Below are 72,089 nucleotides of genomic sequence, written 5' to 3'. Positions count from 1 at the left end.
AGGGCATGTAGTGCAGTGTTACCTCCTGTATGCTGCCATATGTAAGGACATGTAGGGCAGTGTTACCTCCTGTATGCTGCCATATGTAAGGGCATGTAGTGCAGTGTTACCTCCTGTATGCTGCCATATGTAAGGACATGTAGGGCAGTGTTACCTCCTGTATGCTGCCATATGTAAGGGCATGTAGTGCAGTGTTACCTCCTGTATGCTGCCATATGTAAGGGCATGTAGTGCAGTGTTACCTCCTGTATGCTGCCATATGTAAGGGCATGTAGTGCAGTGTTACCTCCTGTATACTGCCATATGTAAGGACATGTAGGGCAGTGTTACCCCCTGTATACTGCCATATGTAAGGACATGTAGGGCAGTGTTACCTCCTGTATGCTGCCATATGTAAGGGCATGTAGTGCAGTGTTACCCCCTGTATACTGCCATATGTAAGGACATGTAGGGCAGTGTTACCCCCCTGTATGCTGCCATATGTAAGGACATGTAGGGCAGTGTTACCCCCCTGTATGCCTGCCATATGTAAGGGCATGTAGGGCAGTGTTACCCCCTGTATGCTGCCATATGTAAGGACATGTAGGGCAGTGTTACCCCCCTGTATGCCTGCCATATGTAAGGGCATGTAGTGCAGTGTTACCTCCTGTATGCTGCCATATGTAAGGACATGTAGGGCAGTGTTACCCCCCTGTATGCCTGCCATATGTAAGGGCATGTAGGGCAGTGTTACCCCCTGTATGCTGCCATATGTAAGGGCATGTAGGGCAGTGTTACCTCCTGTATGCTGCCATATGTAAGGGCATGTAGGGCAGTGTTACCCCCTGTATGCTGCCATATGTAAGGACATGTAGTGCAGTGTTACCCCCTGTATGCTGCCATATGTAAGGGCATGTAGGGCAGTGTTACCTCCTGTATGCTGCCATATGTAAGGACATGTAGTGCAGTGTTACCTCCTGTATGCTGCCATATGTAAGGACATGTAGTGCAGTGTTACCTCCTGTATGCTGCCATATGTAAGGACATGTAGTGCAGTGTTACCTCCTGTATGCCGCCATATGTAAGGGCATGTAGGGCAGTGTTACCTCCTGTATACTGCCATATGTAAGGACATGTAGTGCAGTGTTACCTCCTGTATGCCTGCCATATGTAAGGGCATGTAGTGCAGTGTTACCTCCTGTATGCTGCCATATGTAAGGACATGTAGGGCAGTGTTACCTCCTGTATGCCTGCCATATGTAAGGGCATGTAGGGCAGTGTTACCTCCTGTATGCTGCCATATGTAAGGGCATGTAGGGCAGTGTTACCTCCTGTATGCTGCCATATGTAAGGGCATGTAGTGCAGTGTTACCCCCTGTATGCCTGCCATATGTAAGGGCATGTAGTGCAGTGTTACCTCCTGTATGCCGCCATATGTAAGGGCATGTAGGGCAGTGTTACACCCTGTATGCCTGCCATATGTAAGGGCATGTAGGGCAGTGTTACCTCCTGTATGCTGCCATATGTAAGGGCATGTAGGGCAGTGTTACCTCCTGTATGCTGCCATATGTAAGGGCATGTAGGGCAGTGTTACCCCCTGTATGCTGCCATATGTAAGGACATGTAGTGCAGTGTTACCTCCTGTATGCTGCCATATGTAAGGACATGTAGGGCAGTGTTACCTCCTGTATGCTGCCATATGTAAGGACATGTAGTGCAGTGTTACCTCCTGTATGCTGCCATATGTAAGGGCATGTAGTGCAGTGTTACCTCCTGTATGCTGCCATATGTAAGGGCATGTAGGGCAGTGTTACCTCCTGTATACTGCCATATGTAAGGACATGTAGGGCAGTGTTACCTCCCTGTATGCTGCCATATGTAAGGGCATGTAGTGCAGTGTTACCCCTGTATGCTGCCATATGTAAGGGCATGTAGGGCAGTGTTACCTCCTGTATGCTGCCATATGTAAGGGCATGTAGGGCAGTGTTACCTCCTGTATGCTGCCATATGTAAGGACATGTAGGGCAGTGTTACCCCCTGTATGCTGCCATATGTAAGGACATGTAGGGCAGTGTTACCTCCTGTATGCTGCCATATGTAAGGGCATGTAGGGCAGTGTTACCCCCTGTATGCTGCCATATGTAAGGACATGTAGGGCAGTGTTACCTCCTGTATGCTGCCATATGTAAGGGCATGTAGGGCAGTGTTACCCCCTGTATGCCGCCATATGTAAGGACATGTAGGGCAGTGTTACCTCCTGTATGCCGCCATATGTAAGGACATGTAGGGCAGTGTTACCCCCTGTATGCTGCCATATGTAAGGGCATGTAGGGCAGTGTTACTCCCTGTATGCTGCCATATGTAAGGGCATGTAGTGCAGTGTTACCTCCTGTATGCTGCCATATGTAAGGGCATGTAGGGCAGTGTTACCTCCTGTATGCTGCCATATGTAAGGACATGTAGTGCAGTGTTACCTCCTGTATGCCTGCCATATGTAAGGGCATGTAGTGCAGTGTTACCTCCTGTATGCTGCCATATGTAAGGGCATGTAGTGCAGTGTTACCTCCTGTATGCCGCCATATGTAAGGACATGTAGGGCAGTGTTACCTCCCTGTATGCTGCCATATGTAAGGACATGTAGGGCAGTGTTACCTCCTGTATGCTGCCATATGTAAGGGCATGTAGGGCAGTGTTACCCCCTGTATGCCGCCATATGTAAGGACATGTAGGGCAGTGTTACCTCCTGTATGCCGCCATATGTAAGGACATGTAGGGCAGTGTTACCCCCTGTATGCTGCCATATGTAAGGGCATGTAGGGCAGTGTTACTCCCTGTATGCTGCCATATGTAAGGGCATGTAGTGCAGTGTTACCTCCTGTATGCTGCCATATGTAAGGGCATGTAGGGCAGTGTTACCTCCTGTATGCTGCCATATGTAAGGACATGTAGTGCAGTGTTACCTCCTGTATGCCTGCCATATGTAAGGGCATGTAGTGCAGTGTTACCTCCTGTATGCTGCCATATGTAAGGGCATGTAGTGCAGTGTTACCTCCTGTATGCCTGCCATATGTAAGGGCATGTAGTGCAGTGTTACCTCCTGTATGCTGCCATATGTAAGGACATGTAGTGCAGTGTTACCTCCTGTATGCTGCCATATGTAAGGGCATGTAGTGCAGTGTTACCTCCTGTATGCTGCCATGTGTAAGGGCATGTAGTGCAGTGTTACCTCCTGTATGCTGCCATATGTAAGGGCATGTAGGGCAGTGTTACCCCCCTGTATGCTGCCATATGTAAGGGCATGTAGTGCAGTGTTACCTCCTGTATGCTGCCATATGTAAGGGCATGTAGTGCAGTGTTACCTCCTGTATGCTGCCATATGTAAGGGCATGTAGGGCAGTGTTACCCCTGTATGCTGCCATATGTAAGGACATGTAGGGCAGTGTTACCTCCTGTATGCTGCCATATGTAAGGGCATGTAGGGCAGTGTTACCTCCTGTATGCTGCCATATGTAAGGGCATGTAGTGCAGTGTTACCTCCTGTATGCCGCCATATGTAAGGGCATGTAGGGCAGTGTTACCTCCTGTATGCTGCCATATGTAAGGACATGTAGTGCAGTGTTACCCCCTGTATGCTGCCATATGTAAGGGCATGTAGGGCAGTGTTACTCCCTGTATGCTGCCATATGTAAGGACATGTAGGGCAGTGTTACCTCCTGTATGCTGCCATATGTAAGGGCATGTAGTGCAGTGTTACCCCCTGTATGCTGCCATATGTAAGGGCATGTAGGGCAGTGTTACCTCCTGTATGCTGCCATATGTAAGGACATGTAGGGCAGTGTTACCCCCTGTATGCTGCCATATGTAAGGGCATGTAGGGCAGTGTTACCTCCTGTATGCTGCCATATGTAAGGACATGTAGTGCAGTGTTACCCCCTGTATGCTGCCATATGTAAGGGCATGTAGGGCAGTGTTACCTCCTGTATGCTGCCATATGTAAGGACATGTAGTGCAGTGTTACCTCCTGTATGCTGCCATATGTAAGGACATGTAGTGCAGTGTTACCTCCTGTATGCTGCCATATGTAAGGACATGTAGTGCAGTGTTACCCCCTGTATGCTGCCATATGTAAGGGCATGTAGTGCAGTGTTACCTCCTGTATGCCTGCCATATGTAAGGACATGTAGTGCAGTGTTACCTCCCTGTATGCTGCCATATGTAAGGACATGTAGTGCAGTGTTACCTCCTGTATGCTGCCATATGTAAGGACATGTAGTGCAGTGTTACCCCCTGTATGCTGCCATATGTAAGGGCATGTAGTGCAGTGTTACCTCCTGTATGCCTGCCATATGTAAGGACATGTAGTGCAGTGTTACCTCCTGTATGCTGCCATATGTAAGGACATGTAGTGCAGTGTTACCTCCTGTATGCTGCCATATGTAAGGACATGTAGTGCAGTGTTACCTCCTGTATGCTGCCATATGTAAGGGCATGTAGTGCAGTGTTACCTCCTGTATGCTGCCATATGTAAGGGCATGTAGTGCAGTGTTACCCCCTGTATGCCGCCATATGTAAGGGCATGTAGTGCAGTGTTACCTCCTGTATGCTGCCATATGTAAGGGCATGTAGGGCAGTGTTACCTCCTGTATGCTGCCATATGTAAGGGCATGTAGGGCAGTGTTACCCCCTGTATGCTGCCATATGTAAGGGCATGTAGGGCAGTGTTACCCCCTGTATGCTGCCATATGTAAGGGCATGTAGGGCAGTGTTACCTCCTGTATGCTGCCATATGTAAGGACATGTAGTGCAGTGTTACCTCCTGTATGCTGCCATATGTAAGGGCATGTAGGGCAGTGTTACCTCCTGTATGCTGCCATATGTAAGGGCATGTAGGGCAGTGTTACCCCCTGTATGCTGCCATATGTAAGAGCATGTAGTGCAGTGTTACCCCCTGTATGCTGCCATATGTAAGGGCATGTAGTGCAGTGTTACCCCCTGTATGCCGCCATATGTAAGGACATGTAGTGCAGTGTTACCCCCTGTATGCTGCCATATGTAAGGACATGTAGGGCAGTGTTACCCCCTGTATGCTGCCATATGTAAGGACATGTAGTGCAGTGTTACCCCCTGTATGCTGCCATATGTAAGGGCATGTAGTGCAGTGTTACCTCCTGTATGCTGCCATATGTAAGGGCATGTAGGGCAGTGTTACCCCCTGTATGCTGCCATATGTAAGGGCATGTAGTGCAGTGTTACCTCCTGTATGCTGCCATATGTAAGGGCATGTAGTGCAGTGTTACCTCCTGTATGCTGCCATATGTAAGGGCATGTAGGGCAGTGTTACCCCCTGTATGCTGCCATATGTAAGGGCATGTAGTGCAGTGTTACCTCCTGTATGCCTGCCATATGTAAGGACATGTAGTGCAGTGTTACCTCCTGTATGCTGCCATATGTAAGGACATGTAGTGCAGTGTTACCTCCTGTATGCTGCCATATGTAAGGACATGTAGTGCAGTGTTACCTCCTGTTTGCTGCCATATGTAAGGGCATGTAGGGCAGTGTTACCCCCTGTATGCTGCCATATGTAAGAGCATGTAGTGCAGTGTTACCCCCTGTATGCTGCCATATGTAAGGGCATGTAGTGCAGTGTTACCCCCTGTATGCCGCCATATGTAAGGACATGTAGTGCAGTGTTACCCCCTGTATGCTGCCATATGTAAGGACATGTAGTGCAGTGTTACCTCCTGTATGCTGCCATATGTAAGGACATGTAGGGCAGTGTTACCTCCTGTATGCTGCCATATGTAAGGACATGTAGTGCAGTGTTACCTCCTGTATGCTGCCATATGTAAGGGCATGTAGTGCAGTGTTACCTCCTGTATGCTGCCATATGTAAGGGCATGTAGTGCAGTGTTACCTCCTGTATGCTGCCATATGTAAGGACATGTAGTGCAGTGTTACCTCCTGTATGCTGCCATATGTAAGGACATGTAGGGCAGTGTTACCTCCTGTATGCTGCCATATGTAAGGACATGTAGTGCAGTGTTACCCCCTGTATGCTGCCATATGTAAGGACATGTAGGGCAGTGTTACCTCCTGTATGCTGCCATATGTAAGGGCATGTAGTGCAGTGTTACCCCCTGTATGCTGCCATATGTAAGGACATGTAGGGCAGTGTTACCTCCTGTATGCTGCCATATGTAAGGGCATGTAGGGCAGTGTTACCTCCTGTATACTGCCATATGTAAGGACATGTAGTGCAGTGTTACCTCCTGTATGCTGCCATATGTAAGGGCATGTAGGGCAGTGTTACCTCCTGTATGCTGCCATATGTAAGGACATGTAGTGCAGTGTTACCCCCTGTATGCTGCCATATGTAAGGACATGTAGGGCAGTGTTACCTCCTGTATGCTGCCATATGTAAGGACATGTAGTGCAGTGTTACCCCCTGTATGCCGCCATATGTAAGGACATGTAGTGCAGTGTTACCCCCTGTATGCTGCCATATGTAAGGACATGTAGTGCAGTGTTACCCCCTGTATGCTGCCATATGTAAGGACATGTAGTGCAGTGTTACCTCCTGTATGCTGCCATATGTAAGGGCATGTAGTGCAGTGTTACCTCCTGTATGCTGCCATATGTAAGGGCATGTAGTGCAGTGTTACCCCCTGTATGCCGCCATATGTAAGGACATGTAGTGCAGTGTTACCCCCTGTATGCTGCCATATGTAAGGACATGTAGTGCAGTGTTACCCCCTGTATGCTGCCATATGTAAGGACATGTAGTGCAGTGTTACCTCCTGTATGCTGCCATATGTAAGGGCATGTAGTGCAGTGTTACCTCCTGTATGCTGCCATATGTAAGGACATGTAGGGCAGTGTTACCTCCTGTATGCCTGCCATATGTAAGGACATGTAGTGCAGTGTTACCTCCTGTATGCTGCCATATGTAAGGACATGTAGGGCAGTGTTACACCCTGTATGCCGCCATATGTAAGGACATGTAGGGCAGTGTTACCCCCTGTATGCTGCCATATGTAAGGACATGTAGTGCAGTGTTACCTCCTGTATGCTGCCATATGTAAGGGCATGTAGGGCAGTGTTACCTCCTGTATGCTGCCATATGTAAGGACATGTAGGGCAGTGTTACCTCCTGTATGCTGCCATATGTAAGGACATGTAGGGCAGTGTTACCTCCTGTATGCTGCCATATGTAAGGGCATGTAGGGCAGTGTTACCTCCTGTATGCTGCCATATGTAAGGGCATGTAGGGCAGTGTTACCCCCTGTATGCTGCCATATGTAAGGGCATGTAGGGCAGTGTTACCCCCTGTATACTGCCATATGTAAGGGCATGTAGTGCAGTGTTACCTCCTGTATGCTGCCATATGTAAGGGCATGTAGGGCAGTGTTACCTCCTGTATGCTGCCATATGTAAGGACATGTAGGGCAGTGTTACCTCCTGTATGCTGCCATATGTAAGGGCATGTAGGGCAGTGTTACCTCCTGTATGCTGCCATATGTAAGGGCATGTAGTGCAGTGTTACCTCCTGTATACTGCCATATGTAAGGACATGTAGTGCAGTGTTACCCCCTGTATGCTGCCATATGTAAGGACATGTAGGGCAGTGTTACCCCCTGTATGCTGCCATATGTAAGGGCATGTAGGGCAGTGTTACCCCCCTGTATGCCGCCATATGTAAGGGCATGTAGGGCAGTGTTACCTCCTGTATGCCTGCCATATGTAAGGGCATGTAGGGCAGTGTTACCTCCTGTATGCCTGCCATATGTAAGGGCATGTAGTGCAGTGTTACCTCCTGTATGCTGCCATATGTAAGGGCATGTAGGGCAGTGTTACCTCCTGTATGCTGCCATATGTAAGGACATGTAGGGCAGTGTTACCCCCTGTATGCTGCCATATGTAAGGACATGTAGTGCAGTGTTACCTCCTGTATGCTGCCATATGTAAGGGCATGTAGTGCAGTGTTACCTCCTGTATGCTGCCATATGTAAGGACATGTAGGGCAGTGTTACCTCCTGTATGCTGCCATATGTAAGGACATGTAGTGCAGTGTTACCCCCTGTATGCTGCCATATGTAAGGACATGTAGGGCAGTGTTACCTCCTGTATGCTGCCATATGTAAGGGCATGTAGGGCAGTGTTACCTCCTGTATGCTGCCATATGTAAGGGCATGTAGTGCAGTGTTACCTCCTGTATGCTGCCATATGTAAGGGCATGTAGTGCAGTGTTACCTCCTGTATGCTGCCATATGTAAGGGCATGTAGTGCAGTGTTACCTCCTGTATGCTGCCATATGTAAGGACATGTAGGGCAGTGTTACCTCCTGTATGCCTGCCATATGTAAGGACATGTAGGGCAGTGTTACCTCCTGTATGCCTGCCATATGTAAGGGCATGTAGGGCAGTGTTACCCCCTGTATGCTGCCATATGTAAGGGCATGTAGAGCAGTGTTACCTCCTGTATGCTGCCATATGTAAGGACATGTAGGGCAGTGTTACCTCCTGTATGCTGCCATATGTAAGGACATGTAGTGCAGTGTTACCTCCTGTATGCCTGCCATATGTAAGGGCATGTAGTGCAGTGTTACCCCCCTGTATGCTGCCATATGTAAGGACATGTAGTGCAGTGTTACCTCCTGTATGCTGCCATATGTAAGGGCATGTAGTGCAGTGTTACCTCCTGTATGCTGCCATATGTAAGGGCATGTAGTGCAGTGTTACCCCCTGTATGCTGCCATATGTAAGGACATGTAGTGCAGTGTTACCTCCTGTATGCCGCCATATGTAAGGGCATGTAGTGCAGTGTTACCTCCTGTATGCTGCCATATGTAAGGACATGTAGTGCAGTGTTACCCCCTGTATGCTGCCATATGTAAGGGCATGTAGGGCAGTGTTACCTCCTGTATGCTGCCATATGTAAGGGCATGTAGGGCAGTGTTACCCCCTGTATGCTGCCATATGTAAGGGCATGTAGGGCAGTGTTACCCCCTGTATGCTGCCATATGTAAGGACATGTAGTGCAGTGTTACCCCCTGTATGCCGCCATATGTAAGGACATGTAGGGCAGTGTTACCCCCTGTATGCTGCCATATGTAAGGACATGTAGGGCAGTGTTACCTCCTGTATGCTGCCATATGTAAGGGCATGTAGGGCAGTGTTACCCCCTGTATGCCTGCCATATGTAAGGGCATGTAGGGCAGTGTTACCCCCTGTATGCCTGCCATATGTAAGGACATGTAGGGCAGTGTTACCTCCTGTATACTGCCATATGTAAGGACATGTAGGGCAGTGTTACCTCCTGTATGCCTGCCATATGTAAGGGCATGTAGGGCAGTGTTACCTCCTGTATGCTGCCATATGTAAGGGCATGTAGGGCAGTGTTACCTCCTGTATGCTGCCATATGTAAGGGCATGTAGGGCAGTGTTACCCCCTGTATGCTGCCATATGTAAGGGCATGTAGGGCAGTGTTACCCCCTGTATGCTGCCATATGTAAGGGCATGTAGGGCAGTGTTACCCCCCTGTATGCTGCCATATGTAAGGACATGTAGTGCAGTGTTACCTCCTGTATGCTGCCATATGTAAGGACATGTAGGGCAGTGTTACCCCCTGTATGCTGCCATATGTAAGGGCATGTAGGGCAGTGTTACCCCCCTGTATGCTGCCATATGTAAGGACATGTAGTGCAGTGTTACCTCCTGTATGCTGCCATATGTAAGGGCATGTAGGGCAGTGTTACCTCCTGTATGCTGCCATATGTAAGGACATGTAGTGCAGTGTTACCCCCTGTATGCCTGCCATATGTAAGGGCATGTAGGGCAGTGTTACCTCCTGTATGCTGCCATATGTAAGGACATGTAGTGCAGTGTTACCTCCTGTATGCTGCCATATGTAAGGACATGTAGTGCAGTGTTACCTCCTGTATGCTGCCATATGTAAGGGCATGTAGGGCAGTGTTACCTCCTGTATGCTGCCATATGTAAGGACATGTAGTGCAGTGTTACCTCCTGTATGCTGCCATATGTAAGGGCATGTAGGGCAGTGTTACCTCCTGTATGCTGCCATATGTAAGGACATGTAGTGCAGTGTTACCCCCTGTATGCTGCCATATGTAAGGGCATGTAGTGCAGTGTTACCTCCTGTATGCTGCCATATGTAAGGACATGTAGGGCAGTGTTACCTCCTGTATGCTGCCATATGTAAGGGCATGTAGGGCAGTGTTACCTCCTGTATGCTGCCATATGTAAGGGCATGTAGGGCAGTGTTACCCCCTGTATGCCTGCCATATGTAAGGACATGTAGGGCAGTGTTACCTCCTGTATGCTGCCATATGTAAGGGCATGTAGTGCAGTGTTACCTCCTGTATGCTGCCATATGTAAGGGCATGTAGTGCAGTGTTACCTCCTGTATGCTGCCATATGTAAGGGCATGTAGTGCAGTGTTACCTCCTGTATGCTGCCATATGTAAGGGCATGTAGTGCAGTGTTACCTCCTGTATGCTGCCATATGTAAGGGCATGTAGGGCAGTGTTACCCCCTGTATGCTGCCATATGTAAGGACATGTAGTGCAGTGTTACCTCCTGTATGCCTGCCATATGTAAGGACATGTAGTGCAGTGTTACCTCCTGTATGCCTGCCATATGTAAGGGCATGTAGTGCAGTGTTACCTCCTGTATGCTGCCATATGTAAGGGCATGTAGGGCAGTGTTACCTCCTGTATACTGCCATATGTAAGGGCATGTAGTGCAGTGTTACCTCCTGTATGCTGCCATATGTAAGGGCATGTAGGGCAGTGTTACCTCCTGTATGCTGCCATATGTAAGGGCATGTAGGGCAGTGTTACCTCCTGTATACTGCCATATGTAAGGACATGTAGGGCAGTGTTACCTCCTGTATGCTGCCATATGTAAGGGCATGTAGGGCAGTGTTACCCCCTGTATGCCTGCCATATGTAAGGACATGTAGTGCAGTGTTACCCCCTGTATGCCTGCCATATGTAAGGGCATGTAGGGCAGTGTTACCCCCTGTATACTGCCATATGTAAGGGCATGTAGTGCAGTGTTACCTCCTGTATGCTGCCATATGTAAGGGCATGTAGGGCAGTGTTACCTCCTGTATGCCTCCATATGTAAGGACATGTAGGGCAGTGTTACCTCCTGTATGCTGCCATATGTAAGGGCATGTAGGGCAGTGTTACCTCCTGTATGCCTCCATATGTAAGGACATGTAGGGCAGTGTTACCTCCTGTATGCTGCCATATGTAAGGACATGTAGTGCAGTGTTACCTCCTGTATGCTGCCATATGTAAGGGCATGTAGTGCAGTGTTACCCCCTGTATGCTGCCATATGTAAGGGCATGTAGTGCAGTGTTACCCCCTGTATGCTGCCATATGTAAGGGCATGTAGGGCAGTGTTACCTCCTGTATGCTGCCATATGTAAGGGCATGTAGTGCAGTGTTACCCCCTGTATGCTGCCATATGTAAGGGCATGTAGGGCAGTGTTACCTCCTGTATGCTGCCATATGTAAGGGCATGTAGTGCAGTGTTACCTCCTGTATGCTGCCATATGTAAGGGCATGTAGTGCAGTGTTACACCCTGTATGCTGCCATATGTAAGGACATGTAGTGCAGTGTTACCTCCTGTATGCTGCCATATGTAAGGGCATGTAGGGCAGTGTTACCTCCTGTATGCTGCCATATGTAAGGACATGTAGGGCAGTGTTACCCCCTGTATGCTGCCATATGTAAGGGCATGTAGGGCAGTGTTACCTCCTGTTTGCTGCCATATGTAAGGGCATGTAGTGCAGTGTTACCTCCTGTATGCCTGCCATATGTAAGGACATGTAGTGCAGTGTTACCTCCTGTATGCTGCCATATGTAAGGACATGTAGGGCAGTGTTACCCCCTGTATACTGCCATATGTAAGGACATGTAGGGCAGTGTTACCTCCTGTATGCTGCCATATGTAAGGGCATGTAGTGCAGTGTTACCCCCTGTATGCTGCCATATGTAAGGACATGTAGGGCAGTGTTACCCCCTGTATACTGCCATATGTAAGGACATGTAGGGCAGTGTTACCTCCTGTATGCTGCCATATGTAAGGGCATGTAGGGCAGTGTTACCCCCTGTATGCTGCCATATGTAAGGACATGTAGTGCAGTGTTACCTCCTGTATGCCTGCCATATGTAAGGACATGTAGTGCAGTGTTACCTCCTGTATGCTGCCATATGTAAGGACATGTAGGGCAGTGTTACCCCCTGTATACTGCCATATGTAAGGACATGTAGGGCAGTGTTACCTCCTGTATGCTGCCATATGTAAGGGCATGTAGTGCAGTGTTACCCCCTGTATGCTGCCATATGTAAGGACATGTAGGGCAGTGTTACCTCCTGTATGCTGCCATATGTAAGGACATGTAGGGCAGTGTTACCCCCTGTATGCTGCCATATGTAAGGACATGTAGTGCAGTGTTACCTCCTGTATGCTGCCATATGTAAGGACATGTAGTGCAGTGTTACCCCCTGTATGCTGCCATATGTAAGGACATGTAGTGCAGTGTTACCTCCTGTATGCTGCCATATGTAAGGACATGTAGTGCAGTGTTACCTCCTGTATGCTGCCATATGTAAGGGCATGTAGGGCAGTGTTACTCCCTGTATGCTGCCATATGTAAGGACATGTAGTGCAGTGTTACCCCATGTATGCTGCCATATGTAAGGGCATGTAGGGCAGTGTTACCTCCTGTATGCTGCCATATGTAAGGGCATGTAGTGCAGTGTTACCTCCTGTATGCTGCCATATGTAAGGACATGTAGGGCAGTGTTACCTCCTGTATGCTGCCATATGTAAGGACATGTAGTGCAGTGTTACCCCCTGTATGCTGCCATATGTAAGGGCATGTAGGGCAGTGTTACCCCCTGTATGCTGCCATATGTAAGGGCATGTAGGGCAGTGTTACCTCCTGTATGCTGCCATATGTAAGGGCATGTAGTGCAGTGTTACCTCCTGTATGCTGCCATATGTAAGGGCATGTAGTGCAGTGTTACCTCCTGTATGCTGCCATATGTAAGGACATGTAGTGCAGTGTTACTCCCTGTATGCTGCCATATGTAAGGACATGTAGTGCAGTGTTACCCCATGTATGCTGCCATATGTAAGGGCATGTAGGGCAGTGTTACCTCCTGTATGCTGCCATATGTAAGGGCATGTAGTGCAGTGTTACCTCCTGTATGCTGCCATATGTAAGGACATGTAGGGCAGTGTTACCTCCTGTATGCTGCCATATGTAAGGACATGTAGTGCAGTGTTACCCCCTGTATGCTGCCATATGTAAGGGCATGTAGGGCAGTGTTACCCCCTGTATGCTGCCATATGTAAGGGCATGTAGGGCAGTGTTACCTCCTGTATGCCGCCATATGTAAGGACATGTAGTGCAGTGTTACCTCCTGTATGCTGCCATATGTAAGGGCATGTAGTGCAGTGTTACCTCCTGTATGCTGCCATATGTAAGGGCATGTAGGGCAGTGTTACCCCCTGTATGCTGCCATATGTAAGGACATGTAGTGCAGTGTTACCCCCTGTATGCTGCCATATGTAAGGGCATGTAGTGCAGTGTTACCTCCTGTATGCTGCCATATGTAAGGGCATGTAGTGCAGTGTTACCTCCTGTATACTGCCATATGTAAGGACATGTAGTGCAGTGTTACCTCCCTGTATGCTGCCATATGTAAGGACATGTAGTGCAGTGTTACCTCCTGTATGCTGCCATATGTAAGGGCATGTAGGGCAGTGTTACCTCCTGTATGCTGCCATATGTAAGGACATGTAGTGCAGTGTTACCTCCTGTATGCTGCCATATGTAAGGACATGTAGGGCAGTGTTACCTCCTGTATGCTGCCATATGTAAGGGCATGTAGGGCAGTGTTACCTCCTGTATGCCTGCCATATGTAAGGGCATGTAGGGCAGTGTTACCCCCTGTATGCTGCCATATGTAAGGACATGTAGTGCAGTGTTACCTCCTGTATGCTGCCATATGTAAGGGCATGTAGGGCAGTGTTACACCCTGTATGCCTGCCATATGTAAGGGCATGTAGTGCAGTGTTACCTCCTGTATGCTGCCATATGTAAGGACATGTAGTGCAGTGTTACCTCCTGTATGCTGCCATATGTAAGGGCATGTAGTGCAGTGTTACCTCCTGTATGCTGCCATATGTAAGGACATGTAGTGCAGTGTTATCCCCTGTATGCTGCCATATGTAAGGGCATGTAGGGCAGTGTTACCCCCTGTATGCTGCCATATGTAAGGGCATGTAGGGCAGTGTTACCCCCTGTATGCTGCCATATGTAAGGACATGTAGGGCAGTGTTACCTCCTGTATGCCTGCCATATGTAAGGGCATGTAGGGCAGTGTTACCTCCTGTATACTGCCATATGTAAGGGCATGTAGGGCAGTGTTACTCCCTGTATGCTGCCATATGTAAGGACATGTAGTGCAGTGTTACCCCCTGTATGCTGCCATATGTAAGGGCATGTAGGGCAGTGTTACCTCCTGTATGCCTGCCATATGTAAGGACATGTAGTGCAGTGTTACCCCCTGTATGCTGCCATATGTAAGGGCATGTAGGGCAGTGTTACCTCCTGTATGCCTGCCATATGTAAGGACATGTAGGGCAGTGTTACCTCCTGTATGCTGCCATATGTAAGGGCATGTAGGGCAGTGTTACCCCCTGTATGCTGCCATATGTAAGGGCATGTAGGGCAGTGTTACCTCCTGTATGCTGCCATATGTAAGGACATGTAGTGCAGTGTTACCTCCTGTATGCCTGCCATATGTAAGGACATGTAGTGCAGTGTTACCCCCTGTATGCTGCCATATGTAAGGGCATGTAGTGCAGTGTTACCTCCTGTATGCTGCCATATGTAAGGGCATGTAGTGCAGTGTTACCTCCTGTATGCTGCCATATGTAAGGGCATGTAGTGCAGTGTTACCTCCTGTATACTGCCATATGTAAGGACATGTAGGGCAGTGTTACCTCCTGTATGCTGCCATATGTAAGGGCATGTAGTGCAGTGTTACCTCCTGTATACTGCCATATGTAAGGGCATGTAGTGCAGTGTTACCTCCTGTATGCTGCCATATGTAAGGACATGTAGTGCAGTGTTACCTCCTGTATACTGCCATATGTAAGGGCATGTAGTGCAGTGTTACCTCCTGTATACTGCCATATGTAAGGGCATGTAGTGCAGTGTTACCTCCTGTATACTGCCATATGTAAGGGCATGTAGTGCAGTGTTACCTCCTGTATACTGCCATATGTAAGGACATGTAGTGCAGTGTTACCTCCTGTATGCCTGCCATATGTAAGGGCATGTAGTGCAGTGTTACCCCCTGTATGCTGCCATATGTAAGGACATGTAGGGCAGTGTTACCCCCTGTATGCTGCCATATGTAAGGGCATGTAGTGCAGTGTTACCTCCTGTATGCTGCCATATGTAAGGACATGTAGTGCAGTGTTACCTCCTGTATGCTGCCATATGTAAGGACATGTAGGGCAGTGTTACCTCCTGTATGCTGCCATATGTAAGGACATGTAGGGCAGTGTTACCTCCTGTATGCTGCCATATGTAAGGGCATGTAGTGCAGTGTTACCCCCTGTATGCTGCCATATGTAAGGGCATGTAGGGCAGTGTTACCTCCTGTATGCTGCCATATGTAAGGGCATGTAGGGCAGTGTTACCCCCTGTATGCTGCCATATGTAAGGACATGTAGTGCAGTGTTACCTCCTGTATGCCGCCATATGTAAGGGCATGTAGGGCAGTGTTACCCCCTGTATGCTGCCATATGTAAGGGCATGTAGTGCAGTGTTACCTCCTGTATGCTGCCATATGTAAGGACATGTAGGGCAGTGTTACCCCCTGTATGCTGCCATATGTAAGGGCATGTAGGGCAGTGTTACCTCCTGTATACTGCCATATGTAAGGGCATGTAGGGCAGTGTTACCTCCTGTATGCTGCCATATGTAAGGGCATGTAGTGCAGTGTTACCCCCTGTATGCTGCCATATGTAAGGACATGTAGGGCAGTGTTACCTCCTGTATGCTGCCATATGTAAGGACATGTAGGGCAGTGTTACCCCCTGTATGCTGCCATATGTAAGGACATGTAGGGCAGTGTTACCTCCTGTATGCTGCCATATGTAAGGGCATGTAGGGCAGTGTTACCTCCTGTATGCCGCCATATGTAAGGACATGTAGTGCAGTGTTACCTCCTGTATGCTGCCATATGTAAGGGCATGTAGGGCAGTGTTACCCCCTGTATGCTGCCATATGTAAGGACATGTAGTGCAGTGTTACCTCCTGTATGCCTGCCATATGTAAGGGCATGTAGTGCAGTGTTACCTCCTGTATGCTGCCATATGTAAGGACATGTAGGGCAGTGTTACCCCCTGTATGCCGCCATATGTAAGGGCATGTAGTGCAGTGTTACCCCCTGTATGCTGCCATATGTAAGGACATGTAGTGCAGTGTTACCTCCTGTATGCTGCCATATGTAAGGACATGTAGTGCAGTGTTACCTCCTGTATGCCGCCATATGTAAGGGCATGTAGGGCAGTTTTACCCCCTGTATGCCGCCATATGTAAGGGCATGTAGGGCAGTGTTACCTCCTGTATGCCGCCATAGGTAAGGGCATGTAGGGCAGTGTTACCCCTTAAAAAACCACCCGCTGTGACAAAAAATACACGAAAACGATATAAAAAGGGAGGGAGGGAGTGAAAACCGATGAAAAAGAGGCTGAGTCACTGCTACTCACAGTATTTAAGCATGTGCCCGCCTCTTGTACCGCCCACATTACTAGCCACGCCCTCAGCACATCCCTCTGATGAATGAAGATGAGAGAGGGAAGAGCAACCTTCAATTAAAGGGCCCGCACACCTTTTATTGTACTCGGACTGCTGCCCCCTCTGAGCAGTCATTAGCCCAATGGGTATACGCCTGGGGGCTATCAAATACTCTCAGGCCATGTTTATAGAATGCGTTTTAATTGCATTTTGAAAGCCACAGCAAATGCATCACAAATCACATCAGTATTAATGATAGTAAAATCATGAATGTATTTTGAGATATGCTGAATCGTGTTTAATGTGCACACATATAGGCCCATAATTACTAAGAGCAGTGTGTACTATGTGCAAGGTGTGTACTATGGGCAGGGGGTGTACTATGTGCAGGGTGTACTATGTGCAGGGTGTGTACTATGTGCAGGGTGTACAATATGCATTGTGTACTATGTGCAGTGTGTACTATGGGCAGTGTGTACTATGTGCAGGGTTTGTACTATGTGCAGTGTCCTGTGTACTATGTGCAGTGTGTACTATATGCATGGTGTGTACTATGTGCAGAGTGTACTATATGCAGGGTGTGCAATGTGCAAGGGGTGTACTATGTGCAGGGTGTACTATGTGCAGGGTGTGTACTATGTACAGTGTGTACTATGTGCAGAATGTGCAATGTGCAGTGTGTACTACGTGCAGGGTATGTACTATGTGCAGGATGTACTATGTGCAGGGGGTGTACTATGTGCAGGGTGTACTATATGCAGTGTGTACTATGTGCAGGGTGTGTACTATGTGCAGGGGTGTACTATGTGCAGGGTGTGTACTATGTGTAGGATGTGTACTATGTGCAGGATGTGTACTATGTGCAGGGGGTGTGTACTATGTGCAGGGTGTGTACTATGTGTAGGATGTGTACTATGTGCAGGATGTGTACTATGTGCAGGGGGTGTGTACTATGTGCAGTGTATACTATGTGCAGGGTGTGTACTATGTGCAAGGTGTGTACTATGTGCAGGGTGTGTACTATGTGCAGGGGGAGTACTATGTGCAGGGTGTACTATGTGCAGTGTCTACTATTGCTGGGTGTGTACTACGTGCAGTGTGTACTACGTGCAGGGTATGTACTATGTGCAGAATATGTACTATGTGCAGGGTGTGTACTATGTGCAGGGTGTGTACTATGTGTAGTGTGTATTATGTGCAGAATGTGTGCTATGTGCAGTGTGTACTATGTGCAATGTCCTGTGTACTATGTTCAGTGTGTACTATGTGCAGTGTCCTATGTACTATGTGCAGTGTGTACTATGTGCAGTGTCCTGTGTACTATGTTCAGTGTGTACTATGTGCAGTGTCCTACGTACTATGTGCAGTGTGTACTATGTGCAGTGTGTACTATGTGCAGAGTCCTGTGTACTATGTGCAGTGTGTACTATGTGCAGTGTCCTATGTACTATGTGCAGGGGTGTACTATGTGCAGTGTCCTGTGTACTATGTGCAGTGTGTACTATGTGCAGTGTGTACTATGTGCAGTGTCCTGTGTACAATGTGCAGTGTGTACTATGTGCAGTGTCCTGTGTACAATGTGCAGGGGGTACTATATGCAGGGTGTACTATGTGCAATGTGTACTGTGTGCAGAATGTGTACTATGTGCAGGGTGTACTATGTGCAGTGTGTACTATGTGCAGGGTGTGTACTATGTGCAGTGTGTACTATGTGCAGTGTCCTGTGTACTATGTGCAGTGTGTACTATGTGCAGTGTCCTGTGTACTATGTGCAGTGTGTACTATATGCATGGTGTGTACTATGTGCAGTGTGTACTATGTGCAGTGTGTACTATATGCAGGGTGTACTATGTGCAGGGTTTGTACTATGTGCAGTGTGTACTACCTGCAGGGTATGTACTATGTGCAGGGTGAACTATGTGCAAGGTGTGTACTATGTGCAGGGTGTGTACTATGCGCAGTGTGTACTTTGTGCAGTGTCTACTATTGCAGGGTGTGTACTACGTGCAGTGTGTACTACGTGCAGGGTATGTACTATGTGCAGGGTATGTACTATGTGAAGGGTGTGTACTATGTGCAGGCTGTGTACTATGTGTAGTGTGTATTATGTGCAGAATGTGTGCTATGTGCAGTGTGTACTATGTGCAGTGTGTACTATGTGCAGGGTGTACTATGTGCAGTGTCGTGGGTACTATGTGCAGGGTGTACTATGTGCGGTGTGTACTATGTGCAGGGTGTACTATGTGCAGTGTCGTGGGTACTATGTGCAGGGTGTACTATGTGCAGTGTCGTGGGTACTATGTGCAGGGTGTGTACTATGTGCAGTGTGTACTATGTGCAGTGTGTACTATGTGCAGGGTGTGTATCATGTGCAGGGGTGTACTATGTGCAGGGGGTGTACTATGTGCAGGGGGTGTACTATGTGCAGGGTGTGTACTATGTGCAATGTGTACTATGTGTAGGATGTGTATTATGTGCAGGGGTGTACTAAGTGCAGGGGGTGTACTATGTGCAGGGGGTGTACTATATGCAGTGTGTACTATGTTCAGGATGTGTACTATGTGCATGGTGTGTACTATATGCAGTGTGTTCTATGTGCAGGGGGTGTACTATGTGCAGGGGGTGTTCTATGTGCAGGGTGTACTATGTGCTGTGTGTACTATGTGCAAGATTTGTACTTTGTGCAGGGTGTACTAAGTGCAGTGTGTACTATGTGCAGGGTGTGTACTATGTACAAGGTGTACTATGCGCAGTGTGTATACTATGTTCAGTGTGTACTATGTGCAGTTTCCTATGTACTATGCGCAGTGTGTACTATGTGCAGGGGTGTGTACTACTGTATGTGCAGGGTGTACTATGTGCAGGGTGTACTATGTGCAGGGTGTACTATGTGCAGGGGGTGTACTATGTGCAGGGTGTGTACTATGTGCAGTGTGTACTATGTGCAGTGTCCTGTGTACTATATGCAGGGTGTGTACTATGTGCAGGTGGTGTACTATGTGCAGGGGTGTGTACTACTGTATGTGCAGGGTGTACTATGTGCAGGGTGTACTATGTGCAGGGTGTACTATGTGCAGGGGGTGTACTATGTGCAGGGTGTGTACTATGTGCAGTGTGTACTATGTGCAGTGTCCTGTGTACTATATGCAGGGTGTGTACTATGTGCAGGTGGTGTACTATGTGCAAGGTGTACTGTGTGCAGTGTGTACTATGTGCAGGGGGGTGTACTGTGTGCAGTGTGTATACTATGTGCAGGGTGTGTACTATGTTCAGTGTGTACTATGTGCAGTGTCCTATGTACTATGTGCAGTGTGTACTATGTGCAGTGTGTGTACTATGTGTAGTGTGTACTATGTTCAGTGTGTACTATGTGCAGTGTCTACTATGTGCAGTGTCCTGTGTACAATGTGCAGTGTGTACTATGTGCAGTGTGTACTATGTGCAGGGTGTGTACTATGTGCAGGGGTGTACTATGTGCAGGGGGTGTACTTTGAGCAGGGTGTGTACTATGTGCAGTGTGTACTATGTGAAGGGTGTGTACTATGGGCAGTGTTGTACTATGTGCAATGTGTACTATGTGCAGGATGTGTACTATGTGCAGGGTGTACTATGTGCAGTGTGTACTATGTGCAGGGTGTGTACTATGTGCAGTGGGTTCTATGTGCAGGGGTTGTACTATGTGCAGGGTGTACTATGTGCAGTGTGTACTATGTGCAGGATGTGTACTATGTGCAGGGTGTACTATGTGCAGTGTGTACTATGTGCAGGGGGTGTGTACTATGTGCAGGGTGTGTACTATGTGCAGGGGGTGTACTATGTGCAGGGGGTTTACTATGTGCAGTGTGTGCACTATGTGCAGGGGGTGTACTATGTGCAGGGGTTGTACTATGTGCAGGGTGTGTACTATGTGCAGGGTGTGTACTATGTGCATTGTATACTATGTACAAAACCTATCTACAAAAAAGCCATTCCAACCAAAAAAATTATGAAGTATAATTAATCTTTATTACAAACCAAATGACAAACACTTTAAAAGCAACAGGAACAGGCTGGTCACATAGAAGGGAAAGCGGAGACACTACACAAAATCAGACAAATCTTGCAGGGTGATGCATGGGGATGGGTGCTACCCTCCTAAAGGGAGGTGTGCCTGAGGAAATATGCTATAAATCCAAAAGGGGGGAGTAATCCTAAAATCAATGTACAAAGTTTAAGGTGCATAGTGCCTGTGCATCCCAATGGGGGGCATATCTTAATCTAAAAGCACACATTTCATTATAGCTTATCATGGAACACATAAACAACTCTATTATATGTCCTATTCTGAAGGTAAACAAGTATATTTGTCATGATAGCAGTAAAGTAATCATATTGCACATACCCATTGTAGTGAGTTCGCCTGCCGTCTGACACAGAAGCCCGACGCGCGTTTCGGCGCTAGCCTTCGTCTGGGGGTAATGTGTGACTAGGACACCTGGGTTTTTAAATAAGCAGTGGCCAGTGGTGGAGAGGAAAACCTCTCTATACCTGTCAGGTGGTAAGTATCATTTCCGGTCAGCGCTATTGAGCGCACGCCGCCCCGGGGTTGACACTCCCTCACCCGTATCCAACCCGGAACACGTGACCCGCCACGTGATGGTGACGTCACGCCGGGGCACGTGATGCGGGTAATGGATCAGGTGATCGAGGGGCGTGTCTCCCACCGAGCGTGTGCGCTGCTGATCGGGACCTGACAGGTAGGATGAGCACTGGAAACCGTTGTCATGGGAGCACTTTCTATGAGGAATCATATATGAGAAGACATATCTATTTAGACATAAAATTAGAAGAAGAGGAGGAGGGACGAAGGGGAAGAGTTTAAAAAGGAGTCTTACAGCGTATTTGAACGAAAGACACATATATCATGGGGTTCAATCCAGAGGTGACTACAAACTAAATATGCAAAACATTATTCTTAAAGTGCATGAGAAGTGAATAAATCACTGTGTATATCATTTTTGAAAAAATATATTCGATATAAACCTATATTAAAGTGCATTCTACCTTAAACAATACTCAAGCGCATTCTACCTAACATTTTCGTGCATTCCACATACCATTGTTAGAATGCATAATAATATGTACATGTGCACAACGCTTTTACCGTGCATAAAGTGAATTGTGACATATAAAGAGCATCAAGTGAATTATGGATAAGGGAATTAATAAAATTATTGGGGGTAACCATCATAAGATTACTGTAAATCTATAGTGGAGTGTTCAAAGCAGGTGATATTCAGTAATACTACTTGAAAACATATCTAAACATTAAAACAAATGTGCAAAAAAGTGTACGGAAAACTGCCACCCTAAAAACCTAAAAAATGTGTGTGTGAGGTGATATTGCATATTGGCTCAGGTCGTGATATATCTAAAAAATTGTGATGACTATTTGAATATCCCAGGGATTCAAGAGTGGTCCAAGACAATATGTATGTGTCTTTCCTGGGTAACCGAATCCATGATTATGTCTCTAGCATGCCCAGGTACTGGTTCATGTGAATAGGGGGGCTTCTAGAAGGGGTTGATGGGGCTAATGCAGTGATGCAATGGAGTGTATATTTATTGTCTGCAGTGCCCAACAAAAATTATAAAAGTATATAAGAGAGGAGAAAGGGGAGGGGGAGAGGGGGAGGGGAAAAAAAGAAAGGAAAAAAGAAAAAAAGAAAGAAAGAAAAAACCTAAGGTGGACCGGGAAAAATATATCATGTTAGTCCCAGATCAAAATAATAATTGATCCCTGGGTGTTAAAAGAGGTCTTATGCTTGTAGTCCTATAGCTGGTTTCTCTTGAGTCCAAGTGCTCCTGTTTCATTAGATGATCGTATAGTAGGCCTGCTAGTAGAAAAAAATGATAATAAAATCAAATTAATAACATTTCATCAGACATATAATTTTAAAAATATGTATATACAATTTAAAAACCCAGTGTGAACCGGGTCGGGAATCAGAGGAAGGGTGCATAACTCAGGGTCTCATTCAGGCCCAATGGGCTTAGGGATTTGAGGGTCCAGATCCATTTGGTCTCACATTGGGCCAATTTTTGTGCTACCGGACCTCCCCTGATATTATTCTTGATGTGGTCAATGCCACAGACACGGAGATATTTCGGATTGCATCCGTGTTTGTCTCTAAAATGTTTTGCAACGGGAAGTCCGTCCGTACAGAACTCAGGGTTTTTTGCTGCTGTAATATCCCGTACATGTTCACGGACCCTTATCTTTAGCTCTCTAGTCGTCAGACCTATATAAATTAGGTCACAGGGGCACGAAGCATGGTAGATTACTGTTTTTGTGTTACATGTGATTGTATGTGTAATCTTATACGTCCGTGATCCATCTGAATTTTTGAATGAGTCTGTTTGCATGATGTTGGGGCATGCCACGCATCGACCGCATGGTTTACACCCCCATTTGGGGCCTTTAGTGCTCAAAAAAGTATGTCTGTTCTTTTTCTCATAATGGCTTTTAACCAAGAGATCTTTGAGATTTTTGGACCTTCGTGCTGCTATGCCTGGATGTTCAGGGATGTATTTTTGTAAAATGGGGTCCGCTCTCAAAAGAGGCCAGAACCGTTCCAATATTTCTTTCATCTCCTTCCACTGCGAATGATACTCAGTAATAAATCTTACCTTGCAATCCTCCTTCTGTTTCCTTTCTGGGTATAGTAATTCAATTCTTGGGGTCTGTTTTGCTCTGTTATAGGCTTTCCTTAGCGTTCTCTGGCTATATCCGCGGTCTCTGAATCTGCGTCTCAATTCCTGTGCCTGGAGTTCAAAAGATTCGTCCGTTGAGCAGATTCTCCTCATACGTAAGTATTGTCCAATGGGGACTGCCGTAATGGTTTGTGGAGGGTGAGATGATGAGGCGTGCAACAGGGAATTTACTGCCGTTTCCTTTCTATGTACATCCGATTGGAGGTATCCAAATTCATCCTTCTCTAGAAGAACATCCAAAAAATCCACTTTATTTACATCATATTTATATGTGAGTTTGATGTTCATGTTGTTATCATTTAATTGGTGGATAAATGTGTCTAGCTCTTGGGCAGTGCCCCTCCAGATGACCAGGACGTCATCAATGTACCGTGCCCAGAAAATGACACGGTCCATTGCGACGTCCCGGTCACCCATGAGGAGGTCCCTCTCCCACAGCCCCAGGAACAAATTGGCATATGAGGGGGCACATGCCGCCCCCATCGCCGTTCCCTGGAGCTGTAGGAAGAAGGAGTCCCCAAATACAAATGCATTGTGACAAAGCACGAATTCCAATAGATCTAGGATTAGTTTCTTCATACCCCCATCGAGAGTTGTGGTGTCGAGGAAGAATTTTACCGCCCTGAGGCCATCTGGGTGTTTTATACTTGTGTATAATGATTCTACGTCCATCGCAACGAGAATCATGTCTTCCTCCATATGGATGCCTTCGATTTTTTGCAATAAATCTGAGGTGTCTCGTACATAGGAGGGTAAGCACTCTACTATGTCCTTTAGGTGATGGTCAATGAATTTACCAATTTTTTCTGTCAGCCCCCCGTTGCCCGAAATAATTGGGCGTCCGGGTGGGTTGACAGAGTTCTTATGCACCTTGGGTAGAAGGTACAGTGTAGGTGTCCTTGGTAGTTTAACTAATAACGCTTCCGCACATTCCTTGGAAATTACTTTATTAATTACTGCTCTCTGGAGCCCAGCTAAAGCGGTAAAGGATCTAAACATATTTGCGAGATCCTTAATTCATAAGAAGTGGTTCCATGTGGAAGACCCTAAAGATATTTTTTCATCAACCATGGATTTGGAAGCAGTTCGAATACTGGAAGAACTAGAGGAAGAATCTAGAGATACAGCATCAATGCACGGTAAGATACCAGCCTGTATACGACCAAGATCCCGCAGGTTCCCCTCCTTGTCCACTTCTCCCACCATTGACTTATTTGTAAAATTGGTGTCCGCGGAATTTGAGAACATCTCTAAAGAGATTCACCGCGACAATTTGACCCCCAAAATGCGAGAAGCATTAAAAAATCTAGAAAAATTGGACAATGTAATCATCAAACAGGCGGACAAGGGGGGGAACATAGTATTGTGGTCACGACAAATGTATGAGGCGGAAGCCCAACGACAGCTGAGAGACAAGATGTGTTATCAAAAATTAACATATAACCCAACCAGTAAATTCGTGGAGGAACTAAATACACTGCTCCAGAGAGCAGTAATTAATAAAGTAATTTCCAAGGAATGTGCGGAAGCGTTATTAGTTAAACTACCAAGGACACCTACACTGTACCTTCTGCCCAAGGTGCATAAGAACTCTGTCAACCCACCCGGACGCCCAATTATTTCGGGCAACGGGGGGCTGACAGAAAAAATTGGTAAATTCATTGACCATCACCTAAAGGACATAGTAGAGTGCTTACCCTCCTATGTACGAGACACCTCAGATTTATTGCAAAAAATCGAAGGCATCCATATGGAGGAAGACATGATTCTCGTTGCGATGGACGTAGAATCATTATACACAAGTATAAAACACCCAGATGGCCTCAGGGCGGTAAAATTCTTCCTCGACACCACAACTCTCGATGGGGGTATGAAGAAACTAATCCTAGATCTATTGGAATTCGTGCTTTGTCACAATGCATTTGTATTTGGGGACTCCTTCTTCCTACAGCTCCAGGGAACGGCGATGGGGGCGGCATGTGCCCCCTCATATGCCAATTTGTTCCTGGGGCTGTGGGAGAGGGACCTCCTCATGGGTGACCGGGACGTCGCAATGGACCGTGTCATTTTCTGGGCACGGTACATTGATGACGTCCTGGTCATCTGGAGGGGCACTGCCCAAGAGCTAGACACATTTATCCACCAATTAAATGATAACAACATGAACATCAAACTCACATATAAATATGATGTAAATAAAGTGGATTTTTTGGATGTTCTTCTAGAGAAGGATGAATTTGGATACCTCCAATCGGATGTACATAGAAAGGAAACGGCAGTAAATTCCCTGTTGCACGCCTCATCATCTCACCCTCCACAAACCATTACGGCAGTCCCCATTGGACAATACTTACGTATGAGGAGAATCTGCTCAACGGACGAATCTTTTGAACTCCAGGCACAGGAATTGAGACGCAGATTCAGAGACCGCGGATATAGCCAGAGAACGCTAAGGAAAGCCTATAACAGAGCAAAACAGACCCCAAGAATTGAATTACTATACCCAGAAAGGAAACAGAAGGAGGATTGCAAGGTAAGATTTATTACTGAGTATCATTCGCAGTGGAAGGAGATGAAAGAAATATTGGAACGGTTCTGGCCTCTTTTGAGAGCGGACCCCATTTTACAAAAATACATCCCTGAACATCCAGGCATAGCAGCACGAAGGTCCAAAAATCTCAAAGATCTCTTGGTTAAAAGCCATTATGAGAAAAAGAACAGACATACTTTTTTGAGCACTAAAGGCCCCAAATGGGGGTGTAAACCATGCGGTCGATGCGTGGCATGCCCCAACATCATGCAAACAGACTCATTCAAAAATTCAGATGGATCACGGACGTATAAGATTACACATACAATCACATGTAACACAAAAACAGTAATCTACCATGCTTCGTGCCCCTGTGACCTAATTTATATAGGTCTGACGACTAGAGAGCTAAAGATAAGGGTCCGTGAACATGTACGGGATATTACAGCAGCAAAAAACCCTGAGTTCTGTACGGACGGACTTCCCGTTGCAAAACATTTTAGAGACAAACACGGATGCAATCCGAAATATCTCCGTGTCTGTGGCATTGACCACATCAAGAATAATATCAGGGGAGGTCCGGTAGCACAAAAATTGGCCCAATGTGAGACCAAATGGATCTGGACCCTCAAATCCCTAAGCCCATTGGGCCTGAATGAGACCCTGAGTTATGCACCCTTCCTCTGATTCCCGACCCGGTTCACACTGGGTTTTTAAATTGTATATACATATTTTTAAAATTATATGTCTGATGAAATGTTATTAATTTGATTTTATTATCATTTTTTTCTACTAGCAGGCCTACTATACGATCATCTAATGAAACAGGAGCACTTGGACTCAAGAGAAACCAGCTATAGGACTACAAGCATAAGACCTCTTTTAACACCCAGGGATCAATTATTATTTTGATCTGGGACTAACATGATATATTTTTCCCGGTCCACCTTAGGTTTTTTCTTTCTTTCTTTTTTTCTTTTTTCCTTTCTTTTTTTCCCCTCCCCCTCTCCCCCTCCCCTTTCTCCTCTCTTATATACTTTTATAATTTTTGTTGGGCACTGCAGACAATAAATATACACTCCATTGCATCACTGCATTAGCCCCATCAACCCCTTCTAGAAGCCCCCCTATTCACATGAACCAGTACCTGGGCATGCTAGAGACATAATCATGGATTCGGTTACCCAGGAAAGACACATACATATTGTCTTGGACCACTCTTGAATCCCTGGGATATTCAAATAGTCATCACAATTTTTTAGATATATCACGACCTGAGCCAATATGCAATATCACCTCACACACACATTTTTTAGGTTTTTAGGGTGGCAGTTTTCCGTACACTTTTTTGCACATTTGTTTTAATGTTTAGATATGTTTTCAAGTAGTATTACTGAATATCACCTGCTTTGAACACTCCACTATAGATTTACAGTAATCTTATGATGGTTACCCCCAATAATTTTATTAATTCCCTTATCCATAATTCACTTGATGCTCTTTATATGTCACAATTCACTTTATGCACGGTAAAAGCGTTGTGCACATGTACATATTATTATGCATTCTAACAATGGTATGTGGAATGCACGAAAATGTTAGGTAGAATGCGCTTGAGTATTGTTTAAGGTAGAATGCACTTTAATATAGGTTTATATCGAATATATTTTTTAAAAAATGATATACACAGTGATTTATTCACTTCTCATGCACTTTAAGAATAATGTTTTGCATATTTAGTTTGTAGTCACCTCTGGATTGAACCCCATGATATATGTGTCTTTCGTTCAAATACGCTGTAAGACTCCTTTTTAAACTCTTCCCCTTCGTCCCTCCTCCTCTTCTTCTAATTTTATGTCTAAATAGATATGTCTTCTCATATATGATTCCTCATAGAAAGTGCTCCCATGACAACGGTTTCCAGTGCTCATCCTACCTGTCAGGTCCCGATCAGCAGCGCACACGCTCGGTGGGAGACACGCCCCTCGATCACCTGATCCATTACCCGCATCACGTGCCCCGGCGTGACGTCACCATCACGTGGCGGGTCACGTGTTCCGGGTTGGATACGGGTGAGGGAGTGTCAACCCCGGGGCGGCGTGCGCTCAATAGCGCTGACCGGAAATGATACTTACCACCTGACAGGTATAGAGAGGTTTTCCTCTCCACCACTGGCCACTGCTTATTTAAAAACCCAGGTGTCCTAGTCACACATTACCCCCAGACGAAGGCTAGCGCCGAAACGCGCGTCGGGCTTCTGTGTCAGACGGCAGGCGAACTCACTACAATGGGTATGTGCAATATGATTACTTTACTGCTATCATGACAAATATACTTGTTTACCTTCAGAATAGGACATATAATAGAGTTGTTTATGTGTTCCATGATAAGCTATAATGAAATGTGTGCTTTTAGATTAAGATATGCCCCCCATTGGGATGCACAGGCACTATGCACCTTAAACTTTGTACATTGATTTTAGGATTACTCCCCCCTTTTGGATTTATAGCATATTTCCTCAGGCACACCTCCCTTTAGGAGGGTAGCACCCATCCCCATGCATCACCCTGCAAGATTTGTCTGATTTTGTGTAGTGTCTCCGCTTTCCCTTCTATGTGACCAGCCTGTTCCTGTTGCTTTTAAAGTGTTTGTCATTTGGTTTGTAATAAAGATTAATTATACTTCATAATTTTTTTGGTTGGAATGGCTTTTTTGTAGATAGGTTTTGTGTTTATTGAAGTCAACCATGATGTATATGTAGGAGTCTACCACAACAGTGGAATACGAGAAGGAAACTCAGGGAAATACAGATTTAAATTTTCATGCTACATGCCACCATACTCCCTCCACTGTATGTATATGTGTGCAGCTGCACTATTAGTACTAATTGTATACTATGTGCAGAGTGTGTACTATGTGCAAGGTGTGTACTATGTGCAGGGTCCTGTGTACTATGTGCAGTGTGTGTACTAAGTGCAGTGTCCTGTGTACTATGTGCAGTGGCCTGTGTACTATGTGTAGTGGCCTGTGTACTATGTGCAGTGTCCTGTGTACTATATGCAGTGTGTACTATGTGCAGTGTCCTGTGTACTATGTGCAGTGTCCTGTGTACTATGTGCAGTGTCCTGTGTACTATGTGCAGTGTCCTGTGTACTATGTGCAGTGTCCTGTATGCTATGTGCAGGGGTCCTGTGTACTATGTTCAGTGTGTACTATGTGCAGTGTCGTGTGTACTATGTGCAGTGTCCTGTGTACTATGTTCAGTGTGTACTATGTGCAGTGTCCTGTGTACTATGTTCAGTGTGTACTATGTGCAGGGTCCTGTGTACTATGTGCAGTGTATACTATGTGCAGTGTATACTATGTGCAGTGTGTACTATGTGCAGGGTCCTGTGTACTATGTGCAGCGTGTACTATGTGTACTATGTGCAGTGTCCTGTGTACTATGTGCAGTGTGTACTATGTGCAGGGTGTACTATGTGCAGGGTCCTGTGTACTATGTGTAGTGGCCTGTGTACTATATGCAGTGTCCTGTGTACTATGTGCAGTATGCACTATATGCAGTGTCCTGTGTACTATGTGCAGTGTCCTATGTACTATATGCAGTGTGTACTATGTGCAGTGTCCTGTGTACTATGTGCAGTGTGTACTATGTGCAGTGTCCTGTGTACTATGTGCAGTGTCCTGTGTACTATGTGCAGTGTGTACTATGTGCAGTGTCCTGTGTACTATGTGCAGTGTCCTGTGTATATTGCAGGGCGCGCCAGATTCAGGATTCGTGGCGCACGTTCTGCGTGAATCCTGCACCACTTTTTTTGGTGCACCTTTAACATGGAGCGTGTGACACACTTCTGTTGGCCTTTGCATGTTAAATGTGTCGCACAGTGGTAGACATAAATGCTTCGGGAATAGTTTTTGGGGTAGAGACAGGGAATGTGTTTGGAAAGAAAGGGAATTGTCTTGAGGAAGAGTCACGGGAGAAAGTTCTGTGTGCGGAGAACCTGGAGGCAGAGTCTTGATAGGACGAGATAATGGGGCACATTTACTTACCCGGTCCAGTCGCGATCCAGCGGCGGGTTCTCTGACGTTGATTCGGGTCCGGCCGGGATTCACTAAGCTCCGTGCGCCGATATTCACCAGGTGTCGCTGCTGCGCCGAGGTCCGCTGGAGTTCACCTGCTTTTTTCTGGTGTATGTGAGTGCTTGATCTTGCGACACAAATGGCTTTTTAAATTCTGCGGTTTGTCCGAATCCTTCGGGTTGTCCGGTGGCCACGCCCCCCGATTTCTGTCGCGTGAAAGTCGGCGCGATTGCGCCAAAAATCGATCGCGTGCGCCACAATCCCGTGAAATACAGCGCAAAACAGAAATATTCGGGAAAAACCTGACGGATTCGCGGCTGCGGACCCTTAGTAAATGACCCCCAATGTCTGCGCTCCTCTAGTTCTGCTCTTTCACATTCTCTGAGAGTAAAACTGGAGACACTTTCCCCTTTCACTTTCACTTCTTGGAGCTCGAGATGAGAACAGTTAAACCTTAGATCTTTCTTATATCTGAATTGATCCTGGATCCAGAAGCTCAACAAACACAAGAGGCAAAAAAGTTTGACATTTCTGACGTCTTCCCCGAGAACTTTGACTTTCATGTAAGTATTTGTGCATTGATCTGCGATATTTAGTTCCTCGATGACTTCTGTAACAGCGACTGCAGCTTCTTCTGCTGCTCCATGTAGAGTCACAGAACTTCTCTCCCACGGGGTTAATGTGGGGGCCAAACTGTGGACATTGCGCAGGGGTCCCCCTTATGTATCGGTGTATCCTGCGGTCTGATACATCTCCATTCTACCGATGTGGGGGAGAGGTGGAAGATGAGGTTTGTCTGGCAGCCTTGTCCTTATCCGTTCTTCTACCTCCCACTTACTCCTTACACCATTAACCCTGTGTCTCCCTCTGCGTTAACTCTGCACCTTTTCTTAAGTGAAGGATATAGGAACCAACAACAACAATGGGGCACATTTACTTACCCGGTCCATTCGCGTTCCAGCGGCGGCTTCTCTGACGAGCGTTCGATGCGCCCGATGTCCACCAGGTGTCGCTGCTGCACTGAAGTCCGCCGATGTGCCCCGGAGTTCATCGTCTTCATCGTGGTGCATGTGAGTATGGCCCGTGCGACCAATTTTTTTTTAAATGCGGCGGTTTTTCCGAATCCGTCGGGTTTTCGTTCGGCCACGCCCCCCGATTTCCGCCACGTGCATGCCAGCGCCGATGCGCCACACTCCGATCCCGTGCGCCAAAATCCAGGGGCAATTCAGGGGAAATCGGCGCAAATCGGAAATATTCGGGTAACACGTCGGGAAAACGCGAATCGGGCCCTTAGTAAATGACCCCCAATGTGTAAGCAGCTGGGCAGGAGCAGAAACACATCGGGGCAGATTTACTTACCCGGTCCATTCGCGATCCAGCGGCGCGTTCTCTGAACAGGATTTGGGTCCGGACAGGATTTATGAAGGTAGTTCCTCCGCCGTCCACCAGGTGGCGCTGCTGTGCTGAAAAGCATCGGAACGCCCCGGAATACACCGAGCTGGACCAGGTGAAGGTAAGCGCTTCCTAAGCGACACATTTTCGGTTTTTAAATGCGGCGGTTTTTCCGAATACGTCGGGTTTTCGTTCGGCCATGCCCCCCGATTTCCGTCGCATGCATGCCGGCGCTGATGCGCCACAATCCGATCGCGTGCGCCAAAATCCCGGGGCAATTCAGGTACAATCGGCGCAAATCGGAAATGTTCGGCTAACACGTCGGGAAAACGCGAATCGGGCCCTTAGTAAATGACCCCCATCCTCTTTACACTCAGAATCATTTCCACGTCTTAACACTTATGCGTTACGCAGAAAATACGGACTCCAGGGGGTTGTGTGTAACCGTCACTCGGGAGGGGGTAACCGATCAGACACGTTTGGGGTCAGTCCCTCATATTTCTACTGTTTGGAATAAGAGCCTCCGGCGTTGACCTCGTGCACACGTTGCCTCAATGCGCCACCGTCAGACACCAAACATCGAGAATCTGTTTCACTTTTTTTGTGTTGCATCCAATAAACTCTGACACCAAAACCTTCAATAGCAGCTAAAAGTCCAAGTCTATAGGAAAACTGTCACCCTATAGTAACGCTATAGTAACGCTATAGTAACACTATATAGTCACCTTCCACCACTGCGATATCACCTGGATGTCTGCCCCTCCTATTAGATTGTAAGCCTTCATGGTTACCCTCTCTGCACTCTCTCTCCATTCATGTTTTCTTGTTTTTTGTGTGTAGCCCTAAGAAGCAGAGAGCAATAATCAGGCCTATATCACACCGAGGCCTTATCCCGGCATTTGCAGGTCATTATGGCTCCAATTTCTAAGCTGCTTAAACCTCTGTGTCTGATTGAGAATGCTGGAGACAAAAGTTTATCTGTTAATGAAGAAGCCAAGATGATTCTGGAGAACATCTCACAGCCTCTGGTCGTGGTGTCCATCGTAGGACCTTACCGGTCTGGGAAATCCTATCTGCTGAATAAACTTTCTGGAGACTCAGAAGGTAAGAGACATAATTCAATGCTGTGATATATTTGGCAGTCTATGTATTATAAACCTCAGTGCAGAGAGCAGGTGGAGGGGGTCATATTTGTCAGTCTGTGTATTATAAATCGCAGTACAGAGAGCAGGTGGAGAGAGGACATATTTGTCAGTTTGTGTATTATAAATCGCAGTACAGAGAGCAGGTGGAGAGAGGACATATTTGGCAGTCTATGTATTATAAACCTCAGTGCAGAGAGCAGGTGGAGGGGGTCATATTTGTCAGTCTGTGTATTATAAATCTCAGTGCAGAGAGCAGGTGGAGGGGGTCATATTTGTCAGTCTGTGTATTATAAATCTCAGTGCAGAGAGCAGGTGGAGGGGGTCATATTTGTCAGTCTGTGTATTATAAATCTCAGTGCAGAGAGCAGGTGGAGGGGGTCATATTTGTCAGTCTGTGTATTATAAACCTCAGTGCAGAGAGCAGGTGGAGGGGGTCATATTTGGCAGTCTGTGTATTATAAATCTCAGTGCAGAGAGCAGGTGGAGGGGGTCATATTTGGCAGTCTGTGTATTATAAATCTCAGTGCAGAGAGCAGGTGGAGAGAGGACATATTTGGCAGTCTGTGTATTATAAATCTCAGTGCAGAGAGCAGGTGGAGAGAGGACATATTTGGCAGTCTGTGTATTATAAATCTAAGTGCAGAGAGCAGGTGGAGGGGTGGTCATTTTTGGCAGTCTGTCTATTATAAATCTCAGTGTAGAGAGCAGGTGGAGAGAGGACATATTTGGCAGTCTGTGCATTATAAACCTCAGTGCAGAGAGCAGGTGGAGGGCTGGTCATTTTTGGCAGTCTGTCTATTATAAATCTCAGTGTAGAGAGCAGACAGAAGGATTTGTTATTTGATATCTGCCAGATATCAGAGGAGAGAAGTTTCTGTGGGGTTAGTGTGGTGACGCGCCTTTGTATAGGACCCCTATAGCTGCGCCACTGATGGGGATCCAGAGAATACGTCTTGCTGTTTGATTTTTAGATGAAATACTGTTTCTAATCATATTTATATACAGTGATGTGTGATGTGTCCCTTCTATGTGTCTGTAGGTGGCTTCTCTGTAGGACATACATTAAGTGCAAACACAAAAGGCATCTGGATGCGATGTGTCCCTCACCCTATAAGGACCGGTCACATCCTCGTCTTACTGGACACAGAAGGTGTTGGGGATGTAGGAAAGGTAAATCAGGACAAGGATTAATGGAGATAATTTCTATTATTCGTATAACACAACATACCCTGATTGTGGGGTGGAGGTGGGGGGGGGGGTGCGTATAGAGTCAGGGTTGTCAGTATCAAAATTGGGAGGGGATGGGATTAATGCAAACACATGTAGGTCATCGGCCTTATGGAGTCTCCCCAATGTCTTCCAGGCCAGCCGGGAGAATGACTGTATGATCCTGTCCCTGGCCATGCTCATGAGCAGCGCTGTCATCTATAATAGTAAGACGGCTATAGACCAGGACGCTGTGAAGAAGCTGTCGTATCCTTTATTGAGTCACATCAGGACTATCCAGCTAAACAGTGAGAGCTGAGAGGCTGAGAACATGTACTGCCCTGATGTGTATATATAGGCCCATCTATATACCACCAGAAGGAGCACAGATATCATCTATGACCAGCCTAAAAGAAGGACCAATGTGATTCTGGATAGATGTAGACCAGTCATGACTCCATGGTCTGTGGCTCCTTCTTCTCCGGGCACCATGGCTTCTACAAGCAGAAAAAAAAACAAATTCTTCAAAATGTTAATTGTTTTCTATGTGGTTCTGTCAGGGCTGGGAGTGTGTGGACCCTCTAAACCACCGCGGGAGATGGTACAAGCCGACCTGGGACCGGAGTCTAAGTGGCACCAGAGCCCGCCACAAAGCGGGATGGACTTGCTGCAGCGTGGTGCCACCAGGTCGTTCCACAGGTGCAACTAGCCCACGGTGGCTGCCGAGGTAGTGATGCAGGAGACAGTGTGTACCCGGAGTGACAGCGTGAGAACAGCGCAGGAAGGCACGACAGGAATCGCAGGAGCTGGCACGCAGGTCAGGAACACCGGAACGGACTGGCACACAGAAACGCAGGAATCACAGGATACACAGGAATCACAGAGGAGCTTTCTCTTCAGGGGAAGGCTTGAAGATCCGGCAAGGGTCACAGGAAGAGGCAGGAATTTATATCAGGCCAGCGCCAATTATCGGCCGGTGGGGGCAGCGGAGGTCACCGCTGGAGCCAGAGGAGGTAAGTGGTGCCAGGCTCCGGAGGTACACGGAGAGACACAGGTGCGCCCTCGATCCGAGACAGGGAACGCGGGAGCACCCATGACAGGTTGTGTCTGGCCATTAGCATCCTACATTCTTAGATGTTTCCACAAATATCACCCAAAGCATCTTCCCGATTCCTGATGTGAGGTGTTTCTGATACTTTCCTCGGTTCACAGTTAAGACTCCTTAAATGAATAACCCAGCGCCATGACGGAGATCCACCAGATCATCACACAGTTTGCTGCCAAACAGGACGGAGAAGATTTGCAGATGGGCGGTGATGACCCCGTGCTGCCGCTCTTAGTCTGGACTCTACGAGACGCCACTCTCAGACTAGAGATAAATGGTCACCCGGTTACTGCCGATGAGTACCTGGAAAACTCCCTGCAGGCTATAACACGTATGTATAATCCCCAAATACAGGGTACAAGGATAGTCCTCCGATGGTCTTCATGCAGATGGTCTATTCAATCTTATTGATGTTACATTTACTAATCCAGACAAAGATGGAGAACTTTCTATTAGTAGTTTCCTATATTAAGGGAGAACATCCGAATTTTCCTTTGTTCTCATTCTTGTCCCCATTTCCTTAAATTGTAGGTGTAAAGACACCAAGGACACAGGAGCAGAATAAAGCCCGAGAGAAAATCCGGAGAGTTTTTCCAAATAGAAGATGCTTTGTTTTTGATGTTCCGGCATCAGACAAGGAAATCCTGAGCAGGATGGACCAAGAGCCTGAGGAGAAGCTTCAATCCAGATTTGTAGAGGAGACTAAGAACTTCTGCCAGTTTATCCTAGAGGAGGTTCCACCCAAAAGACTTACTGGAGCAATGGCCATCAATGGATCTAGTGAGTCTGCTGGAACCCTTCAGGTTGTGTTGTATGGGGAGACTGGTAGATGCAGAATAAATTATTACAGAATCCCCTCGTGTGGGTCATTAACCTTATTATATACTTTGGCCATTGTTGTTACAATGTGACAGGATTAGGAAATGGGCAATTGGGACATAGTCCGTGTTAGATGTAAACATGTGGATCCCGATTGATCAGTCGATGGATGGGGCATTGGTGGTATCTAGAGTAAGTTTGAGGACAGATACATTTTTTCTTGTTCCTTACAGGATTTGCATTACTTCTCCAATCGTACCTTGATGTTGTCAAAATGCAGGATATAAGTTTTCTAGAAAATTCTGTAACAAGCATGTTCACCAATGAAAACAAGAAGGCGATAAAAAAATCCATTGAGGTTTACGAAGAGAAGATGTTTTCCCAACATGTGAGCTGCCACCAGGAATTCCAGCAGATCCACGAGGCTGCAGTAGAGGAGGCCACGGAAGCATTCAAGAAGCTGCACATAAAGCATGACAAGAGTCTGGAGGAATATCTGGATGAGCTGCAGGTACCGGCTGGTTTTACTCTATTATATATTGTCCCTTACATTCTGTATTTCATCCGAATAATATTACTTCCCTCATAATATTCTCTACCCAACAATGAAGATGGGGCAAGAGTAAAGACAGACAAACGTCAGGGGTCACTTAGCTTGTGGGAAGTTTTATTATGTCCCCAGAGGTTCAATATGGAGCTGAATATAGGAGGCAAAAGATAAGGCAGATCTTCCAGTTGCATGGTGGCAGCTATGTTCCTGTCAATCTTAAGAAGACCCTTAATGGACACAACACGTGTATATAACACCTTAGTCTATGATGGATGACACGTTGCCACATTCACACGACCGTAATGGGGGCCGTGATCACTTAGTGGCAGATCTCTACCTACATTCAGGTCTATGGTACCCGGTCACAATGTGGTGAACACATGTTTATGGCCGGGCTGCAAGTTATAGTTCATGTCCTATAGTTGGGCAAGTCTTTCTGGCCGCGTGAGTGTAGCCTAGTGCTAAGAAACCATCTCCATGTGATGTATAAGGATAATCAGAGTAGGATACATTAACTTTATAGATTCCTTATCAATAGTAAATTTGTCAAATTGAAACTTGATTCATGTATTTGGTGACCAGACGGACTTACTGATGAAAAAAGACGAAATCTGGAAATCTTGTGAAGGATCTTCCCTGCAGAGATGTAATGACATCATAAGAGACCTGAGGAGTAAACTGGACCAAAACCTCAAGGAGAACAAGTATCACATCGCGGGAGGACACGAGGCATTTATTAGCGACAAGGAGTCAATAATACAGGAATACAGCCAGAGACCAGACAAAGGGGTGAAGGTAGGAGTGCGGGTCTCCACCGCTTCACTTCCATTACTTTGTAGTGTGGTTATTGTGTATGTTGTATTGATAGCGATCTTTGGATCCTTGGAGTGTTGCCGGGGAATTACAATTGTTTATCCTGCAGAATTACTTTATTTTACATTATATGTGGTAGTAAATGACCTCCCTTTCTGTAAAGGCTGAAGATGTCCTTCAAGGCTTTTTGCGATCATTGGAACCTTTAGAAAAGTTGATTTTAGAAGTTGACCAACAACAAGTTGACCAAGGTGAGGAAATGTTCCATCATACAGTTTGATATTATCCTTATGTCCTTTAGTAAATTCCTTGTAACGGCTCCAGTTAACCATAAGTGATAGGACATCATGTAGAAGAACCGCTCCATCCTGATAATGGTTATTACTATTTCTCCTCTCAGCTGCCAAGCCCAAGGTCCACCAAGTCACTAATCGATCTGATGTCACACAGCTCGCACAGTATATACGGGGCTACCAGATGCCTCCTGGTTCCTTCACTCATATTCTCATCCAGCTCTTTGGTTTTGCCGGCCACGGGAAGTCCTCCTTCGTAAATTCCTGCCTGTTTGCCTTGGGTGGCGACAAATTCAATGACTATGCAGGGGAGGCTACATCCATGGGTGGCAAGACCATAGACCGAAGAGGATACAAGCTCACAGAGAATATCACAATTGTGGACAACCGAGGCTTCACTAACATGAGTTCTGCTCAGGAATGGGAAATTTACGCTCAACTCTGTAAGTTCTATCATTAACTTCTTCTAATCTACACATCATGGGGTCACATGTTCAGTCTAAAATACATTTCCACTGAAAGAGGATTGATTTAAATTCAAACTTCAGAATCAGGAGCTTCGTCCTCATTCCACTCGATTTCTCCCATAGAAGGGGGTCTCCTTCCTTATTAGAGGGTTGTCCGTGGATGAGGGGCTTCTGATAGATATGGACATATCTCTCACACAGAACACTGTTGACGTGGTGAATAAAACATGGAGCACAGATCTTATCTCCTTCTCTCGTTAAGGTAATTGTGTGCCCCTGAATAACATTGTGCTGTGGGAGAAGAGCTTAGAGGAACGTGTCAGCCTGGTGACCAGAAGATTACAGGAAGAGGCCACCGAGGTCATTGTGCCCGTTCTGATTTACAGGTATCGGCCAGAAATTGAGTAGACAAAGAAAATAATTAAACTCTGCAAATATTTCCTTACCAATGGGACGATGGGATGAGAAAACGGAAGGGACCATAACTGGGAAGGTAGAAAGATGAAGCTCAGGTAGAAGAGAGTTCATGTTGAAGGCCCCAATGATCCAATCTAGATAGAGGAGGGTCTTCCCTCCTTACTGGTTCTGATCTGTGTGATACATGTGCAGAATGGTCCTAGAGGTCTTGGATCAGAAGCCGATTATTCATTATCCATGTTTTATTGCAGTTCACAGCAAACCCTCAATGGTGAAGAGCGGGAGAACATCAGGGAATTCCTGACACAAGCCCAAAATCTCACCAGTAAGTAGTCACCGAGCTGCCGGATATGATAACCCATCACTACTTGTTCCAGCTTTGATAAAGGTCCATCAGATTCCACGTTTATCGGATTGACAATCGGGAATGTTCATTGGTTGGAAGCTCCATTGTGCTACCCCCGAAACATTGATTGCAGCCAGGGCCGGATTAAGGTTGGTGGGGGCCCCTGGCCGCCTCATCCCCAGTAACACAGCTACATACAGCCGCCTCACCCCCAGTAACACCGCTACATACAGCCGCCTCACCCCCAGTAACACAGCTGCATACAGCCATCTCACCCCCAGTAACACAGCTACATATAGCCGCCTCATCCCCAGTAACACAGCTACATACAGCCGCCTCACCCCCAGTAACACCGCTACATACAGCCGCCTCACCCCCAGTAACACAGCTACATACAGTCACCTCGCCCCCAGTAACACAGCTACATACAGCCGCCACACCCCCAGTAACACAGCTACATACAGCCGCCTCGCTCCCAGTAACACAGCTACATACAGCCTCCTTACCCCCAGTAACACAGCTACACACAGCCGCCTCACCCCCAGTAACACAGCTACATACAGCCGCCTCACCCCCAGTAACACAGCTACATACAGTCACCTCGCCCCCAGTAACACAGCTACATACAGCCGCCACACCCCCAGTAACACAGCTACATACAGCCGCCTCGCTCCCAGTAACACAGCTACATACAGCCTCCTTACCCCCAGTAACACAGCTACACACAGCCGCCTCACCCCCAGTAACACAGCTACATACAGCCGCCTCACCCCCAGTAACACAGCTACATACAGCCACCTCGCCCCCAGTAACACAGCTACATACAGCCGCCACACCCCCAGTAACACAGCTACATACAGCCGCCTCGCTCCCAGTAACACAGCTACATACAGCCTCCTTACCCCCAGTAACACAGCTACACACAGCCGCCTCACCCCCAGTAACACAGCTACATACAGCCGCCTCACCCCCAGTAACACAGCTACATACAGCCACCTCGCCCCCAGTAACACAGCTACATACAGCCGCCACACCCCCAGTAACACAGCTACATACAGCCGCCTCGCTCCCAGTAACACAGCTACATACAGCCGTCTCACCCCCAGTAACACAGCTGCATACAGCCGCCTCACCCCCAGTAACACCGCTACATACAGCCGCCTCACCCCCAGTAACACAGCTACTTACAGCTGCCTCATCTCCAGTAACACAGCTACACACAGCCGCCTCACCCCCAGTAACACAGCTACATACAGCCTCCTTACCCCCAGTAACACAGCTACATACAGCCGCCTCATCCCCAGTAACACAGCTACATACAGCCGCCTCACCCCCAGTAACACCGCTACATACAGCCGCCTCACCCCCAGTAACACAGCTACTTACAGCTGCCTCATCTCCAGTAACACAGCTACACACAGCCGCCTCACCCCCAGTAACACAGCTACATACAGCCGCCTCACCCCCAGTAACACAGCTACACACAGCCGCCTCACCCCCAGTAACACATCTATAGACAGCCGCCTCGACCCCAGTAACACAGCTACATACAGCCGCCTCACCTCCAGTGAGCGGAGGACGGCTGAATGTTCCGGCGGGGGGGGGGGGGGGGCGGCGCGAAGGACGGCTGGGGAGTGGTAGATGGCTGAATGTTCCGGCGTGGAGCGGAGGACGGCTGAATGTTCCGGTAGGGGGGGTTGGGGCACGGGGAGCGGAGGACGGTTGAATGTTGCGGGTGGGGGGGCGTGGAGCGGAGGACGGCTGAATGTTCCGGCGGGGGGCGGAGGACGGCTGAATGTTCCGGCGGGGGGGGGGGGTGTTGAACGGAGGACTGCTGAATGTTCCTGGGGGAAGGGGGCGCGGGGAGTGGAGGACGGCTGAATGTTCCGGCGGGGGGGGGGGGGGGCGCGGGCTAGCGGAGGACAGCTGAATGTTCCGGGGAGGAGTGGGGGATGCGGAGGATGACTGCCTGTTTGGGCAGGAGGGGGGGTGGCAGCGGGGGGGATGCAGGGTAAGGCTGCGGGATGGGCGGGCAGGGGGTGGACGGCTCGGCCATGCAGCTGAAGGGCGGGGAGGCGGTAACTTGTGCCCGGGGGGGGACAGGTGGGCGGGCAGGCCATGCAAGGGTATATGCGTGGAGGTGGTGACGTGTGCCGAGGGCGGATGACAAAGGGAGGCGGCGGCTGAGGAGTCAGGGACCGGGGGTCGCGATCTGCTGGGGGCCCCCCGGGGGGGCAAGATGCTTGGCGCCCCGGGGCTCGAGCCCCGGGAGCCCCGCCTATAATCCGGCCCTGATTGCGGCATAAGATTATTATCCGCACACCGGGGTAGAATTATTGATCTACTTATGAGATTATTTATCAAGACATCAGGAGGGTCTGAGAGCAGAACTGTTCTAGTTGCTCATGGCAACCAATTACAGCTTAGCTTTCATTTTCCCAATGCAGTTGATAAAAGGAAAGCTGAGCTTTGATTGGTTGCCATAAGCAACTAGAATAGTTCTTAGAAAGTTCCGTTAAATCCCCCCCCCCCCACTTTTAAAACCAAATAAGATAAATGACCCTCAATGTGCAGATAAGATAAATGACCCCCAATGTGTAGATAAGATAAATGACCCCCAATGTGTAGATAAGGTTGGGTAATAGTCCTATCAGAAGCCTCTATGATAAATATTCCTCCACCCCAGGGATCAAACCCTTCATCGTCCTAACCCAGAGCCAGAGGGTGAACAGATCTTCCTTGAAGGACACATTTTCGGGAATGGGAATGGAGAACATCTACCACCTGGAGAACTATCTCCTTTCAGATCATTTTCCTATGCGGAGAAAGCACCTGGACATCCTGACCGTTCTGTGTGACATCCTGGAATCCGTCACTTACTACATGAGCTGCAATTCTAATCCTCGAAACCAGCGACAGCATTGGACAAGTTTCCTTTTGAAAAAAGCGGGAACAATCCTATAGAGATGGACAACTCCTCCAGGTCCTCCCATGGTGATAACTGCAGGTCCCCCTGGTTTCTGTCTCTTCTCTTATCTCTGGTCCTTTGTACTTGTATACGATCCTGCTCTGTAGCTCCATACTACCAGATTTATAGAGATGGACGACTCCTCCAGGTCCTCCCATGGTGATAACTGGAGGTCCCCCTGGTTTCTGTCTCTTCTCTTATCTCTGGTCCTTTGTACTTGTATACGATCCTTCTTTGTAGCTCCATACTACCAGATTTATAGAGATGGACAACTCCTCCAGGTCCTCCCATGGTGATAACTGGAGGTCCCCCTGGTTTCTGTCTCTTCTCTTATCTCTGGTCCTTTGTACTTGTATACGATCCTGCTCTGTGGCTCCATCCTACCAGATCTATAGAGATGGACAACTCCTCCAGGTCCTCCCATGGTGATAACTGGAGGTCCCCCTGGTTTCTGTCTCTTCTCTTATCTCTGGTCCTTTGTACTTGTATACGATCCGGCTCTGTAGCTCCATCCTGCCAGATCTATAGAGATGGACGACTCCTCCATGTCCTCCCATGGTGATAACTGAAGGTCCCCCTGGTTTCTGTCTCTTCTCTTATCTCTGGTCTTTTGTACTTGTATACGATCCTGCTCTGTAGCTCCATACTACCAGATCTATAGAGATGGACGACTCCTCCATGTCCTCCCATGGCGATAACTGGAGGTCTCCCTGGTTTCTGTCTCTTCTCTTATCTCTGGTCCTCTGACTTGTATACAATCCGGCTCTGTGGCTCCATCCTACCAGATCTATAGAGATGGACAACTCCTCCATGTCCTCCCATGGTGATAACTGGAGGTCCCCCTGGATTCTGTCTCTTCTCTTATCTCTGGTCCTTTGTACTTGTATACGATCCGGCTCTGTAGCTCCATCCTACCAGATCTATAGAGATGGACGACTCCTCCATGTCCTCCCATGGTGATAACTGGAGGTCCCCCCTGGTTTCTGTCTCTTCTCTTATCTCTGGTGCTTTGTACTTGTATACGATCCTGCTCTGTAGCTCCATACTACCAGATCTATGGAGATGTTGACTCGTCAATGTCCTGCCATGGTGATAACGGGAGGTCCCTCTGGTTTCTGTCTCTTCTCTTATCTCTGGTCCTTTGTACTTGTATATGATCCGGCTCTGTAACTCCATCCTGCCAGATCTAAAGTGATGGACAACTCCTCCATGTCCTCCCATGGTGATAACTGGAGGTCCCCCTGGTTTCTGTCTCTTCCCTTATCTCTGGTCCTTTGTACTTGTATACAATCCGGCTCTGTAGCTCCATCCTACCAGATCTATAGAGATTGACGACTCCTCCATGTCCTCCCATGGTGATAACTGGAGGTCCCCCCTGGTTTCTGTCTCTTCTCTTATCTCTGGTGCTTTGTACTTGTATACGATCCGGCTCTGTAGCTCCATCCTACCAGATCTATAGAGATTGACGACTCCTCCATGTCCTCCCATGGTGATAACTGGAGGTCCCCCCTGGTTTCTGTCTCTTCTCTTATCTCTGGTCCTTTGTACTTGTATACGATCCGGCTCTGTAGCTCCATCCTGCCAGATCTATAGAGATGGACGACTCCTCCATGTCCTCCCATGGTGATAACTGAAGGTCCCCCTGGTTTCTGTCTCTTCTCTTATCTCTGGTCTTTTGTACTTGTATACGATCCTGCTCTGTAGCTCCATACTACCAGATCTATAGAGATGAACGACTCCTCCATGTCCTCCCATGGTGATAACTGGAGGTCTCCCTGGTTTCTGTCTCTTCTCTTATCTCTGGTCCTCTGACTTGTATACAATCCGGCTCTGTGGCTCCATCCTACCAGATCTATAGAGATGGACAACTCCTCCATGTCCTCCCATGGTGATAACTGGAGGTCCCCCTGGATTCTGTCTCTTCTCTTATCTCTGGTCCTTTGTACTTGTATACGATCCGGCTCTGTAGCTCCATCCTACCAGATCTATAGAGATGGACGACTCCTCCATGTCCTCCCATGGTGATAACTGGAGGTCCCCCCTGGTTTCTGTCTCTTCTCTTATCTCTGGTGCTTTGTACTTGTATACGATCCTGCTCTGTAGCTCCATACTACCAGATCTATGGAGATGTTGACTCGTCAATGTCCTGCCATGGTGATAACGGGAGGTCCCTCTGGTTTCTGTCTCTTCTCTTATCTCTGGTCCTTTGTACTTGTATATGATCCGGCTCTGTAACTCCATCCTGCCAGATCTAAAGTGATGGACAACTCCTCCATGTCCTCCCATGGTGATAACTGGAGGTCCCCCTGGTTTCTGTCTCTTCCCTTATCTCTGGTCCTTTGTACTTGTATACGATCCGGCTCTGTAGCTCCATCCTACCAGATCTATAGAGATGGACGACTCCTCCATGTCCTCCCATTGTGATAACTGGAGGTCCCCCCTGGTTTCTGTCTCTTCTCTTATCTCTGGTGCTTTGTACTTGTATACGATCCTGCTCTGTAGCTCCATACTACCAGATCTATGGAGATGTTGACTCGTCAATGTCCTGCCATGGTGATAACGGGAGGTCCCTCTGGTTTCTGTCTCTTCTCTTATCTCTGGTCCTTTGTACTTGTATATGATCCGGCTCTGTAACTCCATCCTGCCAGATCTAAAGTGATGGACAACTCCTCCATGTCCTCCCATGGTGATAACTGGAGGTCCCCCTGGTTTCTGTCTCTTCCCTTATCTCTGGTCCTTTGTACTTGTATACGATCCGGCTCTGTAGCTCCATCCTACCAGATCTATAGAGATTGACGACTCCTCCATGTCCTCCCATGGTGATAACTGGAGGTCCCCCCTGGTTTCTGTCTCTTCTCTTATCTCTGGTGCTTTGTACTTGTATACGATCCGGCTCTGTAGCTCCATCCTACCAGATCTATAGAGATTGACGACTCCTCCATGTCCTCCCATGGTGATAACTGGAGGTCCCCCCTGGTTTCTGTCTCTTCTCTTATCTCTGGTCCTTTGTACTTGTATACGATCCGGCTCTGTAGCTCCATCCTGCCAGATCTATAGAGATTGACGACTCCTCCATGTCCTCCCATGGTGATAACTGGAGGTCCCCCCTGGTTTCTGTCTCTTCTCTTATCTCTGGTGCTTTGTACTTGTATACGAACTTGCTCTGTAGCTCCATACTACCAGATCTATGGAGATGTTGACTCGTCAATGTCCTCCCATGGTGATAACTGGAGGTCCCCCTGGTTTCTGTCTCTTCTCTTATCTCTGGTCCTTTGTACTTGTATACGATCCGGCTCTGTAGCTCCATACTACCAGATCTATAGAGTCGTCTATGATTGAGGCATCAGCCATTGCTTCTCCTTGTATCATTATATCTGAGGATTTATAATATTGTACAAGTTATTATAAATGATAACTGATGATCTGTTATAAAACCATAAGAAATAAATATTGCAATTAATAAACAATTGAAAATTGTAAAAACTCTTAAAAATAAACACCTGAAAAAATTGTTCTCTCACTTTTCTATTGTTTTATCTACAATTTAGTTATTGCATTATCAAAAAATATTACGGGGAGGGGGGTAATTGGAGGATGGGGGACAGGTCAGAGGTCAGCGTCGCTGTGTCACCAGATAATACTATAGTACGGAAATCCTGGGAGCAGAGGCAGAGCCTTCAGGGTCCTAAGATACCAAAATATGGAGAGGATAAAGATTAAGATCCAGTTCTCACTAGTGGGTGGAGCAGTAGTTCCAGTTCTCACTAGTGGGTGGAGCAGCAGGTACAGTTCTCACTAGTGGGAGGAGCAGCAGATCCAGTTCTCACAAGTGGGTGGAGCAGTAGTTCCAGTTCTCACTAGTGGGCGGAGCAGCAGTTCCAGTTCTCACTAGTGGGAGGAGCAGCAGGTCCAGTTCTCACTAGTGGGAGGAGCAGCAGGTCGATCAGAAGTCCTGTCACTCCAGCATTTATGTGGGACTGTAGAAAAAAGCCAAGCACAGCGTTTAGCTATCTCCAGAACTCTCATTTGCAGTAAATGGATGTGGTGGAGAAACCCCAGCACTGTGCCCGGCAATTTCTAAAACTCCCATACTATTGAATGGTGCAGCAGGGTCTCCACCACTAGTGAGATCAGGACCCCATTACCTGGATTGCTGGGGGGGCCATTCTTGTGATCTGTTAGGCCTCCCCCATCCTCAATATTCCCCATCCTGTGGACAGGACACTTGGCACAACCTCCTCATGTACGTAGAATCGATGCTTTCTAAAATAAATTGACAAAAACTCTGATATCTCCTGGAGTTTCCAGGAGGATTTATTATCACTCTCTGTGTCCTTATCATCTTGCACGGATCTTACAATCAGCGCAACGCGGTCACATTGTAGACCACCCGTTATCTGCAGAGCATTGCTACCCATCCCCCACTGCATCTTCCTACAATCATCAGAAAGGATTTTCCTAGATGTGGCAAATACTGGGGCAAATCTGTACTATGTGTACTATGTGCAGGGTGTACTATGTGCAGGGGGTGTACTATGTGCAGGGGGTGTACTATGTGCAGGGGGTGTGTACTATGTGCAGTGTGTACTATGTGCAGGGTGTGTACTATGTACAGGGTGTGTACTATGTGCAGGGGGTGTACTATGTGCAGGGGGTGTACTATGTGCAGGGTGTACTATGTGCAGGGGGTGTACTATGTGCAGGGGGTGTACTATGTGCAGGGGGTGTACTATGTGCAGGGTGTGTACTATGTGCAGGGTGTACTATGTGCAGGGGGTGTACTATGTGCAGGGGGGTGTACTATGTGCAGGGTGTGTACTATGTGCAGGGTGTACTATGTGCAGGGTGTACTATGTGCAGGGGGTGTACTATGTGCAGGGGGTGTACTATGTGCAGGGTGTGTACTATGTGCAGGGTGTACTATGTGCAGTGTGTACTATGTGCAGGGGGGTGTACTATGTGCAGGGGGTGTACTATGTGCAGGGGGTGTACTATGTGCAGGGTGTGTACTATGTGCAGGGTGTGTACTATGTGCAGGGTGTGTACTATGTGCAGGGTGTGTACTATGTGCAGGGGGGGTGCTATGTGCAGGGGGTGTACTATGTGCAGGGTGTGTACTATGTGCAGGGTGTGTACTATGTGCAGGGTGTGTACTATGTGCAGGGTGTGTACTATGTGCAAGCTGCACTAGGTGCGGTGTGTACTATGTACAGGGGGTGTACTCTGTGCAGGGTGTACTATGTGTAGTGTGTACTATGTGCAGGTTGTGTACTATGTGCAGGGGGTGTACTATGTGCAGTGTGTACTATGTGCAGGGTGTGTACTATGTGCAGGGTGTGTACTATGTGCAGGGTGTACTATGTGCAGGGTGTACTATGTGCAGGGTGTACTATGTGCAGGGTGTACTATGTGCAGCGTGTGTACTCAGAGCAGTGTGTACTATGTGCAGTGTGTGTGCTATGTGCAGTGTGTACTATGTGTAGTGTGTACTATGTGCAGAGTTTGTACTCAGAGCAGTGTGTACTATGTGCAGTGTGTGTACTATGTGCAGGGTGTACTATGTGCAGAGTGTGTACTCAGAGCAGTGTGTACTATGTGCAGTGTGTACTATGTGTAGTTTGTACTATGTGCAGGGTGTACTATGTGCAGGGTAAGTACTATGTGCAGGGTAAGTATTATGTGCAGGGTAAGTACTATGTGCAGTGTGTACTATGTGCAGTGTGTACTATGTGCAGGGTGTGTACTATGTGCAGGGTGTGTACTATGTGCAGGGTGTGTACTATGTGCAGGGTGTGTACTATGTGCAGGGTGTGTACTATGTGCAGAGTGTGTACTATGTGCAGTGTGAACTATGTGCAGAGTGTGAACTATGTGCAGAGTGTGTACTATGTGCAGAGTGTGTACTATGTGCAGTGTGTACTATGTGCAGAGTGTGTACTATGTGCAGAGTGTGTACTATGTGCAGTGTGTACTATTAGAGATGAGCGAACATACTCGTCTGTGCATTAGAATACTCGCTACTGCTTGTTGCTCGGACGAATACTTTGCCAGCTCGAGAAAATGGCATCTCGCGGTGTTTAGCTTTTTGGCGGCCAGAAACAGAGCCAATCACAAGCCAGGAGACTCTGCACTCCACCCAGCATGACGTGGTACCCTTACACGTGGATAGCAGTGGTTGGCTGGCCAGATCAGGTGACCCTGGGATAGACTAGCCGCTGCCCGCGCTGCTCGGATCATTCTGTCTCTGGATGCCGCTAGGGAGAGAGCTGCTGCTGGTCAGGGAAAGCGTTAGGGTGTTCTATTAGCTTACTGTTAGGCAGGAGTGATTCTACAAGAACCCAACAGCCCTTCTTAGGGCTACAATAACGTTATATATTTTATTTATTTTTTTGTTTGCTTGTGGCTGGGCTTGCTGGCACTAGTAGTGCAGCTACTGCTTTACTTTTGCAGGGAGAGGGAGTTGCGCACGTTCATTTTGGCTATTAGTGACACACAGCTAGCTAAGTGGGACAATTTGTTGGGGGTTTGATAGAATTAGGCACAGTCTGACGATTTTTTTTTTTTTTGACCCCAAAATGAAAGTCACAGGCACAAGATCCATTTGTGTGCTGTCAGTGTTGGTTAAACTAGACATAGCAATCATCTTCTGAGGAACTGTTTTCTGGACCCTTCCCACAGTCACAAACCACTTGTCCGGTTGCTGCTGACCTCTTTTCCGATGCCCAGGTTTTCCACCAGTCGCAGTCTGTGGGTGATGATGACGACATTATTGACGTAGTGGAAGAAATGTGTAAAGAGGTGTCCGACGATGAGGAGACACGGTTGTCAGACAGTGGTGAAGTTGTTGTCAGGGCAGGAAGTCTGAGGGGGGAGCAGACGGAGGGATCGGAGGATGATGAGGTGACAGACCCAAGCTTGGTTGAGAGGCGGGGTGAACACAGTGCTTCTGAGACGGAGGCGAGTCCTATACCAGAACAGGTTGGAAGAGGCAGTGGTGGGGCCAGACGGAGAGGCAGGGCCAGAGCTGGTGCATCAGCGCCAAATGTTTCACGTAGTCAAGCTCCCGTGGCGAGGGCTAGATTTTCAGAAGTCCGGAGGTTCTTTAAAGAAACACCTGATGACCGACGGACAGTGGTGTGTAACCTGTGCTACAACAGGATCAGCAGGAGTTCCACCACTACTAGCTTAACCCCCACCAGTATGCGCAGGCATATGAATGCTAAACACCCCACTCAGGGGCACCAAGCCCGTTCACCTCCGGCCGGGCACACCACTGCTCCTTCCCCTGTGTCATCTGCTAGTCAGCCCCCTGCCCAGGACCCCGGCCCAAACACCTCCCATGCGAAAACCACACCTTCGCCTCCACAATCCTCCACAACATCCACCAGCGTTCAGCTCTCCATACCCCAGACACTGGAGCGCAAAAGGAAGTATAGCGCAACCCACCCACACGCCCAAGCCCTCAACGTCCACATTTCCAAACTACTTAGCCTGGAGATGCTGCCCTATAGGCTGCTAGAGACCGAGGCCTTTCGCAACCTCATGGCGGCGGCCGCCCCTCGGTATTTGGTCCCCAGCCACCAATACTTTTCCCGATGTGCCGTCCCAGCCCTGCACCAGCACGTGTCAGACAACATCATCCGAACGCCGTTTCTGACAAGGTCCACCTGACCACGGACACGTGGACGAGTGCTGCCGGGCAGGGCCACTATATATCGCTGACGGCACATTGGGTTAACTTGGTGGAGGCTGGGACCGAGTCTGACCCTGGGGCTGCTCATATACTGCCGACGCCGAGGATTGCGGGGCCTACCTCGGTCCAGGTCTCTCAGGCCTACTATGCCTCCTCCTCCTCCCACCCCTCCTCCACCTCCTCCTCCTCCGAATTACCATCCGTGGGCATAACGCCATCAGTCGGTAGCTCTAGGCACAGCAGCAGTGCCGTCGCTAAGCGACAGCAGGCGGTGCTCAAGCTGCTGAGCCTAGGCGATAAAAGGCACACCGCCCAAGAACTATTACAGGGCATCACGGCGCAGACTGATCTGTGGCTGGCACCGCTGAACCTGAAGCCAGGCATGGTTGTGTGTGACAACAGCCGTAACCTGGTGGCGGCTCTGCAACTCGGCAGACTGACACATGTGCCATGCCTGGCCCATATGTTAAATCTCATAGTTCAGCGTTTCCTCAAGACATACCCCAATCTGTCTGATTTGCTCACGAAGGTGCGCCGCATCTGTGCGCATTTCAGGAAGTCCAGCACAGATGTTGCCACTCTCAGGGCAGCGCAGCGCCGCCTCCAACTGCCCGCTCACCGACTGTTGTGCGACGTGCCCACGAGGTGGAATTCAACATTAACCATGTTATCCAGAGTTTACTAGCAGCGCAGAGCGATTGTAGACTGCCAGATGTCAACTTCCACCAGAACTGGTAGTCAGGTCAGTCAGCTTCCTCAAGTCTACAATGAGGAGTGGACGTGGATGTCTGATATCTGTCAGGTGCTGAGTAACTTTGAGGAGTCAACACAGATGGTCAGTGGCGATGCCGCCATCATCAGCCTCACCATCCCGTTGCTTGGCCTGTTGAAAAACTCTCTGATCAGCATGAAGTCGGAAGCTTTGCGCTCGTCACAAGAGACGGGGGAAGAAGATTCCCTTGTTGATAGCCAAAGCACCTTCAGGTCTGTTTCTCAGCACATATCGGAGGAGGTGGAGGAGGATGAGGAGGAAGAGGAGGAGAATGTTGGCGAGACAGAAGAGGGGACCATTGTTCAGTCCTTCACTGTTCAGCGTGTATGGGCAGAAGAATAGGAGTTGGAGGAGTTGGAGGAGGAGGAAATGGAGAGTCAGGCCAGTGAGGGGAGTGAATTCTTGTGCGTTGGTACTCTGGCGCATATGGCAGATTTCATGCTAGGCTGCCTATCCCGTGACCCTCGCGTTCAAAGAATTTATTCCAGCACCGATTACTGGGTATTTACTCTCCTGGACCCACGGTACAAGCAAAATCTTTCCACTCTCATCCCTGGAGAGGAAAGGAGTGTGAGAATGCATGAATACCAGCAGGCCCTGGTGCACAAGCTGAAACAGTATTTCCCTTCTGACAGCGCTAGCGGCAGAGGGCGTAGTTCTGCGGGACAAGTAGCGAGGGAGAGTAGGCGAGCAGGCAGCTTGTCCAGCACTGGCAGGGGTATGCTTTACAAGGCCTTTGCCAGTTTTATGTCACCCCAGCAAGACACTGTCACCTGTCCCCAGTCTCGGCAGAGTAGGGCTGATCTTTACAGAAAGATGGTGAGGGAGTACGTAGCTGACCATACCATCGTCCTAAATGATCACACAGCTCCCTACAACTACTGGGTTTCAAAGCTGGACATGTGGCACGAACTGGCGCTGTACGCCTTGGAGGTTCTTGCCTGCCCTGCCGCTAGCGTGTTGTCCGAGCGGGTTTTCAGTGCAGCTGGTGGCATCATCACCGATAAGCGTACACGCCTGTCGACTGACAGCGCTGACAGGCTGACGCTTATCAAGATGAATAAAGCCTGGATTTCTCAGGATTTCCATTCTCCACGAGGTGAAAGAAGCTCAACCTGAATAATGTATGCACTCCTCCTCCTCATTGTCCTCCTTCTCCTCCTCTTTGTACACTACAGCAGAGGAAACTGGCTATTTTTTGCCAGGGCCAACTGGCTCTTGCTATAGTACTCAAAGTATTTAATTTTTCTGGAGGGCCACCTACCCGGTCCTCTGTTTAAAACAATTTTTGGGAGTGCCACATACAGGCACTCAATCTATTAAATTTTTCTGGAGGACCACCTACCTGCTCCTCTGGTTTGAAAACTTTTTTGGTCGCCACATACAGGCACTATCCAAATTTAATTGTCTCCATAGCTGCCTCCACACGTCGTCTTCATTGCTACCTCCACACGTCATCTCCATAGCTGCCTCCAAAAGTTGTCCATATAGCTGCCTCCATACATGGTCCCCTTTTCTAACGAGCTGTGTCAAGCAGAATTTTGGGTTGTTTTCATGGCTTCCACATCAAACTTGTTAACTTTGTCGCCACCCTGCTGTGTTATCCACAAAATATACTGGCAAACTTTTATCATTTACCGATATTATTTCAGCGCTTCTTGTGCATCTGTTTACATTCTTCTCACCGCCATAACCCAAACTTATAAGAACACTACTACACTTGATCTTATCCAAAAGTTCTTAGAAGTGCTGTTTGTAGCCCCCTTCTGCTTTGAAAATTATAATTTTTTCAAAGTAAACGCTTCTCGCCCTCAGGCCCATTTTGGGTGGGGAGGAGCCGAGAGACAGGGGCTTGGACAGGCAAAAGCTCGCCTGGCAGCGGACCGCCAGCTCCATCCCAAGATTAGGCAGCCTCAGAGGCATCCATGCATGCTGCCCCTGCTGTTTCATGTCCATTTCGCCTCCACGATCCTCCACAGCTTCCACCAATGTCTCCATGTGCAACTTTCAACTCTCTATACCCCAGACGCTGGAGCGCGAGAGGATATACAGCACACCATGCTGTGTTATCGACTAAATATACCGTCAACCTTTTGCTCACCTCCTTTGGCTCCTCTCTGCCTCCTTAACCAGGCAAAATACTGATACATACAGTGCTACACGTTATCCTCGCCAAAAGGAATTTTTTAAGTTGGTTTGAAGCCTGAGTCCATTTGGGGTATTTGCCGCTGCTGCCACTGCCTCTGCATGCCGTGCCCTATAGTGTCAGGGTCAATTATTGGATGTTTTAGATGCTATCTAGCCTCATTCGGTCACTCTGTCATGGCCATGCTGTTGCCCATAATTTTGGCATAATGGTGCGATTAGGCAGCCTCAGAGGCATCCATGCATGCTGCCCCTGCTGTTTCCTGTCCATTTCCGTGGTGTTTCCATCCTTTTCTGAGGTTCCCAGGTGTTTGGCCAAGCTTCCCTGTGCAGAGCCTTGGTCCCCTTGAAAAATGCTCGAGTCTTCCATTGACTTCAATGGGGCTCGTTATTCGAGACGAGCACTCGAGCATCGGGAAAAGTTTGTCTCGAATAACGAGTACCCGAGTCATCTCTAGTGAAGAGGGTGGAAAGTTTTTTCTTGAACTGGTCAATTGTTGATTTTGTTTTTTACAGGAGCAGGGAGCCAATTGGTGCAGATTTTCGTCATTTGTATGTGTTTTGGGGATGTGTCCTGAGGGGAGGCAGTTGGGGTTCTACAGGACAGAGGTAATGCTGCGATGGCTTGGTTTTAGGGGGATGAAATGGTAAAACGTGTTGCCGGAGTTCTCTAGGTTCGTACAGTTAGACAGATGTCCGGATGTGGTCGAATTTCACATGGGAGGCAATGATTTAGGGGTTTGCCCAGTTTGGGAGCTGATACAGGATATTCAGCAAAACCTGCTGAAATTGAGGGTCGAGTTTCCAGCTCTGGTCATTGTATGGTGCGACGTGGTTGCAACATCTTCCACCGGGGCCTAACCTTCGGTGGTTGTAGACAGTCAGGGCTCAGAATAGCCTAGGGCTGATGTCACTGTGCTTGGTACGGGGAACGGAGGGCTGTCCTACAGCCTGGCAGCTCTCCAGCAGGTGGTGTGTGCAAGACATATGGAGGGAGAGGCTGATGCAATGGTTTTTCCCAGGGGCAACCCCTGAGGTGTACATGGGAGTCCCTGGACAATGGAGGATGGGGAGCCTGTGATGGTGAAGCAGCCTGGTCCAGGCATTACACGGAGGCGCGTTGTGCAAATCAACTTACAGTTCTTTATTCAATTTTAAACAGCAGGCAACGGCTTTAACATTGACAGCAGGTTCAACAGGAAGAAAAGCTGCTAGGAGATAGCCGGCCCGCAGGTAGGATTGCTCAGTCCGAGTCCGGATGGTGGACCTCTTCTCAGGGGCTTAGTCTCCTGACTGGCCCAGGGTGGCCGGCAGCAGCCGGAGACACCTCTGCTTCCTGGTCCTAGGACACTTGCTGGTGCAGCACAGGTAGGTACTGCACACTCCTCTGCGTACTTTGATAACTAAACTGCAGGAGCTTAGTCCACGAGGTCTGACTCTCTGCTCTGATTGACCATGTGCTCCCGCCCGCCAGGGGTTTTTATACTCCCTTAGTCAGGTGGCAGCACCCTCCAACCAGCTTCCACATTACTTTACAATGGTACAAAGGATGTCATTGGTTAATAACATTTCACATGTTAACTCTTGCCTTACCAGGCAGTGACTCACGTCTGCAATTACTAAGTTCTCCACTTTTGGAGATCTCCTAGAGAGATGGCAAGCCCCATAACAGCTTCTAACATGGAGAGGGCGCTCTTTGCAACAACCACCTAGCCTATGCATTGGCCGGGGTGTTGCATGGTTTACAGGCATGAATGGCGGCTCGCACGTTCTATAAGTCCTCTGAATAGGGCCAGAGTGAAGCTTAACTGAGTTGTGAGGAATGGCGGGCTGGGCATTCGGCATCAGGAGCTGGAAGATGGTAACAGGGAATATTGGCTGGCAGATGGGGTGGGCATTGATCTATGGGCTTTGGGCATTCAAGGAGGCATTGAACGGGCACTTGCAGTGTTAGGGAGCAAGGGGGAATCAAGGCAAATGTGCTGTGGCAGGGCGAGGGAGAAGGTCCTTGGAGTTGGGGGAGCTACAAGGGGGGGGGGAGAACATGGCGGCTAGTTTTCCCCTGAAGGATGGGCCATGCCGAGGGGTATGGCGGTGTGGACTCCTGCTACAAGGTGTCCCAGGGAGTGAAACATTGCAACAAGCCATCTACGGGAATTGGTGCCCTTCAACCTGAGGTGGCGGTTGGGGGTAAGAAAACAAATAGACAAGCAGATTGGCAGAATTATTAATTTATGTAGCTCCAAGGAACTTCATCCATAGCATTATTATTATTATCCAGTAGTCCCTGATCTCCCTATTAGTTAGTCATCAGCTATACACGCCGGCTTCCGTCTGTATCTTTCAGCGTGGTTATCATGAAACACGACTTCAGCTGTTGGCATCGCTGTCTGCCGAGGAGATCGCCATATCGCGACAATAGGTAATTATCTATATATTAAGACAAATCACACGTTACATCTATCTGTGATGAGTTTCTGCCTCTTATTAATCACTTCCAGTTTAGGCGCAATGTTAGATTCGGGCTCTTACATGTGATCGTCCTACAAACTCCTCTCTGCTTCTCTCCCGCACCCCAGCATGAGAATGACCCCCACAGCAGCACCCAGGTGTGTGACACAAAGCACCCAGTGACCTCCTCAGCAGTGGCTTCTCCTGGAGGGGATCCCCCAGTGCTGGTCTCCTGCCGCCCCCCTGTAATTCTGCACAGTATCCCCCTCAGACACCAGTGGGGTCATCCTGCTACACGGGGGACACTTCTCAATACTATCTGCAGCTCCCACACTCTTCTCTTCTATCCTGCTACACGGGGACACTTCTCTGTCCTGTCTGCAGCTCCCACTCACTTCTCTTCTATCCTGCTACACGGGGGCACTTCTCTATACTATCTGCAGCTCCCACACTCTTCTCTTCTATCCTGCTACACAGGGACACTTCTCTGTACTATCTGCAGCTCCCACACTCTTCTTTTCTATCCTGCTACACGGGGGACACTTCTCTGTACTATCTGCAGCTCCCACTCACTTCTCTTCTATCCTGCTACACAGGACACTTCTCTGTACTATCTGCAGCTCCCACTCACTTCTCTTCTATCCTGCTACACGGGGGACACTTCTCTTTTCCTACTGCAGCTCCCACTCACTTCTCTTCTATCCTGCTACACAGGACACTTCTCTGTCCTGTCTGCAGTTCCCACTCACTTCTCTTCTATCCTGCTACACGGGGACACTTCTCTGTAATATTTGCAGCTCCCACTAATTTCTCTTCTATCCTGCTACATGGGGGCACTTCTCTGTACTGTCTGCTGCTCCTACTCACTTCTTTTCTATCCTGCTATGTGGGACACTTCTCTGTACTGTCTGCAAAATCCTGCAAACTTCTCCTGCTACATGGGAGACAATTCTCTGTATTGTCTGCATCTTCCACTCACTTCTCTTCTATCCTGCTACATGTGAGACGCTTCTCTGTCCTGTCTGCAGCTCCCACACACTTCTCTTCTATCCTGCTACATAGGGGACACTTCTCTGTACTATCTGCAGCTCCCACACTCTTCTCTTCTATCCTGCGCAGTTTAGGCGCAATGTTAGATTCGGGCTCTTACGTGTGATCGTCCTACAAACTCCTCTCTGCTTCTCTCCCGCACCCCAGCATGAGAATGACCGCCACAGCAGCACCCAGGTGTGTGACACCCTGCACCCAGTGACCTCCTCAGCAGTGGCTTCTCCTGGAGGGGATCCCCCAGTGCTGGTCTCCTGCCGCCCCCCTGTAATTCTGCACAGTATACTCCTCAGACACCAGTGTGGTCATCCTGCTACACGGGGACACTTCTCTGTACTATCTGCAGCTCCCACACTCTTCTCTTCTATCCTGCTACACAGGAGACACTTCTCTGTACTATCTGCAGCTCCCACTCACTTCTCTTCTATCCTGCTACACGGGGGGCACTTCTCTGTACTATCTGCAGCTCCCACTCACTTCTCTTCTATCCTGCTACACAGGACACTTTTCTGTACTATCTGCAGCTCCCAGTCACTTCTCTTCTATCCTGCTACACGGGGGACACTTCTCTTTTCCTACTGCAGCTCCCACTCACTTCTCTTCTATCCTGCTACACGGGGACACTTCTCTGGAATATCTGCAGCTCCCACTAATTTCTCTTCTATCCTGCTACACGGGGGCACTTCTCAGTACTGTCTGCAAAATCCTGCAAACTTCTCCTGCTACATGGGAGACAATTCTCTGTATTGTCTGCAGCTTCCACTCACTTCTCTTCTATCCTGCTACATGTGAGACGCTTCTCTGTCCTGTCAGCAGCTCCCACACACTTCTCTTCTATCCTGCTACACAGGACACTTCTCTGTCCTGTCTGCAGCTCCCACTCACTTCTCTTCTATCCTGCTACACGGGGGACACTTCTCTGTCCTGTCTGCAGCTCCCACTCACTCCTGTTCTATCCTGCTACACAGGGACACTTCTCTGTCCTGTCTGCAGCTCCCACTCACTTCTCTTCTATCCTGCTACACGGGGACACTTCTCTGTACTATCTGCAGCTCCCACTCACTTTTCTTCTATCCTGCTACACGTGACACTTCTTTGTACTATCTGCAGCTCCCACTCACTTCTCTTCTTTCCTGCTCAGAGCTGAGATTTTTGCAGATTGTTTTGTAAATAGAAGGTCATGAACTGTAAACCGAGGCTGCAGGTAGTGTCTGCAGTGTCTGTAGTGTCTGCAGTGTGTATAGTGTCTGTAGTGTCTGTGGTGTGTGTAGTGTCTGCAGTGTCTGTGGTGTGTGTAGTGTGTGTAGTGTCTGTAGTGTCTGTGGTGTCTGTAGTGTCTGTGGTGTGTGTATTGTCTGTAGTGTCTGTAGTGTCTGTAGTGTCTGTAGTGTGTGTAGTGTCTGTAGTGTCTGTGGTGTCTGTAGTGTGTGTAGTGTCTGTAGTATCTGCAGTGTCTGTAGTGTCTGTTGGTGTCTGTAAGGTCTGTAGTGTCTGTAATGTCTGCAGTGTCTGTGGTGTCTGCAGTGTCTGTAGTGTCTGTAGTGTCAGCGGTGTCTGTGGTGTCTGTAGTGTCTGTAGTGTCTGCAATGTCTGTAGTGTCTCTAGTGTCTGTCGGTGTCTGTGGTGTCTGTAGTGTCTGTCGGTGTCTGTGGTGTCTGTAGTGTCTGTAGTGTCTGCAATGTCTGTAGTGTCTCTAGTGTCTGTCGGTGTCTGTGGTGTCTGTAGTGTCTGTCGGTGTCTGTGGTGTCTGTAGTGTCCGTAGTGTGTGTAGTGTGTGTACTGTCTGTAGTGTCTGTAGTGTCTGTGGTGTCTGTAGTGTCTGTGGTGTGTGTATTGTCTGTAGTGTCTGTAGTGTCTGTAGTGTGTGTAGTGTCTGTAGTGTCTGTGGTGTCTGTAGTGTGTGTAGTGTCTGTAGTATCTGCAGTGTCTGTAGTGTTTGTCGGTGTCTGTAAGGTCTGTAGTGTCTGTAATGTCTGCAGTGTCTGTGGTGTCTGCAGTGTCTGTAGTGTCTGTAGTGTCAGCGGTGTCTGTGGTGTCTGTAGTGTGTGTAGTGTCTGTAGTGTGTGTAGTGTCAGCGGTGTCTGTAGTGTGTGTAGTGTCAGCGGTGTCTGTAGTGTCTGTGGTGTCAGTGGTGTCTGTGGTGTCTGCGGTGTCTGCAATGTCTGTGGTGTCTGTGGTATCTGTGGTGGCTGTAGTGTGTATAGTGTCTGTAGTGACTGTGGTGTCTGTGGTGTCTGTAGTGTCTGTAGTGTGTAGTGTCTATAGTGTTTGTAGTGTCTGTGGTGTCTATGGTGTCTGCTGTTTCTGTAGTGTGTGTAGTGTCTGTAGTGTCTGTAGTATCTGTAGTGTCTGTAGTGTCTGTAGTGTGTGTAGTGTCTGCAATGTCTGTAGTGTCTCTAGTGTCTGTCGGTGTCTGTGGTGTCTGTAGTGTCTGTAGTGTCTGTCGGTGTCTGTGGTGTCTGTAGTGTCCGTAGTGTGTGTAGTGTGTGTACTGTCTGTAGTGTCTGTGGTGTCTATGGTGTCTGCAGTTTCTGTAGTGTGTGTAGTGTCTGTATTGTCTGTAGTATCTGTAGTATCTGTAGTGTCTGTAGTGTGTGTAGTGTCTGTAGTGTCTGCAATGTCTGTAGTGTCTCTAGTGTCTGTCGGTGTCTGTGGTGTCTGTAGTGTCTGTAGTGTCTGTAGTGTCTGTAGTGTCTGTAATGTCTGTAGTGTCTGTAGTGTGTGTAGTGTCTGCAGTGTGTGTAGTGTCTGTAGTGTCTGCAGTGCGTTTAGTGTCTCAAGTGTCTGTGGTGTCTGTAGTATCTGTAGTATCTGTAGTGTCTGCAGTGTGTGTGGTGTCTGTAGTGTCTGTGGTGTCTGTAGTGTCTGGTGTCTGTAGTGTCTGTAGTGTCTGTAGTGTCTGTAGTGTCTGTAGTGTCTGTAGTGTCTGTAGTGTCTGTAGTGTCTGTAGTGTCTGTGGTGTCTGTGGTGTCTGTGGTGTCTGTAGTGTCTGTAGTGTCTGTGGTGTCTGTGGTGTCTGTGGTGTCTGTGGTGTCTGTGGTGTCTGTGGTGTCTGTGGTGTCTGTGGTGTCTGTGGTGTCTGTAGTGTCTGTGGTGTCTGTAGTGTCTGGCTGAGTTCTGCTGCTGGGGATAAACTGCTCTGCACAAGAGCTCAGTGTTGCTTCTCTGTTTACGCCACCTTCGGGCTGGAATGGTTTTGCGCCCGTTTTTGCGCCTGAATGAAAATGCGTAAAAACAACAGAAAAAAACGAGTGATACATCTGGCCCTATGTATGATCATGTCTTTTTAATTGTGATACATGTGTAGTGTTTCCTATCCTGAGGCTCAAAATTTGGCTACTTTTGAGACTTTTTGTGGCAAATGTCTCAAATCCACATGGACACGAGCCACGTAAGGGGTTATATACAGGAGAGGACACGAGCCACGTGAGGGTGTTATATACAGGAGAGGACACAAGTCATGTGAGAGGTTATATACAGGAGAGGACACAAGCCATGTGAGGGGGTATATACAGGAGAGGATACAAGCCATGTGAGGGGGTTATATACAGGAGAGAATATAAGCCATGTGAGGGGTTGTATACAGGAGAGGATACAAGCCATGTGAGAGGTTATATACAGGAGAGGACATGAGCCATGTAAGGGGGTTATATACAGGAGAGGATACAAGCCATGTGAGGAGTTATATACAGGAGAGGATACAAGCCATGTGAGGGGGTATATACAGGAGAGGATACAAGCCATGTGAGGGGGTTATATACAGGAGAGAATATAAGCCATGTGAGGGGTTGTATACAGGAGAGGATACAAGCCATGTGAGGGGTTATATACAGGAGAGGATACAAGCCAGGTGAGGGGGTTATATACAGGAGAGGATACAAGCCATGTGAGGGGGTTATATACCGGAGAGGATACAAGCCATGTGAGGGGGTTATATAGAGGAGAGGATACAAGCCATGTGAGGGGGTTATATACAGGAGAGGATACAAGCCATGTGAGGAGGTTATATACAGGAGAGGACACAAGCCATGTGAGGGGGTATATACAGGAGAGAATACAAGCCATTTGAGGGGTTACATACAGGAGAGGACACAAGCCATGTGAGGGGTTATATACAGGAGAGAAAACAAGCCATTTGAGGGGTTATATACGGGAGAGGACACAAGCCATGTGAGGGGTTATATACAGGAGAGAATACAAGCCATTTGAGGGGTTATATACGGGAGAGGACACAAGCCATGTGAGGGGGTTATATACAGGAGAGGAAACAAGCCATGTGAGGGGGTTATATACAGGAGAGGATACAAGCCATGTGAGGAGTTATATACAGGAGAGGATACAAGCCATGTAAGGGGGTTATATACAGGAGAGGATACAAGCCATGTGAGGGGTTATATACAGGAGAGGACACACGCCATGTGAGGGGTTATATACAGGAGAGGATACAAGCCATGTGAGGGGTTATATACAGGAGAGGACACAAGCCATGTGAGGGGTTATATACAGGAGAGGATACAAGCCATGTGAGGAGTTATATACAGGAGAGGATACAAGCCATGTGAGGGGTTATATACAGGAGAGAATATAAGCCATGTGAGGGGGTTATATACAGGAGAGGATACAAGCCATGTGAGGAGTTATATACAGGAGAGGATACAAGCCATGTGAGGGGTTATATACAGGAGAGGATATAAGCCATGTGAGGGGGTCATTTACAGGAGAGCATACAAGCCATGTGAGGAGTTATATACAAGAGAGGATACAAGCCAGTTGAGGGGTTATATACAGGATAGAACACAAGCCACTTGAGGGGTTATATACAGGAGAGAACACAAGCCATGTGAGGGGTTATATACAGGAGAGGACATGAGCCACGTGAGGGGTTATATACAGGAGAGAACACAAGCCACGTGAGGGGTTATATACAGGAGAGGATACAAGCCATGTGAGAGGTTATATACAGGAGAGAACACAAGCAATGTGAGGGATTATATACAGGAGAGGACACAAGCCATGTGAGGGGGCTATATACAGGAGAGGATACAAGCCATGTGAGGGTTTATATACAGGAGAGGACACAAGCCATGTGAGGGGTTATATACAGGAGAGGATACAAGCCATGTGAGGGGGTTATATACAGGAGAGGATACAAGCCATGTGAGGGGTTATATACGGGAGAGGATACAAGCCATGTGAGGGGTTATATACAGGAGAGGACACAAGCCATGTGAGGGTTTATATACAGGAGGGGATACAAGCCACGTGAGGAGTTATATACAGGAGAGGATACAAGCTATGTGAGGGGTTATATACAGGAGAGGATACAAGCCATGTGAGGGGTTATATACAGGAGAGAATATAAGCCATGTGAGGGGGTTATATACAGGAGAGGATACAAGCCATGTGAGGAGTTATATACAGGAGAGGATACAAGCCATGTGAGGAGTTATATACAAGAGAGGATACAAGCCAGTTGAGGGGTTATATACAGGATAGAACACAAGCCACTTGAGGGGTTATATACAGGAGAGAACACAAGCCATGTGAGGGGTTATATACAGGAGAGGACATGAGCCACGTGAGGGGTTATATACAGGAGAGAACACCAGCCACGTGAGGGGTTATATACAGGAGAGGATACAAGCCATGTGAGAGGTTATATACAGGAGAGGACACAAGCAATGTGAGGGATTATATACAGGAGAGGACACAAGCCATGTGAGGGGGCTATATACAGGAGAGGATACAAGCCATGTGAGGGTTTATATACAGGAGAGGACACAAGCCATGTGAGGGGTTATATACAGGAGAGGATACAAGCCATGTGAGGGGTTATATACAGGAGAGGATACAAGCCATGTGAGGGGTTATATACAGGAGGGGATACAAGCCACGTGAGGAGTTATATACAGGAGAGGATACAAGCTATGTGAGGGGTTATATACAGGAGAGGATACAAGCCATGTGAGGGGTTATATACAGGAGAGGACACCTCTCCTGAATGAAAATGCGTAAAAACAACAGAAAAAAACGAGTGATACATCTGGCCCTATGTATGATCATGTCTTTTTAATTGTGATACATGTGTAGTGTTTCCTATCCTGAGGCTCAAAATTTGGCTACTTTTGAGACTTTTTGTGGCAAATGTCTCAAATCCACATGGACACGAGCCACGTAAGGGGTTATATACAGGAGAGGACACGAGCCACGTGAGGGTGTTATATACAGGAGAGGACACAAGCCATGTGAGAGGTTATATACAGGAGAGGACACAAGCCATGTGAGGGGGTATATACAGGAGAGGATACAAGCCATGTGAGGGGGTTATATACAGGAGAGAATATAAGCCATGTGAGGGGTTGTATAGAGGAGATACACAAGCCATGTGAGGGGGCTATATACAGGAGAGGATACAAGCCATGTGAGGGTTTATATACAGGAGAGGACACAAGCCATGTGAGGGGTTATATACAGGAGAGGATACAAGCCATGTGAGGGGGTTATATACAGGAGAGGATACAAGCCATGTGAGGGGTTATATACAGGAGAGGACACACGCCATGTGAGAGGTTATATACAGGAGAGGATACAAGCCATGTGAGGGGTTATATACAGGAGAGGATACAAGCCATGTGAGGGGGTTATATACCGGAGAGGATACAAGCCATGTGAGGGGTTATATACAGGAGAGGATATAAGCCATGTGAGGGGGTCATTTACAGGAGAGCATACAAGCCATGTGAGGAGTTATATACAAGAGAGGATACAAGCCAGTTGAGGGGTTATATACAGGAGAGAACACAAGCCATGTGAGGGGTTATATACAGGAGAGGACATGAGCCACGTGAGGGGTTATATACAGGAGAGAACACAAGCCACGTGAGGGGTTATATACAGGAGAGGATACAAGCCATGTGAGAGGTTATATACAGGAGAGAATATAAGCAATGTGAGGGATTATATACAGGAGAGGATACAAGCCAGGTGAGGGGGTTATATACAGGAGAGGATACAAGCCATGTGAGGGGGTTATATACCGGAGAGGATACAAGCCATGTGAGGGGGTTATATAGAGGAGAGGATACAAGCCATGTGAGGGGGTTATATAGTGGAGAGGATACAAGCCATGTGAGGGGGTTATATACCGGAGAGGATACAAGCCATGTGAGGGGGTTATATACAGGAGAGGATACAAGCCATGTGAGGAGGTTATATACAGGAGAGGACACAAGCCATGTGAGGGGGTTATATACAGGAGAGATATACATGTGATATACATGGAGATATACAAGTGAGGGGGTATATACAGGAGAGAATACAAGCCATTTGAGGGGTTATATACAGGAGAGGACACAAGCCATGTGAGGGGTTATATACAGGAGAGAATACAAGCCATTTGAGGGGTTAAATACGGGAGAGGACACAAGCCATGTGAGGGGTTATATACAGGAGAGAATACAAGCCATTTGAGGGGTTATATACGGGAGAGGACACAAGCCATGTGAGGGGGTTATTTACAGGAGAGGAAACAAGCCATGTGAGGGGGTTATATACAGGAGAGGATACAAGCCATGTGAGGAGTTATATACAGGAGAGGATACAAGCCATGTAAGGGGTTATATATGGGAGAGGACACAAGCCATGTGAGGGGTTATATACAGGAGAGGACACAAGCCATGTGAGGGGTTATATACAGGAGAGGATAAAAGCCATGTGAGGAGTTATATACAGGAGAGGATACAAGCCCTGTGAGGGTTATATACAGGAGTGGATACAAGCCATGTGAGGGGTTATATGCAGGAGAGGATACAAGCCATGTGAGGGGGTTATATACAGGAGAGGACACAAGCCATGTGAGGGGGTTATATACAGGAGAGGATACAAGCCATGTGAGGAGTTATATACAGGAGAGGATATAAGCCATGTGAGGGGTTATATACAGGAGAGGATACAAGCCATGTGAGGAGTTATATACAGGAGAGGATACAAGCCAGTTGAGGGGTTATATACAGGAGAGAACACAAGCCACTTGAGGAGTTATATACAGGAGAGGACACAAGCCATGTGAGGGGTTATATACAGGAGAGGACATGAGCCACGTGAGGGGTTATATACAGGAGAGAACACAAGCCACGTGAGGGGTTATATGCAGGAGAGGACACAAGCCATGTGAGGGGTTATATACAGGAGAGGATACAAGCCATGTGAGAGGTTATATACAGGAGAGGACACAAGCCATGTGAGGGGGTTATATACAGGAGAGGACACAAGCCATGTGAGAGGTTATATACAGGAGAGGATACAAGCACTGTGAGGGGTTATATACAGGAGAGGATACAAGCCATGTGAGGGGGTTATATACAGGAGAGGATACAAGCCATGTAAGGGGGTTATATACAGGAGAGGATACAAGCCATGTGAGGGGTTATATACAGGAGAGGACACACGCCATGTGAGAGGTTATATACAGGAGAGGATACAAGCCATGTGAGGGGTTATATACAGGAGAGGACACAAGCCATGTGAGGGGTTATATACAGGAGAGGATACAAGCCATGTGAGGAGTTATATATAGGAGAGGATACAAGCCATGTGAGGGGTTATATACAGGAGAGAATATAAGCCATGTGAGGGGGTTATATACAGGAGAGGATACAAGCCATGTGAGGAGTTATATACAGGAGAGGGTACAAGCCATGTGAGGGGTTATATACAGGAGAGGATATAAGCCATGTGAGGGGGTTATATACAGGAGAGCATACAAGCCATGTGAGGAGTTATATACAAGAGAGGATACAAGCCAGTTGAGGGGTTATATACAGGATAGAACACAAGCCACTTGAGGGGTTATATACAGGAGAGGACACAAGCCATGTGAGGGGTTATATACAGGAGAGGACATGAGCCACGTGAGGGGTTAGATACAGGAGAGAACACAAGCCACGTGAGGGGTTATATGCAGGAGAGGACACAAGCCACGTGAGGGGTTATATACAGGAGAGGATACAAGCCATGTGAGAGGTTATATACAGGAGAGGACACAAGCAATGTGAGGGATTATATACAGGAGAGGACACAAGCCATGTGAGGGGGTTATATACAGGAGAGGATACAAGCCATGTGAGGGTTTATATACAGGAGAGGACACAAGCCATGTGAGGGGTTATATACAGGAGAGGATACAAGCCATGTGAGGGGGTTATATACAGGAGAGGATACAAGCCATGTGAGGGGTTATATACAGGAGAGGATACAAGCCATGTGAGGGGTTATATACAGGAGAGGACACAAGCCATGTGAGGGGTTATATACAGGAGGGGATACAAGCCACGTGAGGAGTTATATACAGGAGAGGATACAAGCTATGTGAGGGGTTAAATACAGGAGAGGATACAAGCCATGTGAGGAGTTATATACAGGAGAGGATACAAGCCATGTGAGGGGTTATATACAGGAGAGGACACAAGCCATGTGAGGGGTTATAAACAGGAGAGGATACAAGCCATGTGAGGGGTTATATACAGGAGAGGATACAAGCCATGTGAGGGGTTATATACAGGAGAGGATACAAGCCATGTGAGGGGTTATATACAGGAGAGGATACAAGCCATGTGAGGGGTTATATACAGGAGAGGATACAAGCCATGTGAGGGGTTATATACAGGAGAGGATACAAGCCATGTGAGGGGGTTATATACAGGAGAGGATACGAGCCACGTGAGGGGTTATATACAGGAGAGAACACAAGCCACGTGAGGGGTTATATACAGGAGAGGACACAAGCCACGTGAGGAGGTTATATACAGGAGAGGACACAAGCCACGTGAGGGGGTTATATACAGGAGAGGATAAAAGCCATGTGAGGGGGTTATATACAGGAGAGGATAAAAGCCATGTGAGGGGGTATATACAGGAGAGGATACAAGCCATGTGAGGGGTTATATACAGGAGAGGATACAAGCCATGTGAGGAGTTATATACAGGAGAGGATACAAGCCATGTGAGGGGTTATATATAGGAGAGGATACAAGCCATGTGAGGGGTTATATACAGGAGAGGATACAAGCCATGTGAGGGGGTTATATACAGGAGAGGATACGAGCCACGTGAGGGGTTATATACAGGAGAGAACACAAGCCACGTGAGGGGTTATATACAGGAGAGGACACAAGCCACGTGAGGAGGTTATATACAGGAGAGGACACAAGCCACGTGAGGGGGTTATATACAGGAAAGGATAAAAGCCATGTGAGGGGGTTATATACAGGAGAGGATAAAAGCCATGTGAGGGGGTATATACAGGAGAGGATACAAGCCATGTGAGGGGGTTATATACAGGAGAGGACACAAGCCATGTGAGGGGGTTATATACAGGAGAGGATAAAAGCCATGTGAGGGGTTATATACAGGAGAGGATACAAGCCATGTGAGGGGGTTATATACAGGAGAGGATACGAGCCACGTGAGGGGTTATATACAGGAGAGAACACAAGCCACGTGAGGGGTTATATACAGGAGAGGACACAAGCCACGTGAGGAGGTTATATACAGGAGAGGACACAAGCCATGTGAGGGGGTTATATACAGGAGAGGATAAAAGCCATGTGAGGAGTTATATACAGGAGAGGACACAAGCCATGTGAGGGGGTTATATACAGGAGAGGATACAAGACATGTGAGGGGGTTATATACAGGAGTGGACACAAGCCATGTGAGGGGGTTATATACAGGAGAGGACACAAGCCATGTGAGGGGGTTATATACAGGAGAGGACACAAGCCATGTGAGGGGTTATATACAGCAGTGGACGCTACTGTAAATTTGGGATTTGAGGCCGTGTCCTGCATTATTAAGCCCTCTAGTCACACCCCAGGGAGATGACGACATATGAGGTTGCGGTCACACGTTGCGTTTTAATTGCGTTTTGAAACCTATTACAACAGCTGCGGAGGTGATTTGCCTAATTACATTACTGTTAACATTTGCATTTACAAAACGCATAGTAAACGTGATGTTAACAGTAATGTAATTAGGCTAATCACCTCCGCAGCTGTTGTAATAGGTTTCAAAACGCAATTAAAACGCAACGTGTGACCCCGCCCCTTAGAAGTCACCAACACTTTTAAACCAACAGGTTACTATACAAAAGTTGAAACATTTAAAGCCTGTGAAATATTTCCAATTTACATGTTAAAACGGGGTCCATGAAATAACTCCTTCCTTTGCACCTGCCCTGGACCAGGTGGAGATTGGCGCCTGAAAAGTCACAAAAAAAGTGATACATAAGTGAAAAGTGGCACGGAACATCTTGAAAACAAAGATACATAAGGCACAAGGTGCACTGGAAAAAACGACAGCAAAAGTCGCAAAAATTAGACAGTTTGACTCGTAGAAATAAAGATCCACGTCCCCCATTACTATAGAGAGACTTATACATTGTATACATTATGCTTGTGGTCTGTATTGTGGCTGTTGCACTTATCATAAGGCTCATGATTTCCAGTAATTGTCTTGGGAGGGGTCTGGGGGGCGGGAGAGTTTTCTCCTTCATTTGGTTTCGCTTTTACTTTCCAGATCAGCATCAGACGTTTCCTCCTCTCACTTCATCTGTGAGGACACGGCAGTAATTGTCCACCATGCAGAGTATTCCCGAAATGACCGCGTTCATCAAAAACTTCAGTCTGCAGGACCGGGACAACAAGGGCTACGGGCGGGTCCTCCTGCAGCTCTTTGGTTACCTAGGTAGCGGAAAATCCTCCTTCATTAACACCTGTAAGTACGTCCTGGACGCCGCCGAGTATAAGATCTACGCTGATGTGAAGCTGAGTGATGGAGGAAACACCACAGAGAGGATCACCTACCCCCTCACCGATGCACTCACTCTGGTGGAAAACCGGGGCTGCTCCATCATGAACGAGTACGAGACCGGGGAGATATTCGCACAATTAGGTAAATATTTACATCAAAGATCTTTATCTCATATCCACAGGAACATTGGGGCACATTTACTGACCCAGTCCCGCGGAGTTCATAGAAAGTGCATTGTCCGTGTATAATGCGCTGTGCGGGGAGTCACTAAGATCCTGCACCCGATATCCTGCATGTGTCGCTTCCCCGCTCAGGTCCCTGGAGTTCACCTTCTTCTTCCTGGTGCATGTAAGTGCATTGTCCGTGTATAATGTGCTGTGCGGGGAGTCACAAAGATCCTGCACCAGATATCCTGCATGTGTCACTTCCCCGCTCAGGTCCCTGGAGTTCACCTTCTTCTTCCTGGTGCATGTAAGTGCATTGTCCGTGTATAATGCGCTGTGCGGGGAGTCACTAAGATCCTGCACCCGATATCCTGCAAGTGTCGCTTCCCCACTCAGGTCCCCGGAGTTCACCTTCTTCTTCCTGGTGCATGTAAGTGCATTGTCCGTGTATAATGCGCTGTGCGGGGAGTCACTAAGATCCTGCGCCCGATATCCTGCATGTGTCGCTTCCCTGCTCAGGTCCCCGGAGTTCACCTTCTTCTTCCTTGTGCATGTAAGTGCATTGTCCGTGTATAATGCGCTGTGCGGGGAGTCACTAAGATCCTGTGCCCGATATCCTGCATGTGTCACTTCTCCGCTCAGGTCCCTGGAGTTCACCTTCTTCTTCCTGGTGCATGTAAGTGCATTGTCCGTGTATAATGCGCTGTGTGGGGAGTCACTAAGATCCTGCGCCCGATATCCTGCATGTGTCGCTTCCCCGCTCAGGTCCCCGGAGTTCACCTTCTTCTTCCTGGTGCATGTAAGTGCATTGTCCATGTATAATGCGCTGTGTGGGGAGTCACTAAGATCCTGCACCCGATATCCTGCATGTGTCGCTTCCCCGCTCAGGTCCCTGGAGTTCACCTTCTTCTTCCTGGTGCATGTAAGTGCATTGTCCGTGTATAATGCGCTGTGCAGGGAGTCACTAAGATCCTGCGCTCGATATCCTGCATGTGTCGCTTCTCCGCTCAGGTCCCTGGAGTTCACCTTCTTCTTCCTGGTGCATGTAAGTGCATTGTCCGTGTATAAGGTGCTGTGCAGGGAGTCACTAAGATCGTGCGCCCGATATCCTGCATGTGTCGCTTCCCCGCTCAGGTCCCCGGAGTTCACCTTCTTCTTCCTGGTGCATGTAAGTGCATTGTCCGTGTATAATGTGCTGTGCGGGGAGTTACTAAGATCCTGCGCCCGATATCCTGCATGTGTCGCTCCCCGCTCAGGTCCCTGGAGTTCACCTTCTTCTTCCTGGTGCATGTAAGTGCATTGTCCGTGTATAATGCGCTGTGCGGGGAGTCACTAGGATCCTGCACCCGATATCCTGCATGTGTCACTTCCCCGCTCTGGTCCCTGGAGTTCACCTTCTTCTTCCTGGTGCATGTAAGTGCATTGTCCATGTATAATGCGCTGTGTGGGGAGTCACTAAGATCCTGCACCCGATATCCTGCATGTGTCGCTTCCCCGCTCAGGTCCCTGGAGTTCACCTTCTTCTTCCTGGTGCATGTAAGTGCATTGTCCGTGTATAATGCGCTGTGCAGGGAGTCACTAAGATCCTGCGCCCGATATCCTGCATGTGTCGCTCCCCGCTCAGGTCCCTGGAGTTCACCTTCTTCTTCCTGGTGCATGTAAGTGCATTGTCCATGTATAATGCGCTGTGCGGGGAGTCACTAAGATCCTGCACCTGATATCCTGCATGTGTCGCTCCCCGCTCAGGTCCCCGGAGTTCACCTTCTTCTTCCTGGTGCATGTAAGTGCATTGTCCGTGTATACTGCGCTGTGCGGGGAGTCACTAAGATCCTGCGCCCGATATCCTACATGTGTCGCTTCCCCGCTCAGGTCCCCGGAGTTCACCTTCTTCTTCCTGGTGCATGTAAGTGCATTGTCCGTGTATAATGCGCTGTGCGGGGAGTCACTAAGATCCTGCACCCGATATCCTGCATGTGTCACTTCCCCGCTCAGGTCCCTGGAGTTCACCTTCTTCTTCCTGGTGCATGTAAGTGCATTGTCCGTGTATAATGCGCTGTGCGGGGAGTCACTAAGATCATGCACCCGATATCCTGCATGTGTCGCTTCCCCGCTCAGGTCCCCGGAGTTCACCTTCTTCTTCCTGGTGCATGTAAGTGCATTGTCCGTGTATAATGCGCTGTGCGGGGAGTCACTAAGATCCTGCACCCGATATCCTGCATGTGTCACTTCCCCGCTCAGGTCCCTGGAGTTCTCCTTCTTCTTCCTGGTGCATGTAAGTGCATTGTCCGTGTATAATGCGCTGTGCGGGGAGTCACTAGGATCCTGCTCCCGATATCCTGCATGTGTCACTTCCCCGCTCTGGTCCCTGGAGTTCTCCTTCTTCTTCCTGGTGCATGTAAGTGCATTGTCTGTGTATAATGCGCTGTGCAGGGAGTCACTAAGATCCTGCGCCCGATATCCTGCATGTGTCGCTCCCCGCTCAGGTCCCTGGAGTTCACCTTCTTCTTCCTGGTGCATGTAAGTGCATTGTCCGTGTATAATGCGCTGTGCGGGGAGTCACTAAGATCCTGCACCCGATATCCTGCATGTGTCGCTCCCCGCTCAGGTCCCCGGAGTTCACCTTCTTCTTCCTGGTGCATGTAAGTGCATTGTCCATGTATAATGCGCTGTGCGGGGAGTCACTAAGATCCTGCACCCGATATCCTGCATGTGTCACTTCCCCGCTCAGGTCCCCGGAGTTCACCTTCTTCTTCCTGGTGCATGTAAGTGCATTGTCCGTGTATAATGTGCTGTGCAGGGAGTCACTAAGATCCTGCGCCCGATATCCTGCATGTGTCACTTCCCCGCTCAGGTCCCCGGAGTTCACCTTCTTCTTCCTGGTGCATGTAAGTGCATTGACCGTGTATAATGTGCTGTGCGGGGAGTCACTAAGATCCGGCACCCGATATCCTGCATGTGTCACTTCCCCGCTCAGGTCCCCGGAGTTCACCTTCTTCTTCCTGGTGCATGTAAGTGCATTGTCCGTGTATAATGCGCTGTGCGGGGAGTCACTAAGATCCTGCACCCGATATCCTGCATGTGTCGCACCCCGCTCAGGTCCCTGGAGTTCACCTTCTTCTTCCTGGTGCATGTAAGTGCATTGTCCGTGTATAATGCGCTGTGCGGGGAGTCACTAAGATCGTGTCCCCGATATCCTGCATGTGTCACTTCCCCGCTCAGGTCCCAGGAGTTCACCTTCTTCTTCCTGGTGCATGTAAGTGCATTGTCCATGTATAATGCGCTGTGCGGGGAGTCACTAAGATCCTGCGCCCGATATCCTGCATGTGTCGCTCCCCGCTCAGGTCCCTGGAGTTCACCTTCTTCTTCCTGGTGCATGTAAGTGCATTGACCGTGTATAATGCGCTGTGCGGGGAGTCACTAAGATCCTGCACCCGATATCCTGCATGTGTCACTTCCCCGCTCAGGTCCCAGGAGTTCACCTTCTTCTTCCTGGTGCATGTAAGTGCATTGTCCATGTATAATGCGCTGTGCGGGGGGTCACTAAGATCGTGCACCCGATATCCTGCATGTGTCGCTTCCCCGCTCAGGTCCCCGGAGTTCACCTTCTTCTTCCTGGTGCATGTAAGTGCATTGTCCGTGTATAATGTGCTGTGCAGGGAGTCACTAAGATCCTGCGCCCGATATCCTGCATGTGTCACTTCCCCGCTCAGGTCCCCGGAGTTCACCTTCTTCTTCCTGGTGCATGTAAGTGCATTGTCCGTGTATAATGCGCTGTGCAGGGAGTCACTAAGATCCTGCGCCCGATATCCTGCATGTGTCACTTCCCCGCTCAGGTCCCCGGAGTTCACCTTCTTCTTCCTGGTGCATGTAAGTGCATTGTATGTGTATACTGCGCTGTGCGGGGAGTCACTAAGATCCTGCGCCCGATATCCTGCATGTGTCGCTTCCCCGCTCAGGTCCCTGGAGTTCACCTTCTTCTTCCTGGTGCATGTAAGTGCATTGTCCGTGTATAATGCGCTGTGCGGGGAGTCACTAAGATCCTGCACCCGATATCCTGCATGTGTCGCTTCCCCGCTCAGGTCCCTGGAGTTCACCTTCTTCTTCCTGGTGCATGTAAGTGCATTGTCCGTGTATAATGTGCTGTGCGGGGAGTCACAAAGATCCTGCACCAGATATCCTGCATGTGTCACTTCCCCGCTCAGGTCCCTGGAGTTCACCTTCTTCTTCCTGGTGCATGTAAGTGCATTGTCCGTGTATAATGCGCTGTGCGGGGAGTCACTAAGATCCTG

At 48.1% G+C, this 72,089-nt stretch overlaps 1 protein-coding gene across 1 annotated transcript; it reads left to right on the top strand.

Moving 5' to 3' along the window:
• The first annotated feature begins 30,625 nt into the window (after positions 1 to 30,625).
• On the top strand, positions 30,626 to 45,168 carry LOC140076264 (guanylate-binding protein 5-like). The gene is made up of 13 exons (XM_072122812.1): positions 30,626 to 30,762; positions 32,432 to 32,695; positions 33,776 to 33,906; positions 34,100 to 34,209; positions 35,182 to 35,378; positions 35,579 to 35,827; positions 36,100 to 36,377; positions 36,999 to 37,211; positions 37,393 to 37,480; positions 37,630 to 37,965; positions 38,252 to 38,375; positions 38,658 to 38,731; positions 41,439 to 45,168. The coding sequence occupies exons 2-13, from the start codon at positions 32,503 to 32,505 to the stop codon at positions 41,714 to 41,716; spliced, it is 2,271 nt and encodes a 756-aa protein (XP_071978913.1). The 5' UTR covers positions 30,626 to 30,762; positions 32,432 to 32,502; the 3' UTR covers positions 41,717 to 45,168.
• The last annotated feature ends 26,921 nt before the right edge of the window (positions 45,169 to 72,089 follow it).

The sequence above is a fragment of the Engystomops pustulosus genome, chromosome 8 (genome assembly GCF_040894005.1).
Source record: "Engystomops pustulosus chromosome 8, aEngPut4.maternal, whole genome shotgun sequence".
Lineage (NCBI taxonomy): Eukaryota > Metazoa > Chordata > Amphibia > Anura > Leptodactylidae > Engystomops > Engystomops pustulosus.
Note: the sequence above shows the minus strand (reverse complement) of the source record. Positions and strands in the feature narration are given on the sequence as shown.

What these genes read in the sequence shown, in the direction of transcription:
- LOC140076264 (XM_072122812.1), top strand. Translation starts at nt 32,503, where the DNA reads ATGGCTCCAATTTCTAAGCTGCTTAAACCTCTGTGTCTGATTGAGAAT. An exon ending in GACCAGACAAAGGGGTGAAG is followed by an intron (nt 37,212 to 37,392) that starts GTAGGAGTGCGG and finishes CTTTCTGTAAAG; the next exon opens with GCTGAAGATGTCCTTCAAGG. An exon ending in CCAACAACAAGTTGACCAAG is followed by an intron (nt 37,481 to 37,629) that starts GTGAGGAAATGT and finishes TTCTCCTCTCAG; the next exon opens with CTGCCAAGCCCAAGGTCCAC.